Raw genomic sequence first — 72,089 nt, 5'->3', positions numbered from 1 at the left:
TCAGTCTGGGATAATCCACGGCCATCCCCAGAAGGAGAGGAAACCATGGTTGTGTCGGCCACCAGGGTGTGAGCAGCACAACCGTCGCTCTCTGGTTCGTCGTATGTAGGAGAACCCTGGCGATCATCTGGAATGGGGGGAACGCATAGTGCGTTCCCCTCGGTCAGATGAGACGGAAAGTGTCTACCGCAGACGCCTCCGGATCCGGCCTCAAACTGAAAAAGCGAGGCAGATGGTGGTTGAGGCAAGAAGCGAAAAGGTCCACGCATAACGGACCCCAAAGCTGCCTCAACTGTAGGAAAATGGATCGATCCAGCCACCAGTCGCTGGAGTAGAGAAGATAGTGAGAATTCCAATCGGCCACCGTGTTGGAGACCCCCGGAATGTACTCCGCTACCGGGATATTGTTGCGGGCTAGGCAGAAGTGCCAGAAATCTTTTGCAAGATCCGCCAGGATCCTGGACCTGGTCCCCCCCCCAAGCGGTTGACATACTGAACTGCCGCCACGCCATGCGTAACAATACACAACAATTGGACGCATGTGGCACGAAGCTCTTGACGGCAAAAAATGCCGCCAGAAGTTCCAACGCATTGATATGCAGGTCGACTTCCGTGACGGACCAAGTCCCTCCTGTGGAAGCCTTCCTGCACCGAGCTCCCCAGCTGAGACGGCTCGCGTCCGACTCTATGATGATGTCCGGACAGGAGTTGAAAATGGCTTTGCCGTTCCACTCGACGGCATGACAAAGCCACCATTGCAACGCCTCGATAGCCGCCAGACAGAGGGGCACCTCGTCTGCGTATCTGAGGCCCTGGTGCAGATGCATGATCTTGAGCCTCTGAAGGGCCCTGTAGTGTAAAGGGGCCGGGAAGATAGCTTGGATGGAGGCCGCTAGAAGCCCCACCAAACGCGCCAGTATCCTTAAGGATAAGCACCCTTTGCGCAAAACCGCCCTGATTTCTTTGTGGATCAGGGCTAGTTTGGATTTGGGGAGACGGAGAACGGCGCGATTGGTGTCCACCAAGAAGCCCAGGAACTCCATCTCCTGAGCTGGGACCAGAACAGACTTTTCTCGATTGACTATGAAGCCCAGACCATGCAACAACGATATCGCCCATGACATGTGAAGGGAGGCCTGAGCTTTGGAGCGGGCCATGATGAGAAGGTCGTCTAGATAAATGATCAGACAAACCCCTCTGCTCCTCAAAGACGCCACCACCAGTTTCCTCAGTATGGTGAAACACCACAGGGCGGACGACAAAACTGCCACATGCGATCTTTCCAAAGGAAACTGAGAAACTGTTGTGACTCCGGGTGTATAGGGACGGTGAGGTAGGCGTCCTTTAAGTCTACCTTCACCAGCCAGTCTCCCGGCAGTAAAAGATGCCGGAAGGAGTGAATCCCCTCCATCTTGAAATGGCGATACGTGACATGTTGGTTTAGGTCCCGAAGGTTTATTACTGGACGGTAGCCGCCCCCTTTTTTCTTCACTAGGAATAGGTTGCTTAGGAATCCTAGGGAAGATGGGTCGTCTCCAGGATCGCCTGTTTGGATAGGAGATCTCGAATCTCGTTGTCTATGAGGACAAAGTTTTGGGCTGAAAATCGGATAGGGGGTGGTATCACGCCCAGAACCGGCAAGGATTGTAGTTCTATGCGAAACCCCGCTCTTGTCTGAAGAATCCACACGTCTGCCGTAATCGCAGACCAGGCGTGGGTAAAATATTTCAGGTGCCCCCCCACAGGTATGTGAGAATGTGGGATGCAAGGTATACTCACCGGTAGAAGGACGGGAACGGGGGTATCCACGTCTGCCACGTCCGCACCAGGGTCGGCCCCGAGGTGGAAAGAATGGTGATAGCTGTGCCACTGGGACGGTGTAGGAAGGAGGAGCCTGGGGGTATTGGTATTGGGCAGAGGGTCTGCCCTGTGGCCTATAGGATGCGGTGCGGCCGGCAGATCGGCCTCTACCTCTGCCGGCCCGGGGAAAATTTTTACTGGACAACAGTACTACCTACAGTCTATTGAAACACTCTTTCACAGTACAGGCTCCGTCCTCCACACTGCTAGCGTTGCACTGACACTGCGGTGGTAGGAGGGCCTTGGAGTCCCTGCGCCCAGGGGACAAAGTCTCACGAGACTACGTCCCTCTGGGTCCTGATTGGAGGTCGTAGGAGCGCCTCCCGATGACGCGAACAAGCGTCGCCCCTCCCCGAGCGTAGGCCGCAAATGCCTATATGTATAGTAAACAGATATATATATATATAGGAATAAACTAAAAAATATAGAGTGCACTTATCTCGCCAAGGTCTGCTATGAGCAGAAAGAAAGAGGAGGATCTATACGTGGGCAGTCCTTATATAGGGGCTACAGGCTAGGAGTGGCTATTGTGGTCCTGGGACTGCTGGGAGTTGTCGTTTTGAAGTTTTCTTTTACATTGAATTGATTACCGAATTGTTCTGCTATGGGCATTATTAAAGAAAGAATAATGCATAAGATATGAGCCTCCTGTCTGATATATAACTCAGGATCAGTACAGGATATGTAATGTAAAATATATACACACTGGGGGGGATTTATGAATATTTTTGCAACTTTTTTTTCTGCTGTTCTGCAGTGCTTTTCTTTGGTGCAGTGATTTTTGTGCCAAAGTTTAGTGACTTTTCATTTAGAAGGTCTTTTTTTTTTAAAGAACATACAAAGTAATTTCAGTTGATGTCATGCAGTGGTCAGAAATTATGATGTGCGACTTTTCAGCTTGTCGCATATTTTGGCGCAAATGCACAAATTGAGGCGCAAAGCTACACCAGCCCTGACTTGGCTTACAAAACACAGAGAAATTAGAGTGGAGTACTGATGTAAGAAATGTGATCAGCACCATATATCACATGCCCTGCGCCATTTAATAAATTTGGTGCAGGTACACAGTTTCCACCACACAAATTAATGGGGTAAAAACGTGCACCTGATCACATTTCTGACTTCAGTACACCACTTTGTGCGGTTCCCCCGCTTGACTTTTTAGCCAGTGCAACAAAATGTGCGACTTTTTGATAATGGTATTTGCAGCCAGTTATGTAAGCCAGGTTAGGGTTGGTGTAGATTTGCGCCTCAGTTCGCACAGTTGCGACAAACTGAAAAGTTGCACTTGATAAATTCCTTACCACTGCAAGATATCGACTGAAATCACCACTTGGTGTGTTCTTTAAAAAAAAAAAAAAAAAAAAAAAAAGATAACTTCCACCCAGTGACTCCACCATTAGAATAGGGGATCACGGATGGACAGAGGGATCAGGGATGGACAGAGCGATCAGGGAGGGACACAGTGGTCAGGAAAAGACAAAGAGGGCTTGGGAAGGTGAACAAAAGCAGGGGTGGACTGACAACACTCAGGGCCCCCGGACCAAAAAAAAAAAAGGGTCCCCCTGAGATGCTCAGCCACTGGTCACACTTCTGCCCCTATTCCACCCAAACCCCCCACCACCCCTACACACGAAATAAAACTACATTTTATATATAAGAAGGTAGGTCAAATAATTTTCCATGACCAATAATACCAGTATACATAGTTACATAGTTACATAGTTAGTATGGTTGAAAAAAACACATACGTCCATCAAGTCCAACCAGGGAATTGAAGGGAAGGGTGTAAGGGGATAAGGGGAAGGGATGTAGTTTTATAATTCTGCATAAGCATTAATGTTATTTTGTTCCAGGAATGTATCTAACCCTGTTTTAAAGCTGTTAATTGTTCCTGCTGTGACCAGTTCCTGAGGTAGACCGTTCCATAAATTCACAGTCCTCACGGTAAAGAAGGCGTGTCGCCCCTTTAGACTAAACCTTTTCTTCTCCAGACGGAGGGAGTGCCCCCTCGTCCTTTGGGGGAGTTTAACCTGGAACAGTTTTTCTCCATATTTTTTGTATGGGCCATTTATATACTTATATACGTTTATCATATCCCCCCTTAAACGTCTCTTCTCAAGACTAAACAATTGTAACTCCTTTAATCGCTCCTCATAGCTAAGATGTTCCATGCCCCATAATAGTTTAGTCGCGCGTCTCTGCACCCATTCCAGCTCCGCAGTGTCCCTTTTATGAACAGGCGACCAAAACTGAACAGCATATTCCAGTTGAGGCCGTACCAATGCTTTACCAGTGACTCTGCCAGTTTAATCCCCCCTAAGACATACGATGCATGCATGTTATTAGTACCCAGATGCATAACTTTACATTTATCCACATTGAACCTCATTTGCCAAGTGGATGCCCAGTCTATCCAAGTCATCTTGTAACTTATGCACATCCTCTATAGACTGTACTGTGCTACAAAGCTTGGTGTCATCTGCAAATATAGAAACAGAGCTGTTAATGCCATCCTCTATATCATTGATAAATAAATTAAACAACAGCGGGCCCAGTACTGAACCTTGGGGTACACCACTAATAACCGGGGACCAATCAGAGTACGAATCATTGACCACCACTCTCTGGGTACGATCCATGAGCCAGTGTTCAATCCAGTTACAAACTAAAGTTTCCAAGCCCAAAGACCTTAACTTACCTGTCAGACGTCTGTGAGGGACAGTATCAAACGCTTTGGCAAAATCCAGAAACACTATATCCACAGCCATTCCTCTGTCAAGGGTTCTACTCACCTCTTCATAAAAGCAAATTAGATTGGTTTGACAACTTCTATCCTTAGTAAACCCATGCTGGTTTTCACTTATAAGGGATTTCATACAGGAATACATAGGGGATAATTGTATTATAAGTCCTTCAAACAATTTACCCACAATGCACGTTAAACTTACCGGTCTATAATTGCCTGGCGAAGACCTAGAGCCCTTCTTGAAGATTGGTACCACATTAGCCTTGCGCCAGTCCTTTGGCACAATACCAGACACCAGAGAATCTCTAAATATCATGAACAAGGGTACAGATATTACTGAACTTACCTCTCTAAGAACTCTTGGGTGTAGTCCATCCGGTCCTGGAGATTTGCTTACATTTACTTTACTTAACTTACCTTGTACCATCTCTACATTAAGCCAGTTCAGTACATTACATGATGTGTTACCAGCACTGACCTGTCCAATGTCAGCTCCTTTTTCCATAGTATATACAGAACTAAAGAACCCATTCAGTAGCTCCGCCTTCTCTTGATCGCCCGTGACAACCTCCCCATTATCATTATTAAGGGGTCCTACATGCTCTGTCCTTGTTTTTTTTGTATTTATATATCTAAAAAAATATTTAGGATTAGTTTTGCTTTCTTTGGCCACCTGTCTCTCATTTTGAATTTTTGCTGTTTTTATTACATTTTTACAGATTTTATTAAGCTCCTTGTACTGTTTAAATGTTATAGCTGACCCATCAGATTTGAATTTTTTGAAGGCTATTTTTTTGTTGTTTATTGCTATTTTAACATCAGTTGTCAGCCATGTAGGATTTAGTTTTAATCGTCTATATTTGTTCCCCTTTGGTATATATTTAGCTGTATAGTTATTTAGAGTTGATTTAAAGATGTCCCATTTACCTTCTGTATCAGTATTTGAGAACACCTCCCCCCAGTCTATGTCCTGTAGTGCAGCCCTCAGCCCAGAGAAGTTTGCCTTTTTAAAGTTATATGTTTTTGCCTTCCCCGCCTGTCTTTGTTTTCTACATTTTAAGTCAAAAGTAACTATATTGTGGTCGCTATTAACAAGGTTTTCCCACACAGTTACATTGCCAACCAGCTCTGCGTTGTTGGAAATGATCAGATCCAACAAGGCATTACTTCTTGTTGGGTCCTCCACAAACTGGCCCGTAAAATTATCCTGCAATAAATTTAGGAATTTTCTCCCCTTTGTAGTTTTAGCCAGCCCCGGGCCCCAATCTATATCTAGATAGTTAAAATCTCCCATTATTACCACTGTACCTGCCCGGGCGGCCCTCTCTATTTGTTTATACAGCTGACCTTCTATCTCTTCAGTGATATTAGGGGGTCTGTAGATTACACCAAATACTATTTTTTCAATATTTCCCTCCTTTTGTAATTCTACCCACAATGATTCCACATCCTCAGAATCATCACACACTATGGCATCATTCACACTGGCTTTCATACCACTTCTTACATACAGACAGACTCCACCACCTTTTCTGTTCATTCTATTCTTGCGAAACAATGTAAACCCCTGCAGATTAACAGCCCAGTCATGCGAGGAGTCCAGCCATGTCTCAGTGACCCCAACTATATCAATATGTTCCTCCAGTATCAAGGCCTCAAGCTCCCCCATTTTATTTGCTAGGCTTCTGGCATTTGTGAACATACACTTTACATTTCCATTAAGTTTTACACATATAGTCTCACTAATGGGATTTTCTGAGTTATTGGGGTTAATGTTATTTTTTGAGTTATAAGGGCTAATTGTACTATTTAAGTTATTGGGGCTAATGGGATTTTTTGAGTTATTGGGTCTAACGTTATTATTTAAGTTATTGGGGCTAATGGTATTTTTTGAGTTAATGGGGCTTATTGTAGTTATTGAGTTATTGGGGCTAATGGAATTTTTTGAATTATTGGGATTGCAATTTTTCGGGCTACATTTATTTTTACGGCTGGTTTGTAACCCATGGATCTCCTTATCCACTGCTCTTAACCTCCCCCCACAGGACTCCTCTCCACCCACCATTATGTCCTGACCCCTCTCTAACCTATCCATCCCACTGTCTGCTTTCTTTGCTTTATTATCCTCCCCCCACTCACCTAGTTTAAATACTCTGCCACCCCTTCCAGGATTCTCTCCCCCAGCACAGCGGACCCCCTTCCATTCAGGTGCAAATTATCCGTAGAATAGAGTTTGTACCCCAATGATAAGTCAGCCCGGTGCTCTAAAAACCCAAACCCTTCCCCCTTACACCATGACTTAAGCCATGCATTTAAATCTCTAAGTTCCCGCTGTCTTTCCTGCGATGCACATGGCACAGGAAGTATTCCAGAGAACACAACCTTAGAGGTCCTTCCCTTCAGCTTGGCACCTAGTTCCTTGTAATTATTCTTCAAGGACCTCCACCTACTAGACTTGTGCACTAGAAAAATTTTTCGTTTAATTTCGTTTCGTTTTTTCATTTTGGAAAAAAATTTTGGTTCGGCAATATTTTCGGGTTAGATTTTTCGGATACATTCGGTATTCGGGTATTTGGGTTGTTTTTTTCAGATACATTCGGTATTCGGGTACATTCGGTAAATCTTTTTAGTCTTTTTTTGGACTTTAGCGATCCTAATAAATTATGGAGATACCTTTTTTATTAAAATTTCGCAGGGTATCATAAAAAAATCATAATAAAAAAGATACAGTGGTGATGGAAAAAATTGTATCTAATGAAATGTATCTTTTTTTATTATGAAATGTTTATTCATTTTTAAACAGGGATCAATTTATGTGAGCGGGTAAAGCACTAAAAATGTAGCCGACAATAATGAAAATGTAGTGTGTGCGTGTTTTTCACTTTTTTTAAAAACATTTTTTAGGTAGTACTACTACTCCCAGCATGGAACATACTCTTCCATGATGGGAGTAGTAGTTACCTGTACTAATTGACAGATCGCAGGGGTCCCTTGCGATCCTCCTGTATAATGTACAGATGCGGCGGCCGCTCTTCTATGGTCCCCTGCACTCACGTATATATACACATATTCATATTTCCCGCAGAGCTGTGATTGGCCAGATGGTTCCAGCCAATCACAGCTCTCTGTGAGAAATAGGAATGTGTGTGTATATATACGGCCGTGCAGGGGTCCATAGGAGAGCGGCCCCCGCATTCATACATTATACAGGAGCATTACAGCGGGTGTCAGGAGTGATACCCGCAGTGATCTTTCCTTTACTACAAGTACTACTACTCCCAACATGGAGTACACTCTGCTCCATGCTGGGAGCTGTAGTACCTGCATTAATAGACAGATCGCAGCGGGTGTCAGAAGTTACACTCGCTGCCATATGTCTATTAACCCCTTAAGGACCAGGCCATTTTATACCTTAAGGACCGGAGCGTTTTTTGCAATTCTGACCACTGTCACTTTAAACATTAATAACTCTGGAATGCTTTTAGTTATCATTCTGATTCCGAGATTGTTTTTTCGTGACATATTCTACTTTAACTTAGTGGTAAAATTTTATGGTAACTTGCATCCTTTCTTGGTGAAAAATCCCAAAATTTGATGAAAAAAATGAAAATTTTGAATTTTTCTAACTTTGAAGCTCTCTGCTTGTAAGGAAAATGGATATTCAAAATAAAACATTTTTGGGTTCACATATACAATATGTCTACTTTATGTTTGCATCATAAAATTTATGAATTTTTATCTTTGGAAGACACCAGAGGGCTTCAAAGTTCAGCAGCAATTTGGAAATTTTTCACAAAATTTTCAAACTCGCTATTTTTCATGGACCAGTTCAGGTTTGAAGTGGATTTGAAGGGTCTTCATATTAGAAATACCCCATAAATGACCCCATTATAAAAACTACACCCCCAAAGTATTCAAAATGACATTCAATAAGTGTATTAACCCTTTAGGTGTTTCACAGGAATAGCAGAAAAGTGAAGGAGAAAATTCACAATCTTCATTTTTTACACTCGCATGTTCTTGTAGACCCAATTTTTGAATTTTTGCAAGGGGTAAAAAGGAGAAAATTTTTACTTGTATTTGAAACCCAATTTCTCTCGAGTAAGCACATACCTCATATGTCTATGTTAATTGTTCGGCGGGCGCAGTAGAGGGCTCAGAAGGGAAGGAGCGTCAAATGGTTTTTGGGGGGCATGTCACCTTTAGGAAGCCCTTATGGTGCCAGGACAGCAAAAAAAAAAACACATGGCATACCATTTTGGAAACTAGACCCCTCAGGGAACGTAACAAGGGGTAAAGTGAACCTTAATACCCCACAGGTGATTCACGACTTTTGCATATGTAAAAAAAAAATAAAAATGTTTTACCTAAAATGCTTGGTTTCCCAAAAATTTTACATTTTTAAAAAGGATAATAGCAGAAAATACCCCCCAAAATTTGAAGCCCAATTTCTCCCGATTCAGAAAACACCCCATATGGGGGTGAAAAGTGCTCTGCTGGCGCACTACAGGTCTCAGAAGAGAAGGAGTCACATTTGGCTTTTTGAAAGCAAATTTTGCTCTGGGGGCATGCCGCATTTAGGAAGCCCCTATGGTGCCAGAACCGCAAAAAAAAAACACATGGCATACCATTTTGGAAACCAGACCCCTCGGGGAACGTAAAAAGGGGTAAAGTGAACCTTAATACCCTACAGGTGTTTCACGACTTTTGCATATGTTAAAAAAAAAAAAAAATTTTACCTAAAATGCTTGGTTTCCCAAAATTTTTACATTTTTAAAAAGGGTAATAGCAGAAAATACCCCCCAAAATTTGAAGCCCAATTTCTCCCGATTCAGAAAACACCCCATATGGGGGTGAGAAGTGCTCTGCTGGCGCACTACAGGTCTCAGAAGAGAAGGAGTCACATTTGGCTTTTTGAAAGCAAATTTTGCTCTGGGGGCATGCCGCATTTAGGAAGCCCCTATGGTGCCAGGACAGCAAAAAAAAAACACATGGCATACCATTTTGGAAACTAGACCCCTCGGGGAACGTAACAAGGGGTAATGTGAACCTTAATACCCCACAGGTGATTCACAACTTTTGCATATGTAAAAAAAATAATAATTTTACCTAAAATGTTGGTTTCCCAAAAATTTTTGATTTTTAAAAAGGGTAATAGCAGAAAATACCCCCCATAATTTGTAACACAATTTCTCCCGAGTACGGCGATACCCCATATGTGACCCTAAACTGTTGCCTTGAAATACGACAGGGCTCCAAAGTGAGAGCGCCATGCGCATTTGAGGCCTAAATTAGGGATTGCATAGGGGTGGACATAGGGGTATTCTACGCCAGTGATTCCCAAATAGGGTGCCTCCAGCTGTTGTAAAAGTCCCAGCATGCCTGGACAGTCAGTGGCTATCTGGTAATACTGGGAGTAGTTGTTTTGCAACAGCTGGAGGCTTCGTTTTGGAAACAGTGGCGTACCAGACGTTTTTCATTTTTATCGGGGAGGGGAGGGGAGGGGGGCTGTGTAGGGGTATGTGTACATGTAGTGTTTTTTACTTTTTATTTTATTTTGTGTTAGTGTAGTGTTTTTAGGGTACAGTCGCACAGGCGGGGGGTTCACAGTAGTTTCTCGCTGGCAGTTTGAGCAGCAGCAGAAAATTTGCCTCAGCTCAAACTTGCAGCCGGATACTTACTGTAATCCTCCGCCCATGTGAGTGTACCCTGTACATTCACATTGGGGGGGGGACGGGGACATCCAGCTGTTGCAAAACTACAACTCCCAGCATGTACGGTCTATCAGTGCATGCTGGGAGTTGTAGTTTTGCAACAGCTGGAGACACACAGGTTGTGAAACACCGAGTTTGACAACAAACTCAGTGTTTTGCAACCAGTGTGCCTTCAGCTGTTGCAAAAGCTATGCAAAAGCTACAACCCCCAGCATGTACGGACAGCGGAAGGGCATGCTGGGTGTTGTAGTTATGCAACAGCCGGAGGCATACTACTTTGGCTGGGGATGCTAGTTATGCAACAGCTGGAGACACACTGGTTTGCTACTTAATTCAGTGTGCCTTCAGCTGTTGCAAAACTACAACTCTCAGCAGTCACCGACAGCCAAAGGGCATGCTGGGAGTTGTAGTTATGCAACCACCAGATGCACCACTACAACTCCCAGCATGCCCTTAAGCTGTTTGTGCAAGCTGGGAGTTGTAGTTACACAACAGCTGAAGGTACACTTTTCCATGGAAAGAATGTGCCTCCAGCTGTTGCAAAACCATAAGTCCCAGCATGCCCATAAGTGCATGCTGGGAGTTGTGGTGGTCTGCCTCCTCCTGTTGCATAACTACAGCTCCCAGCATGCCCTTTTTGCATGCTGGGAGCTGTTGCTAAGCAACAGCAGGAGGCTGTCACTCACCTCCTGCTGCTGCTTGATCGCCGCACAGGTCAGTCCCGGCGCCGCCGCCGTCGTCGCTCCTGGGGCCCCGATCCCAACATTAACGCCGGGGATCGGGGTCCCCAGCACCAGGGGTGCACGTCCCGCACCCGCTTACGTCCTCCGGAAGAGGGGCGGAGCGGGTGCGGGAGTGACACCCGCAGCAGGCGCCCTGATTCGTCGGCCGGTAATCCGGCCGACGAATCAGGGCGATCGTGAGGTGGCACCAGTGCCACCTCACCCCTGCTGGCTCTGGCTGTTCGGGGCCGTCTCTGACGGCCCCGATCAGCCAGTAATTCCGGGTCACCGGGTCACTGGAGACCCGATTGACCCGGAATCGCCGCAGATCGCTGGACTGAATTGTCCAGCGATCTGCGGCCATCGCCGACATGGGGGGGCATAATGACCCCCCTGGGCGATATGCCGCGATGCCTGCTGAACGATTTCAGCAGGCATCGGGCACCGGCTCCCCTCCGGCTAGCGGCAGGGGGCCGGGAAAGGACAGGACGTACTCCTACGTCCTCGGTCCTTAAGGACTCGGAAATGGGGGCGTAGGAGTACGTCCATTGTCCTTAAGGGGTTAATGCAGGTACTACAGCTCCCAGCATGGAGCAGAGTGTGCTCCATGTTGGGAGTATTAGTACCTGCAGTAAGGGACAGATCCCAGGGATGTCACTTCTCCTGACACCCACTGCGATCCTCCTTATGTGAATGTCGGGATCAGCTGTTCTCAGGGCTACAGAGCCGGGAGAACAGCTGACGCTGAGCCGTAGGTATACATCGTATATCTACTGCCCAGCAAGAACTTACAGTGAGCTTGCAATGTGTATACATTATACACATTGCTGGCTCACTTAACCCCTTGCTGAGCTGTGCGCTATGCGCAAGCCCAGCAAGGGAAGAGTTAACTTACACTGCTGGACAGTGTAGGTTAACCCTTTGGGCGGTATACACTTTATACAGCTATCTATAGATAGCTGTATACAGTGTATACAGAAGACGAAGTCCAGCTTACTTCCCTCGAGTCCCGGGCAGGGTTCATGTAGCTCCGCCCCCTAGTGATGACGTCATTAGGGGGCGGAGCTACAGAAGGGAACAAGGCTAGTTAATCTGAAGCTCTGTTCACATTGTACGTTTTGTATAATGTGAACAGACCCTTCTGGCAGTGTCTACCCAGACAGGGAGACTCCAGCTGTTGCTAAACTACAACTCCCAGCATGCCCAGACAGCCACAGGCTGTCTGGGCATGCTGGGAGTTGTAGTTGTGCACCAATTGGTGGCTCCCTGTTTGGGTAGACACTGCCAGAAGGTTGCATCATGGGTGCTCTCCCCAGAGGACAGCGCCAAAAATGTCATAACCAATTTTTAGTGTTTTTTTTCTTCCCGTTTCAGATCCGTGTATGCAGAGGATTACTGCGGATTCGATGGATTACGGCGGATAATTTTTTTTTCCTTTAATAAAATGGTTAACGAGGGCTGTGGGGGAGTGTTTTTTTAAATAAAATAGTTTTTTCAATGTGTTGTGTTTTTTTTTATTTTTATTGAATTTTCAGGGTTAGTAGCGGAAGCTGTCTTATTGACAGAATCCATTACTAGGCCAGGGCTTAGTGCTAGCCCCAAAAACAGCTAGCGCTAACCCCCAATTATAACCCCGGTACCCACCGCCACAGGGTTGCCGGGAAGAGCCGGTACCAACAGGCCCGGAGCGTCAAAAATGGCGCTCCTGGACCTAGGCAGTAACAGGCTGGCGTTATTTAGGCTGGGGAGGGCCAGTAACAATGGTCCTCACCCACCCTGGTAACGTCAGGCTGTTGCTGTTTGGTTGGTATTGTGCTGAGAATGAAAATACGGGGAACCCTATGCGTTTTTTTTTTTTATTTAAATAATTTTTTTTTTTTTTAAACGCATAGGGTTCCCCGTATTTTCATTCTCAGCCAGATACCAACCAAACAGCAACAGCCTGACGTTACCAGGGTGGGCGAGGACCATTGTTACTGGCCCTCCCCAGCCTAAATAACGCCAGCCTGTTACCGCCTAGGCCCAGGAGCGCCATTTTGACGCTCCGGGCCTGTTGGTACCGGCTCTTCCCGGCACCCCTGTGGCGGTGGGTACCGGGGTAATAATTGGGGGTTAGCGCTAGCTGTTTTTGGGGCTAGCACTAAGCCCTGGCCTAGTAATGGATTCCGTCAATAAGACAGCTTCCACTACTAACCCTGAAAATTCAATAAAAAAAAAATTAAAAAAACACAACACATTGGAAAAATTATTTTATTTAAAAAAACACTCCCCCACAGCCCTCGTTAACCATTTTATTAAAGGAAAAAATAAATAATCCGCCGTAATCCATCGAATCCGCAGTAATCCTCTGCATACACGGATCTGAAACGAGAAGAAAAAAAACACAAAAAATTGGTTATGACATTTTTGGCGCTGTCCGCTGGGGAGCCACCAATTGGTGCAAAACTACAACTCCCAGCATGCCCAGACAGCCTTTGGCTGTCTGGGCATGCTGGGAGTTGTAGTTTAGCAACAGCTGGAGTCTCCCTGTCTGGGTAGACACTGCCAGAAGGGTCTGTTCACATTATACAAAACGTACAATGTGAACAGAGCTTCAGATTAACTAGCCTTGTTCCCTTCTGTAGCTCCGCCCCCTAATGACGTCATCACTAGGGGGCGGAGCTACACGAACCCGGCCCAGGACTCGAGGGAAGTAAGCTGGACTTCGTCTTCTGTATACACTGTATACAGCTATCTGTAGATAGCTGTATATAGTGTATACCGCCCAAAGGGTTAACCTACACTGTCCAGCAGTGTAAGTTAACTCTTCCCTTGCTGGGCTTGCGCATAGCGCATAGCTCAGCAAGGGGTTAAGTGAGCCAGCAATGTGTATATTGTATACACATTGCAGGCTCACTGTAAGTTCTTGCTGGGCAGTAGATATACAATGTATACCTACGGCTCAGCTGCGAATGTCGAGATGTGACAGCTGCTTATGTGAATGTCGGGATCAGCTGTTCTCCGGCTCTGTAGCCCTGAGAACAGCTGATCCCGACATTCACATAAGGACGATCGCAGCGGGTGTCAGGAGGAGTGACATCCCTGGGATCTGTCCCTTACTGCAGGTACTAATACTCCCAACATGGAGCACACTCTGCTCCATGCTGGCAGCTGTAGTACCTGCATTAATAGACATATGGCAGCGAGTGTAACTTCTGACACCCGCTGCGATCTGTCTATTAATACAGGTACTACAGTTCCCAGCATGGAGCAGAGTGTACTCCATGTTGGGAGTAGTAGTACTTGTAGTAAAGGGAAGATCACTGCGGGTATCACTCCTGACACCCGCGGTGATGCTCCTGTATAATGTATGAATGCAGGGCCACTCTCCTATGGTCCCCTGCACCACCGTATATATACACATATTCCTATTTCTCACAGAGAGCTGTGCTTGGCTGGAACCATCTGGCCAATCACAGCTCTGCGGGAAATATGAATATGTGTATATATACGTGAGTGCAGGGGACCATAGAAGAGCAGCCGCCGCATCTATACATTATACAGGAGGATCGCAAGGGACCCCTGCGATCTGTCAATTAGTACAGGTAACTACTACTCCCATCATGGAAGAGTGTGTTCCATGCTGGGAGTAGTAGTACTACCTAAAAAATGTTTTTTAAAAAAAAGTGAAAAACACGCACACACTACATTTTTACCATTGTCGGCTACATTTTTAGTGCTTTACCTACTCACATAAATTGATCCCTGTTTAAAAATGAATAAACATTTCATAATAAAAATGATACATTTCATTAGATACAATTTTTTCCATCACCACTGTATCTTTTTTATTATGATTTTTTTATGATACCCTACGAAATTTTTATAAAAAAGTATCTCCATAATTTTTTAGGATCGCTAAAGTACAAAAAAAGAATAAAAACATTTACCGAATGTACCCGAATACCAAATGTATCCGAAAAATCAAACTATCTGTATCCTTTTTATTATCTTTGTTATTAGAATGAATTCTTCACGTTCGTTTACGGATAACGAATGCATTCGTTATTTACAGCATATAGTCGGGAAATAACGAATGTATTCTTTACTTTGCTATTCGTATTATCGTGGCTATTCGGGAATGTTCAAAATATGTTTTCGTGCATTCGGATCAGTCCGAATGCACGAAAACGGTAAAATTCGGTAATTTAGACATTCGTGCCGAACCGAATTGCACATGTCTACCACCTACCATGTATTCTGTCATTGGTTCCCACATGGACCACGACAGCTGGGTCATCCCCAGCCCCCCCTAGTAATTTGTCCACCCTTTCCACCACATGCCGAACCCTGGCACCAGGGAGACAGCAAACCATTCGGTTGAGGTGGTCTTGGCGACAAATAATTCTATCCGTCTTCCAGATTATAGAATCCCCTGTCACAACTAACTGTCTTGGCCTACCTGCGTTGCCATCCCCCACACTACTAGTTGAGCTGTTCCCCCGGCTGTTAGGGAGACCAGTATCCACTAGGGTTGCCATCTCTGATACTGAGGCCCTCGCATCATCGCCCAACTTGGCAATTTTACTTGGGAGATCAGAAGCAGAAGTGACCTTCCTTTTCCTTGCCCCCTTTCCAGTCCCTCTAACTACATTAACCCAGCTCCCTACTTGAGCGTCCTGGCTAGTTTCTCCAACCTCGTTTTCTACCCCACTAACTGCTTGCTCTGTAAGATTGTCAATCGCCCTCAATGTTGCATTTTGCTCCTCTAGATCTCTAATACGAGCTTCCAGGTGGGCAACATGCTCACATTTGTCACAGCGGTATTCACCCTGAAGCTGCTGCTCCAGAGATGTATACATGTGGCACAATGTGAACTGAAGAAAACCTCCAATCCTGCTGTCCATATCCTTGGTGACAAACAGCTGTTATTAACTATTAAGAAAAACTACTTTTATCAAGGGAGTATAATACTTACATTTACAGTGGGTCCTACTTAAAACTCCAGCTTTTTAAACTTCTGCGTATAAAACTTCTCAGATGTTAACACTTTAGAATACAAACCAAAGCTTCAGTGAGACTCAGCCAGAGCAAGGCTCACAGAGTATCCCAGTTAGTTTTAAACACCTGAGAGTAGTTAATCAATTAACCCCTCCCCCAGGTGTGCTACAGACCAGAGGGGGAAAAAATGCAAGGGTTATGCAACTGCTGGAGACACTCTGGTTGGAAAACAATGATCCACAGTATCTGTACCAACCAAACTTGTTTTTGACTAAATTCAAACACTCCAAGCTTACAGACTTACACTCAGCACATGAACTTCTGCGTATAAAACTTCTCAGATATTAACACTTAAGAATACAACACTTTAGAATACAAACCAAAGCTTCAGTGAGACTCAGCCAAGGAGTAAATATATACCACCACACAATAACTGGATAATACCGCCATACTGTACTAAATAAAATCACTATACACAGACCGGTATACTATACAGGATCTGTATATTATATCAGTGATTATATACAGGACCATATGGCGGTAAATACCAGCTGTACAGAGATCTGTATACAATATAAGTGATTATATACAGGACCATATGGCGGTAGATATCAGCTGTACTCAGGATGTGTATACCATATAAGTGATTACAGTTACAGTTACATCAAGGCACTCACAATTGCATCTTTTCTGATTAGCGGCGTCCTGTTTCCTTTTCTTCTCTGTCCAGATCAGACCACCATGTTGATCTCTTAACATCTGCAGGACAAACATGTTAGACTCTGCATTTTTCCAGTGCCCTCCCCTCCTCTACACAATCTTTCCATCTATAGGCCCACAAACTGTAATAATGTCCTTTTGGTGTTCTGCACAGTAAAAGGGCAGGTAGGTAGGTAGCCAGGTAGTTAGGTAACTAGGTAGGTAGATCAGGAAGCCATGTATGTAGGTAGCAGAGTTCCCCCCATTAGGTGTAGGCAGAAGAGTTCCCCCAATGTAGGTGTAAGCAGCAGGGTTCCCCCACAGTTGGTGTAGGCAGCAGAGTTTTTCCCCCTCCCCCAGTAGGTGTAGGCAGCAGAGTCCCCCCCCTCAAGTAGGCATAGGCATCAGAGTTCCACCGCCATTCCCAGGTTGAAAAAAAAAATATGCTCACCTGATGTCCCACGCTGCAATCTTCTCCTCCAGAGCGCTTCCTTCCCCCACAGTGCAGGTGCCGATGAGTGACGTGGGGGCGGAGGTCATGTTTCTCCTCTGTGTAGGCCACAGATGCAGCTCACACAGAGGGGATGACTTGTGCTGTATGTGCGTGTAACACACATACAGCAGGAGGCAGCGCTGTTGGCCTAGGAACTGGGACTAGTGCCCTAGATGCTCAGTAGCGGCGGCAGTGGCAGGCCATTTACCCGGCTGGGCCCTCGGACCATGTCCCCTGAACAAAAGGGTTTAGAAGGAACATACTGTGTGTCATAGATGGCACTATAAGTTTCCCCTCTCCCCTCTCTGGCTGCTCCTGTCAGGCAGTGTAATGGTTAAACTTGCTGGTATAAACAAATATTCCAGATAGCACGGGAGCAGCCTGAGAAGAGATATGTCCTAGGCCCTGATGATGTTGATGATGATTTCAGCTTGCGGCCCCAGTAAGGATTATAGTGGAATCTTTCCAAGTAGAAAAAAGGTAAAGATAAGTGACTGACGTAACTTACAGCCCTGCTTCCTCAATGGCGGGCTGTGTCTCCCTCTGTCAGCTCTGTGCTCACTAACGAGGGAGGAGATCATGCCTCACTCTCTGTGCAGAGCTCTTAGAGTGGCAGCCCCAGCTCTTAAGGTGGCAGCCTCGGGCTGCAGCTCCACAGTATTTAAGATAGGCAAGGGACAGCCCGGACCACCGGGAAAATGCCCGGTATGCCCAATGGCCAGTTCGGCCCTGTCCCTGATTGAAAATTATTAAAACCTTTGTTCTAAAAAATATAAATTTTTTCCCTACAATTTTTTCCATCTCTACTGCACCATTTTTATTTATTTTTTTGGGTATCCAACAAAATTCTTAAACAAAACGCCAACAGGAAAACTGCCAAAGGGGCCATAATGCCCTTTCCACACAGAGGTAAAAACACCAAAACACAGGAAAATCCAGTGGCGTGCTTTCTGGCATTTTTCCCTCCACAAAAACGCCAGAAAAAAAACAAGTGGAAACTTAGCCTTAGCGAAGTGTTTATGCAGGTGCAACTCAATCTGGGTTTACACTAGCCTAATATAGATGTGTTCACATTCATATTAGTGGGACAACAGATCTGATTACCTAAACTGGCAGTTGTCATTCTGGGTCATTAGATCCACCATCAGGCTTGAGCTTGTGACTGTAATACAGAGGTAAACATACTTCCATGTTACGGCTTATGTTAACCCAACCTAAGAGAAAATTACCTATTTATCTAGCTATCTATAAAATGAAGAAAGCAGTTCACAACAGAAAGCCAAAAAGAGCTTGATGGTGCCTCAGTTGTGAGTTGGAAAATTGTCTGTAACAATACAAAAACCTAAGTGCTATATAATTACATACATACATTATATGTTAACTTCTTTACGTTTCCCTTTTTATTGAACTGAAAGTTCATCAGTCACTGGAGAGACAGATGTCTCATATATATCTATATAAAAATCTTCCAGATTACAATCAATATCCTGCTGTTCCAGGAGGTCTGCCACGTGTTTTGCCAGTCATTACTAGCAATGCCACTACCCCCTCTGACTATAATGTCAACCAGGTTAATCAAGTGAATCAAGTTTAAGTGAGGAGAAAAGATAATAATGATTCTGAAAACTGAAATGTAATGCTTTTTTGACTTACCGTATATACTCGAGTATAAGCCGAGTTTTTCAGCACGATTTTTCGTGCTGAAAACACCCCCCTCGGCTTATACTCGAGTGAACTCCCCCACCCGCAGTGGTCTTCAACCTGCGGACTTCCAGAGGTTTCAAAACTACATCTCCCAGCAAGCCCGGGCAGCCATCGGCTGTCCGGGCTTGCTGGGAGTTGTAGTTTTGAAACCTCCGGAGGTCCGCAGGTTGAAGACCACTGCGGCCTTCAACATCATCCAGCCCCCTCTCACCCCCTTTAGTTCTGAGTACTCCCCTCCGCTCGGCGCTGGTCCGGTCCTGCAGGACTGTCCGGTGAGGAGGTGGTCCGGTGGGATAGTGGTTCCGGGCTGCTATCTTCACCGGGGAGGCCTCTTCTAAGTGCTTCGGGCCCGGCCTCAGAATAGTCACGTTGCCGTGATAACGACGCAGAGGTGCGTTCATTGCCAACGTACTTCTGCGTCATTGTCAAGGCAACGCCTCTATTCCGGGTCGGAAGCGCGGAGAAGAGGCGCCCCCGGTGAAGATAGCAGCCCGGACCACCTCCTCACCGGACCACCTCCTCACCGGACAGCCCTGCAGGACCGGACCAGCGCCGAGCGGAGGTGAGTACTCAGAACTAAAGGGGGTGAGAGGGGGCTGGATGATGTTGAAGGCCACAGTGGTCTTCAACCTGCGGACCTCCGGAGGTTTCAAAACTACAACTCCCAGCAAGCCCGGACAGCCGATGGCTGCCCGGGCTTGCTGGGAGTTGTAGTTTTGAAACCTCTGGAGGTCCGCAGGTTGAAGACCACTGAGGGCGAATGATGAGAAGAGGATGATGAAGGGGGGGGGTGTGGGGATGATGAAGGGGGGTGGGGATGATGAAGGGGGGGGTGTGGGATGATTACAAGGGGATGATGAAGGGGGGATGTGTGGGATGATGACAAGGGGATGATGAAGGGGGGATGTGTGGGATGATAAGGGGATGTGTGGGATGATGACAAGGGGATGATGAAGGGGGGATGTGTGGGATGATAAGGGGATGTGTGGGATGATGACAAGGGGATGATGAAGGGGGGATGTGTGGGATGATAAGGGGATGATGAAGGGGGGGATGTGTGGGATGATGACAAGGGGATGATGAGGATGTTAATGACGGGTCTGGATGATGACAGGGGGGGATGAGGTATTTCCCACCCTAGGCTTATACTCGAGTCAATAACTTTTCCTGGGATTTTGGGTTGAAATTAGGGGTCTCGGCTTATACTCGGGTCGGCTTATACTCGAGTATATACGGTAATTGGATTTTTACTCTTTTAGGTGAGTTATGGAGCACAAGATCTAGGTTTAAGTGATAAAACAATATACCCAACTTTTCTCCGGACTGTTCCAAATGAACATAATCAATTTGATGGATTTATACAGCTCCTCAACCGGTTTGGCTGGACATGGGTCGGAATTATCACTTCTGATGATGAAAACAACATTCAAGCTAGTAATGAGTTAAAAAAACAGCTCCTTCAAAATGAAGTTTGTATAGCATACTTTGAAATCATTTCAAATACGTATCTCACAAGTTTATCTAGAGCTGTAAAAACTATCCAAATGTCTTCTACCAATGTCGTTATTATTTTCTGTACTTTAAGTATGTATTTTAATTTAATGTTTACAGTTCAAATAACTCCTATGTCTGGGAAAGTCTGGATTTTACCAGCAACCCTTTCCATTGTTACTCAGGAAGCATATTTGAATGTGCTCAATGGCTCCCTTATGTTTACAATTCAAAAAGGTGAAATTCCAGGCTTGAAAGAATTTATTTCTAGTGCTAACCCCATCTCTTTTCCAGATGATATATTTACTGCAAATGTTTGGCGTGATGTACTTCTTTGTTTACCTGCAAATGAGAGCACTTTCAGAAATATTTTAGGTCCAACTGGAAATTGCACTGGTAAAGAAACATTAATGAAATATGAGTCACTGTTTGATCTCAAAAATTTTAGACTAACTTATGCTATTTACAGAGCTACATATGCTATTGCACATGGATTACACAAGTGGTTAACTATTTCAAAGAGCCAAACACAGGCTGATTATAAATCTTATTTCCAAAAAGTATTTCAGGTATCAAAGGTGCAGTACTTTTTTATTGTTAAAATGTCCAATTATGGATTATTAACCTGTTAAAGGGGTTGTGCAGCAAGGAATAATTTACCAATTATGCCCAGGATAGGGGATAAGGGTCAGATAGTGGGGGGGGGGGGGGTCCAACTGTTTAGGGGGGCCCTGGCTTTCTGAGAGGAGCACGTGCTGAGGACCACACGCTCTCCATTTGTCTCTATGCGAGCTCTGAGGATGCCCGAGTACCGCACTTTCTTCCGTGTTCCCATAGAGAATTAATGGAGCATGTGCTGTCCCCAACACACACTCCTCTCAGAGAGCCAGGGCACGTGCAGGAGATCAATGGGACTCCTCGCGATCTCCTTCACGGGCCTCGATCCTCTGACACTTATTCCTTATCCTGTGGATAGGGGGTAAGTTACTATTTGCTGCACAACCCCTTCAACGACACAGCCCATTTGGGGCTTAAAGAGTATCTATTAAATTTAAAGTATCTTGTTACATTTTATAATCCTCCCAGTTCACTGGCCCATCATGATAAACCACCCCCTGCCTTTATTTTTATTATTTGTTAGTTTTCTACCTTAATATTACTCTTGGTATTCACAGACTGGGAAGGGGCGTTACCAAGCAGGCATGTAGCAGAATGAGGGAGGAAGGGCAGAACTTCGTCTCTCACTCTGCTACACACAGCCCAGAGCAGTTCAGTGTGTGAGATGAGCTCTGATTGGCTAAGGCTGCACCCCCCACCCCTCAGCACTCCAGACTGCAATTCCTGATTTTGGACTTCTGCCAGGCCAGCACGATTCCAAAGTCTGTGCAAGAGATGGGGGAAAATGTGCTCTGGACAAGTAGAGAGACACCTAGTGGCAGCTTTTTTAAACACATAGAAATAAATAAAACATAGAAAACTTTCCTTTTTTAAACAAGGAACATTGGAAAATGTTTTTATTTACCATAAGGATTGCAATAGCAAAAAAATTTTTTATGACAGTGCCCATTGAAGGACACAGGCAATTTTCATTTTTGTGTTTACGTTTTTTTTCACCTCTCCAATTAAGAGGCAGAACTCAAATCCATACGAGGGTTTGTCTTTTAAGAAGCAGAATTACAAATCCATACAAGGGTTTGTCTTTTAAGAGGCAGAATTACAAATCCATACAAGGGTTTGTCTTTTGCACAAGCAATTGTTCTTTTTAATTACGTCTTTCATTTTACCATAAAATCTACCACAAAACCAAAACATTTTTGTTTTATTATTTGGGGGGTGGGGGGGGGGGAGAGAGAATTAATAAGAAAAGAACAATTTTGGAACTTTTGGGGGTTTGGTTTTTACACAGTGCACTTTTTAATAAGAACGACATGATCTCTTTATTCATAGAATCATAAAATATAATGATAAAATTGTCCTTTTCTAACTTTTTTCTTTTTCTGTATACGGGGATGTACAATTGTTTTGATGGGATTGATGGGATTAAAATCAGTATTTTGGGTGTTTTTTTTTAACATTTACGCTGTTTACTGAGAGGGATTGTAAATATTTTATTTTAATAATTTAGACAATAACGCACATGTTGATAACACATGTGCTTATTATTTTTATTTTGTTTTATAAAATGGGAACATAAGGGTGATTTTATTTTTATATAAGGGGAGAGGGTTTTATATAATTTTAGAACCTTTTTATATTTTACACTTTTTAAGTTCCCATAGGGGACTTTTATATGCAATCATTAGATTATTGCATAATCGGGGATCCATTGGTACATCCTGACTGGGCTAGGCTGCAACGGTGACTTAGGGTTTGTCGGCAGGAGGCAGGTGAGAGGACCCTTTTCCGTCAAACCCCAGCGATCACATAGCAGTGGTTCGATGAGCTCCATTGAGCTAGCCAGGAACTTTTACTTTCACTTTAGATGCCATGATCGGCATTGATTATGGCATCTAAAGGGTTAATGACTGGGAGCATCGGGATCACCGTGTTTGTCATTAGCAGTGAGTGTCTGGCTACTGATGGTAGCTGACACTCACTGCTCTGAAGTGAGCACAGCTCCTGTGCTTTCATTGAAGTTATGTAACACTCCAATGCATACATTTACACTCGTAAGTCCCAGACGTGTAAGGGTGTAAATTTACAAGCCTATGTCCTTGACAGGTATAGGCTTAATTCGCACCACATTTTACATACAACTAGCAATATTCATTTAGACCCATATGGTTCAGTATCCATAGATTTTCTAGAAAAATTATACTACTGTTAAAAAGTGCGATTGGTCCAGCTAAAAAAAAAAAACAAGCCCTCAAATGGCTCTTTGAATGGAAAATTGCTCTTAAAGGGGTACTCCGGTGAAAAACTTTTTTTTTTTTTTTTAAATCAACTGGTGCCAGAAAGTTAAACAGATTTGTAAATTACTTCTATTAAAAAATCTTAATCCTTCCTGTACTTATTAGCTGCTGAATACTACAGCGGAAATTCTTTTCTTTTTGAAACACAGAACTGTCTGCTGACATCATGAGCACAGTGCTCTCTGCTGACATCTCTGTCCATTTTAGGAACTGTCCAGAACAGCATATGTTTGCTATGGGGATTTCCTTTTACCCTGGACAGTTCCTAAAAATGGACAGAGATGTCAGCAGAGAGCACTGTGCTTGTGATGTCAGCAGACATCTCTGTATTTCAAATGGAAAAGAATTTCCACTGTAGTATTCAGCAGCTAATAAGTACAGGAAGGATTAAGATTTTTTTAATAGAAGTAATTTACAAATCTGTTTAACTTTCTGGCACCAGTTGATTTAAAAAAAAATAGTTTTTCACCGGAGTACCCCTTTAAAGGAAAACTGTCAGCCTGTCCAACGAGCGATCACTTACTAAAATACGTCCCATAGCTCCGGAGATATGTTCCACAGAAGACTTATATATTTATGTTCTGCATTCTAGTGAAGTGGAGTTGCTGGTCACGTAAGCACTTAGTCAGTGCATGCGCTCTATACAAAGAGCAGAACATTAATATGTAAATTGAGCCATTGGGGCCCCGCTCACAGCGTACAATTCACAAACTATAACAGAGAATCTTCTAGGGGACATATCTCTTGACTTACAAGAATCATTTTAGTAAGTGGACTCCTGTTCACACTATAACCCATTGGATTGGCTGACAGTTTTCATTTACAGTGGGGATCAAAAGTTTGGGCACCCCAGGTAAAATTTTTATTAATGTGCATAAAGAAGCCAAGGAAAGATGGAAAAATCTCCAAAAGGCATCAAATTACAGATTAGACATTCTTATAATATGTCAACAAAAGTTGGATTTTATTTCCATCATTTACACTTTCAAAATAACAGAAAACAAAAAAATGGCGTCTGCAAAAGTTTGGGCACCCTGCAGAGTTAATATCTTGTACTACCCCCTTTGGCAAGTATCACAGCTTGTAAACGCTTTTTGTAGCCAGCCAAGAGTCTTTCAATTTGTGTTTGAGGTATCTTTGCCCATTCTTCCTAACAAAAGTCTTCAGTTATTTGAGATTTCTGGGCTGTCTGTCACGCACTGCTCTTTTAAGGTCTATCCATAGATTTTCAATTATGTTAAGGTCAGGAGATTGTGAAGGCCATGGCAAAACCTTCAGTTTACGCCTCTTGATGTAATCCCCCGTGGATTTCGAGGTGTGTTTAAGATCATTATCCATTTGTAGAAGCCATCCTCTCTTTAACTTCAGCTTTTTCACAGATGGCATCAAGTTAGCATCCAAAATTTGCTGAAATTTTATTGAATCCATTTTTCCTTCTACTCGTGAGATGTTCCCTGTGCCACTGGCTGCAATACAACCCCAAAGTATGATTGATCCACCCCCATGCTTAACAGTTGGACAGAGGTTATTTTCATTAAATTCTGTTCCCCTTCTTCTCCCCTTCTTCTTCTTCTTCTTTGCTCATTCCGGCCAAAAAGTTCAATTTTAACCTCATCGGTCTACAGAACTTGTTTCCAAAATGCATCAGGCTTGTCTATATGTTCATTTGCAAAGTTCAAATGCTGATTTTTGTGGTGAGGACATAGAAGAGGTTTTCTTCTGATGACTCTTCCATGAAGACCATATTTGTACAAGTATCTCTTTATAGTGGAATAGTGTACCACAATTCCAGTGTGTGCCAGATCTTTCTGGAGGGATTGTGCAGTCAAACGTGGGTTTTTAATTGTTTTTCTCACAAACCTGCGAGCTGTTCTGTCTGATATTTTTCTTGGCCTTCCAGATCTTGCTTTAACTTTCACTGTTCCTGATGAATGCCATTTCTTAAATACATTCCAAACAGAGGATATTGACATCTAAAAACATTTTGCTATCTTCTTATAGCCTTCTCCAGCTTAGTGAGCATCAACTATTTTCAGTTTCAGATTTCTAGACAACTGCTTAGATGAACCCATGGTGCTGATTGTTGGGGCAAGGTCAGATGAGTCTGGGCATTTAAAACCTTTGAGATTGACATCACGTGGTTTCCCAGATGATGATTGAGAACAATCCATGACACTGGCAGGTCTCAGCTTTGCAAAGGGGGCAGTGCATGCTGTAAATTCTGCAGGATGCCCAAACTTTTGCAGACGCCATTTTTTTTGTTTTCTGTTATTTTGAAAGTGTAAATGATGGAAATAAAATCTAACTTTTGTTGACATATTATAAGAATGTCTAATCTGTAATTTGATGCCTTTTGGAGATTTTTCCATCTTTCCTTGGCTTCTTTGTGCACATTAATACAAATTTTTACCTGGGGTGCCCAAACTTTTTATCCCCACTGTATAGGGGTACTCCAGTAGAATTTTTTTTTAAATCAACCGGTGCCAGAAAGTTAAACAGATTTGTAAATGACGTCTATTTAAAAATCTCAATCCTTCCAGTACTTATCAGCTGCTGTATGCTCCAGAGGAAGTTATTTTCTTTTTGGATTTCATTACTGCCTGACCACAGTGCTCTCTGCTGACACCTGTATCCATGTCAGGAACTGTCCAGAGCAGGATAGTTTTGCTATAGGGATTTGCTCCAGCCCTGAACAGTTCCTGACATGGACACAGGTGTCAGCAGAGAGCACTGTGGTCAGACAGAAATGAAATCCAAAAAGAAAAGAATTTCCTCTGGAGCATACAGTAGCTGATAAATACTGAAAGGATTGAGATTTTTAAATGGAAGTAATTTAAAAATCTGTTTAACTTTCTGGCACCAGTTGATTAAAAAAAAAATATTTTCCACCTGAGTACCCCTTTAAAAGACGAGGTGGAAAAAACATGAAATGCAAAAACAAACATTGGTCCAGTCCTTAAATGGGCACTGTCAGATTCAAAAACATTGTACAAACAATGTTGTACATCTTGGCAAAACATTAACATTTCTAATATACTTCATAAGAAAGTGAGGGTAGGCTAGCACTCCTTTGTGTTCTCTCCTGTCTGATAGGACTCCTCTGTGCTCTCTCCTGTCCCATGAGACAGGAGAGAGCACAGAGGAGTCGTATCAGACAGTAGAGAGCACAGAGGAGCCCTATCAGACAGGAGAGAGCACAGAGGAATACTATCAGACAGGAGAGAACACAGAGGAGTCCTCTCAAACAGGAGAGAGCACAGAGGAGTCCTCTCAGACAGGAGAGAGCACAGAGGAGTCCTATCAGACAGGAGAGAGCACAGAGGAGTGCTATCATACAGAAGAGAGCACAGAGGAGTCCTATTAGGCAGGAGAGAGCACAGAGGAGTCCTATTAGGCAGGAGAGAGCACAGAGGAGTCCTATCAGACAGGAAAGAGCACAGAGGAGTGCTATCAGACAGGAGAGAGCACAGAGGAGTCCTAACAGACAGGAGAGAGCCCAAATGAGTCCTATCAGACAGGAGAGAGTACAGAGGAGTCCTATCAGACAGGAGAGAGCACAGAGGAGTGCTATCAGACAGGAGAGAGGCAAAAAGGAGTCCTATCAGACAGGAGAGAGCACAGAGGAGTCCTATCAGAGAGGAGAGAGCACATAGGAGTTCTATCAGACAGGAGAGAGCACAGAGGAGTCCTATCAGACAGGAGAGAGTACAGAGGAGTGCTATCAGACAGGAGAGAGCACAGAGGAGTGCTATCAGACAGAAGAGAGCACAGAGGAGTACTATCAAACAGGTGAGAGCACAGAGGAGTATTATCAGACAGGAGAGAGCACAGAGGAGTGCTATCAGACAGAAGAGACCACAGAGGAGTGCTATCAGACAGGAGAGAACACAGAGGAGTACTATCAGACAGGAGATTGCACAGAGGAGTCCTATCAGACAGGAGTGAGCATAGAGGAGTGCTAGCCCACCGTCACATACTGGTCTTTGTCAATGCTGTGCTTTAGTTTAGACAAAGTCATCAAATTATAAGCTATGATTTCCATAAAAAGGAAATAAAATTTTCTTATAAAATATATTAGAAAAAGTTAAAGTTTTGCTAAGATGTAAAACATATAAAAAGTTTTTGTATCTGACAGTGCCCATTATACCTGTTTCTGAAAAAGCAGGATGACAACTAACAAGGTTGTTGGTTCCCACAGGAGTTGTTACTCAGCATTCTCAGACTCCAGAACAGCCAATTTGTCTAGTAACAAATTGTATGGCCATTTATATACCTGTGTAATACAAACGTGTAGTTGTATCCATATTGCTGACACAGCTGTTGTCAGAACTTGTGGCCATAATACGAATGCAAGCAAGTGTTTTTATGCATGTGTGAAAGTGACCTTCTGGCATTCTCATTGTAAGTTTACCATTCAGAAGCCATGAAAAGCTGGGTATCTGTAATGTAAGGCATATTAATAATTATCCAACTGAAATATGTTCTAAATTGTAAATATATATTTGTCTTTTCCTTAGTTACATCGGTTACTAGGAAATTTGTGTGTCAACTAATATTGTGGCCACTGGGAAGGGGGGGGGGGGAGGGGGGCTCAAGCCCTGACAGAGCGCCAGGGGAAATGTCTAGCTGCAGCATCGCTAACTCTGAACTAACATCCCCTTCATCTGCCAACTGGGCAAACTTGTTGGGGTACGCTAGATCAGGACTAGCCTCCCTGACACCTTCCCACTACCCCATTTCCTAACTGTAACCCAGCTGGCTGCCTGGTTGTTCTCCACCACCATACAGCGCTAAACCCCCCCCCCGCAACAATTAAAAAGAGAAAAATTATTTTTCCTCATTTTTTTCTCAATTTCATTCCTTAGGATCTTTACTTAATTTAATTTATTTTGCATCTATCCACTTCATAGCATGTTCTGCTTAATCAGAGAAGTGCATAGAAACCAATACCACTACCCTTAAATGAGCAGGATAAATAATAGAGTATGATATATAGACAATATTCTGAGGCGTCTCTTAACATAAATAAATTTAGCTCTGCTCTTCTGTACTTCACTAGAATATTGTGGAAACAAAGAGACATTCTGTCTACTTATAGTTAGCTCCTCAATGTCTCACTTTATGTAAGCATCTCGATCCTTTTAGTGTCGAATTTTTACCAATACACTGCAAGGCAGCATTCCAGGGGTAGGGGTCTGGTGGGGACTCTTTGGGCTCATTCCACAGCATATACTGTAGAGAGATCTTATTTTTCTAAAACTTATTTAGCAGCTGTCATTCAAATGGCATTGCCTTCCACTTTCTCTGGCACTCCAATAATTCTTATTATTTACCTGAAGACGATTTTCCATATTGTCTTGTTTAGTAATAAGGGAGTCCATGATTTTAGAGTGGAAATTAACTTTCTTTTTTACTATTAGTTGGGTATCCTCAATTGCACTAACCCAAGTTTCCACCATGGTAAAATGTTCTGCTAGCTTTTTTACATTTTGTCTTATCAGGGATATATCCTCTTTCCAGAACTCTCAAAGACATAAGTAAAAACTTTCCTTGATCCTTGGGGATAGGTTCTTAGCATGATTGAGAGCTTTTTCTTAACCCCTTAAGGACCAGGCCATTTTACACTTTAGGACCAGAGCGTTTTTTGCACATCTGACCACTGTCACTTTAACCCCTTAACGACGCAGGACGTATATTTACGTCCTGCGCCGGCTCCCACGAATTGAAGCGGGATCGCGCCGCGATCCCGCATCATATCGCGTCGGTCCCGGCGCTCATCAACGGCCGGGACCCGCGGCTAATACCACACATCGCCGATCGCGGCGATGTGCGGTATTAACCCTTTAGAAGCGGCGGTCAAAGCTGACCGCCGCTTCTAAAGTGAAAGTGACACGGCTGCTCAGTCGGGCTGTTCGGGACCGCCGCGGTGAAATCGCGGCGTCCCGAATAGCTGACAGGACACCGGGAGGACCCTTACCTGCGTCCTCGGTGTCCGATCGGCGAATGACTGCTCCGTGCCTGAGATCCAGGCAGGAGCAGTCAAGCGCCGATAACACTGATCACAGGCGTGTTAATACACGCCTGTGATCTGTGTAAAAGATCAGTGTGTGCAGTGTTATAGGTCCCTATGGGACCTATAACATTGCAAAAAAAAATGTAAAAAAAAAGTGTTAATAAAGGTCATTTAACCCCTTCCCTAATAAAAGTTTGAATCACCCCCCTTTTCCCATAAAAAAAATAAAACAGTGTAAAAAAATAAATAAAATAAACACATGTGGTATCGCCGCGTGCGTAAATGTCCGAACTATAAAAATATATAATTAATTAAACCGTACGGTCAATGGCGTACGCGCGAAAAAATTCCAAAGTAAAAAAAAAAAGCGCATTTTTGGTCACTTTTTATACCATTAAAAAATGAATAAAAAGTGATCGAAAAGTCCGATCAAAAAAAAAATCCTACCGATAAAAACTTCAGATCACGGTGCAAAAAATGAGTCCTCATACCGCCCTGTACGCAGAAAAATAAAAAAGTTATAGGGGTCAGAAGATGACATTTTTAAACGTATAAATTTTCCTGCATGTAGTTATGATTTTTTCCAGAAGTGCGACAAAATCAAACCTATATAAGTAGGGTATCATTTTAACCGTATGGACCTACAGAATAATGATAAGATGTAATTTTTACTGAAATATGCACTGCGTAGAAACGGAAGCCCCCAAAAGTTACAAAATGGCGTTTTTTCTTCGATTTTGTCGCCCAATGATTTTTTTTACCGTTTCGCCGTGCATTTTTGGGTAAAATAACTAATGTCACTGCAAAGTAGAATTGGCGATGCAAAAAATAAGCCATAATATGGATTTTTAGGTGGAAAATTGAAAGGGTTATGATTTTTAAAAGAAAAGGAGGAAAAAACGAAAGTGCAAAAACGGAAAAACCCTGAGTCCTTAAGGGGTTAAACATTAATAACTCTGGGATGCTTTTAGTTATCATTCTGTTTCCGAAACTGTTTTTTCGTGACATATTCTACTTTAACATAGTGGTAAAATTTTGTGGTAACTTTCATAATTTCTTGGTGAAAAATCCCAAAATTTTATGAAAAATTAGAAAATGTTGCATTTTTCTAACTTTGAAGCTCTCTGCTTGTAAGGAAAATGGATATTCCAAATATTTTTTTTTTATTCACATATACAATATGTCTACTTTATGTTTGCATCATAAAATTGACGTGTTTTTACTTTTGGAAGACATCAGAGGGCTTCAAAGTTCAGCAGCAATTTTCCAATTTTTCACAAAATTTTCAATCTCACTATTTTTCAGGGACCAGTTCAGGTTTGAAGTGGATTTGAAGCGTCTTCATATTAGAAATACCCCACAAATGACCCTGTTATAAAAACTGCACCCCCAAAAAGTATTCAAAATGACATTCAGAAAGTGTGTTAACCCTTTAGGTGTTTCACAGGAATAGCAGCAAAGTGAAGGAGAAAATGCACAATCTTCATTTTTTACACTCGCATGTTCTTGTAGACCCAATTTTTGAATTTTTACAAGGGGTTAAAGGAGAAAATGTATACTTATGTTTGTAGCCCAATTTTTCTCGAGTAAGCACATACCTCATATGTCTATGTAAATTGTTCAGCGGGTGCACTAGAGGGCTCAGAAGAGAAGGAGCGACAAGGGGATTATGGAGAGTACGTTTTTCTGAAATGGTTTTTGGGGGGCATGTTGCATTTAGGAAGCCCCTATGGTGCCAGAACAGCAAAAAAAAAAAAAAAGAAGGAGTCACATTTAGCTTTTGGAGAGCAAATTTTGCTCGGGGGACATGTCGCATTTAAGAAGCACCTATGGTGCCGGACAGAAAAATAACCCCCACATGGCATACCATTTTGGAAACTAGACCCCTTGAGGAACGTAACAAGGGGTACAATGAGCATTTACCCCCCACTGGTGTCTGTCAGATCTTTGGAACAGTGGGCTGTACAAAATTTTTTATTTGCACAGCCCACAGCCCACTATTCCAAAGATCAGACACCAGTGGGGTGTAAATTCTCACTGCACCCCTCATTACATTCCGTGAGGGGTGTAGTTTCCGAAATGGGGTCACATGTGGTTTTTTTTTTTTTTTTGAGTTTGTAAAAACCGCTGTAACAATCAGCCGCCCCGGTACAAATCACCTCAAATGTACATGGTGCACTCTCCCTTCTGGGCCTTGTTGTGCGCCCCCAGAGCACTTTGCACCCACATATGGGGTATCTCCGTAGTCGGGAGAAATTGCATTAAAAATTTTGGGGGGCTTTTTTCCCCTTTTACCTCTTGTCAAAATGAAAAGTATAGGGCAACACCAGCATGTTAGTGTAAAAAAATTATTTTTTTACACTAACATGCTGGTGTAGACCCCAACTTCACCTTTTCATAAGGGGTGAAAGGAGAAAAAGCCCCACAAAATTTGTTAGGCAACTTCTCCCCAGTACGGCGATACCCCATATGTTGCCCTACACTGTTGCCTTGAAATACGACAGGGCTCCAAAGTGAGAGCGCCATGCGCATTTGCGGCCTGAGTTAGGGATTTGCATAGGGGTGGACATAGGGGTATTCCCTGCCAGTGATTCCCAAACAGGGTGCCTCCAGCTGTTGCACTACTTCCTGTTCAGGGTGTGGCTGTGTGATCGTCAGCTCCAGGAGAACCAGAGAGCAGCAGGATTTTCACCAGCCCCCCCAGGTTTGTGGCAGCCTTCGGGGCAGGGCTTCCCTGCATGAACTCCAACTTCCCCACCTCCCGTTCCAGGTGGAGGAGACATTGCAACGGCCAACTCCCAGGATAGGGTACGGAGATCCTCCAGGATCCGCAGAAATGCTGAACCAACTCCACCGTCGATGTCTGGAAGGCTGCAAGGAAGGCTACAGGCAAGGCTGCAGGGAAAGGCCTGCATGAAGGTGAGGAGTTGAGGAGAAACATGGGGAGGCAAGGTACCTCTGAACCCCAGCAATGGGTCCCAGGGAGTCTTTGGCCACTTTTGGGTCCCGACTCCAAGCAAAAATGGCGGAGTATGAGCGTCTTGGCAAAATGCTTCGTGGGCTAAGAGAGAACTTAAAATTTGCCCGTTACCAGGCTGATTACGCCTCAAAAAATCTAAGGCCAGTGTATTCGGCTAAAGTGCGCACCCTGAAAAAAGAGGTTGAGGAGGTAGAAAGGGTGAGGATGGAGATCATGGAAGGGGCTGGTATCTTCAGAGAAAAACTCTGCAATGAAAATCGATTCAGAGGCAAGCAGAACCCAGAAAGAGAGGAGGAGGTCAGTCACAGCGAAAGCAATGCAGAGGAGGACGGTGTGGAGGTGGATGGTGGAGGAGAAAGAGAAGACAGTGCTGAAGAGGATGGTGTGGAGGAAGATGGTGGTGGAGAAAGAGAGGACAGTGCTGAGGAAGGTGCTAAAGAGAAGCAAGATGGTGGTGCAAAGGAGAGTGAAATGGAGGAGGACACAACCCAGAGTACATACATAAATCCTGCTCAGGTAGCCCTGCCTGTAACGTCAGATGACAGCAGTGACGACAGCGGCAGCAGCAATGGGTTAATTGATGGTGGATTGCTGAAGGCGATTGTGCTCCAAGAGTAACCTACCCATTTTGAGAACTTCTCATTTGGAAATGACTTGGGCCCAGATACTGAGGTGAAGGGCAAAAGGAAGAGGAGAAATAAAAGGAAAAAAGGAGAGGTCACCAGACTTGTTTATTCTTCTCTCCAGCAGTCTGGGACATCTGAAAAGGTGGTTCAGGCTGGTGGGCCCCGCAGTCTGCCCGACCCCGCTTTTGCTGTAAAGCGGGGCCAGCATATGGGGTACATGGTGGATAAGGTTTCTAAGATGGCTGCAGACGCCAAGGAGCCCGTCTGTCCTGCTGGTAGGGAAGAGCAGGACAGGCTTAAGGTGGGCGACTCCGGTGCTGCAGGACCACCCCAGTTGGGCGGGGGGCGGGTCCTAGTGCCGGAGCTTGGTGATGTTGCTGTCTGCTCGGGGGGTGGTCTCCCGAGCGATCTGGGCGTAGCAGGGCACTCCTCTGTGAGTGGGGGGGGGGGAGTATCCATGCGTCTGGATTGGCAGAAAAGCCCGGGCGGTCGGGTGAGGTGGTTCCTGAAGGTTGCACTGATGCTGTGGGGAATCCCTGCACGTCGGCTGCTGTAGGAGGGGTGGGGGTGCATCTGGAGGGACAGCTCCCACCCAGTGTGAAGCAGTTCTCACTGGGAACATCATCGGCGTTGCCGGAAGTGACTTCACTGGAACTGGAAGTAACATCGCCAGAACCGAAAAAGCGGTCATCGGGGGCGGGACCAGCAGCACAAACCCCCGTGGCATACGCAAATAACCCGTCAAGCTCAGGAAAGTTTAGCCAGGATAATAGTGTGAAATGGAAGAGTGTAAAAGAGAGAGAAAATTTTGGTGATGGTATGTTGCATGAAAATGTTAGAAGTGTGCAAGAGTGGGGCATTAGAGGAGTACAAGAGAGGGGTGCTAGTGGTGTGCAAAGAGGGGTGCAAGAGAGGGGTGCTAGCAGTGTGCAAGAGAGGGGTGTCAGCGGTGTGCAAGAGAGGGGTGCTAGCGGTGTGCAAGAGAGGGGTGTCAGCGGTGTGCAAGAGAGGGGTGCTAGAGGTGTGCGAGGGAGGGGTGCTAGCGGTGTGCAAGAGAGGGATGCTAGCGGTGTGCAAGAGAAGAGTGCTGGAGGCGGGCAAAGGGATGTCACTGGATCAGTAAAGAGTACTGAGGAAGTAGGGGCTGGTTCGGCTGCCCCCCCGGTGGTGACTGCTAGAAGCTATGCCAGCATCGCTGCCGGGGAATCAAGAGGGTCCCCGTCTCCATCTGGTTCTGAGGGTCACTTGCAGCGGCGCCTCCTGGAGGCTCTGCGTAAGGGTGATAGGTCAATTGAGGTAGAAGGGAGGGGTTCGGTTGACCTGTCTTTTTGGATAGAGAGGCATGGTCTGGGTGCCTTCCGAGAACAGAATGGGGAGATGATGTGGTCCCTCCCGACACCTGGGCAGGATAGTAACCGTAGGAATGTGGCCCATCTGATTTGGAGGGGTAAAGATGCGTGCCCTTCCCGGGCAAGGGTGGTTGAGCTCCTCTTCAGATGGAGTTCAGGGCGAGTGAAATCTTTGCCCTGATTCACCCCTATGGTTCTTCTGAGTTCGACATCAGCTTTGTTCGGCCAGTGGGTCTTGAACTTTTCTGGTCGAATTACGAGATGGTGAAGAACGAGCCCGGCAGAACCAAACCAAGAGTGTGACCGTTTTGACCCTTAACGAGTCGCTCTCTTGCTACGACATCATGACCTGGCTTGGTCGTTATGGGGATGTGACGGACATGCCCAAGAAAAATCTTGATGAGCACGGGATCTGGTCTGGGGCCTGGACGTTTTCCGTCAAACTTAGGCGTTCAGGGAGCACAGTTGCCACATCCCATCGGCAGCCTTCCTCGGACGGGACAGAATCCAAGTCTTCTACCAGGGGCAGCCTAAAGTCTGCCACAGGTGTGGTAGTCCTACCCATTTTAGTGCAGCCTGCACTGTGCAGGTTTGCGCTTTGTGTGGTGGGACTGGTCATCTGGCTGCATCCTGTAGGCAGATTAAGTGTCATCTGTGTGGTGTCCTAGGACACCCTTTCAGCCGTTGCCCCAGCGCCTTTTCCCGTGTGGTGGCCGCTCCAGCTGGGGAGAGCTTTAGGGTTGCCCCGGCTGGGGAGGGTAGGGGCATGGGTGAAGGAGCTACAGGGTTAATGAAGAGCAAGAATGGGCCTGCCAAACTAAGGCAAGAGGAAAACCGCAGAAGGAACAGGGAGCTGGAGAGTTTTCAGGTGGCGGGGGTAGCTCCTGGCCCTGCTCCTGTCGCTAGCCCAGATGTTGCTGAGACCCTGGGGGATGATGTGTTGGATGAGGAGATTAAGAGGATTCGCGGAGAGGAAGGCAATGGGGCTGATCTTTCAGATTCCTCCCACTATGAAAGTGTGGATGAGGAGGGGGGGGAAAGGACGAAAAAAGACAAGGGCAAAAAAATTGTAAAGGGGAAGTCTCAGTCCTCTATTTCAGGTGCTAAAGGCCAGGTCCTAAAAGGAAGCTTACCTGCCCCCCCTCTGATTGACCTATCGAACAGGTACCTTGTCCTTGATTCCATCTCCTCCCCCTCATTGGAGGGGGGTGGCGAGGATGGGGTGGCTGAGGGATTGGAGCCTCCGGGGGGAACTGGGTCCTGTCCTGTTGAGGCATCTTCCTCGGAGGGCAGGGCTAACTCAGGGCCAGATGGAGATGGGAACCAGAAGGATCAGTCTGAGTCAAAAAAGAGATCTAAAGAAAGTAAGAATGCTCCTCCTTCAGGGGATGAGGCGGTGAAGAAGAAGGGCAAGAAAAAAAATAATGGGTAAGGCCTTCTAACTCAATTACCCAGGATGGCGGCACTCACCCCACTGACACTGGCATCTGTTAATTGTGCCAGTATAAAGTCTGATACGGCTAGATTCGCAGCCTTTGATTTTCTCGGCCGTGTTGAAGCCGACATTTTCTTTTTACAGGAGACCAGGTTGTCAGATCTAGCCTCTCTGGTTAAAGCCAGAAGAGAGTGGAGGCGCGGACCCTCCCACTGGTCTCTTGCGGCTGAGCCGTATAGTGGGGTGGCGGTCCTTTTTATCGCTCAGGTCGAATGCAGACGGGTCATTGAGTTAGAAATGGGGAGGTGCCTGATCTTAGATGTCTTCATGAAGGGACAAGAGCTCCGGCTCATTAACATCTACGCCCCACAAACAAAGTGGGGCCGTAAGGATCTCTTTATGAAGATCAAGCCCTTTCTTTTTACAAGTCGGCAAGTGATCTTTGGAGGGGACTTCAATAATGTCACGAGGTCCCAAGATAGGAGAGGTTCCAATGATCGGCTGGCTTATGACTGTGTGGCCCTTAGTAATATAGTCAGGGAAGCTCGCCTAGAGGATGCCCACATCCGGAGCCACTCAGGCCACGCGGGTTTCACCTTTCATCGAGGTAGCAGCAGGTCTAGGATAGACAGGTTTTCTTTAAAGGAGGAAGTCGTCTCTTCCGCAGTGTCCGTGGTTGAGGTGGAGTTCTCCGACCACTGTATGATTTTGTTTTCCCTGAATGTTTCAGAGACTCCCCGGATGGGTAAAGGTTATTGGAAGCTGAATTAGTTTCTCCTGGAGGAAGTGGAGAAAAGACAGTCCTTTGAGGATTTTCTTCAGAGTCAGGTACCTTTACTGGACCTTTGTAGTAGTAAGTCAGAGTGGTGGGAGATATTCAAGAAGCGAGTTGCGGGGTTCTTCCGCCAGCTCTCGAGCCTCAGGTCCCTGAACAGGTATCGCTTGTATCAGGGTCTGAGGAGGAAACTCGAGCTCCTTGTCTCGACTGGAGGTATCCGGGAGGATATCTCCAGAGTGAAGTCCTTGCTGATGAAGTGTCAGTATGATAGGCACGCATCTTTGGTTTTTGAGAGGGATTATGGGAAGTACTGCTCGCCCGACCCTTACAGAAACTGCAAGATGTCAGTGAGTAGTAAAGTCATCTCAGGACTGATTGATAGTATAGGATCTCTGAATCGGTCCATATCAGGGATCCTGGAGGTCGTCAGATCCTTCTACTCGCACCTCTTGGGAAGGAATGATCTAGATCGAGACAAGAAGTCGGCTTTCCTTGCTGAAACCATTCCTAAGTCAGGGGTAGTCCCCTCTCTTGGCATTTTGGCAGAAGAAATCAGGGAAGAGGAAGTGAGACTGGCGATCGAGGGGCTCGCCCCCAAGAGGTCGCCAGGTCCGGATGGCTTAACATCTGAGTGGTACAGGACCTTTAAGGAGTCTTTAGCTCCCCTCTTGACTGTGGTATTCAATGAGTGTCTCTCCTCGGGCACACTACCAAGGTCAATGAGGAGGTCAGCCCTGATTCTTCTCTCAAAGGGTAAAGATCCTAGCCGGATTGAGAATTGGAGGCCCATAGCTCTTCTCAATACGGACAGGAAGCTTCTGGTCAAGATACTGTTTAATCGGCTGGTATAGTTTGCACCACGGCTCCTTTCGGAGGCCCAGCATTGTACTGTTCCAGGCCGAAGCACCTTAAGTGCTGTCCTCAGTGTCAGGGAGGCAGTGGAGCGGAGTAGTGCGGTGCATTGCCGTGGAATGAGATTTGTCATAGAATGAGATGGTCCGCCTCCATCACATCCTATTGGCTCTCTCTTGTCACGTGACATATTTAAACGTCACGCATCGATGCGCACAGTAGTGTCAGTTTGGCTATCACAGGGAGAGGATCTCCTCACCCTGTGATAGCTGAAGCTGTACGGAGCTCTCATGGCCTCTGTGGCCCGACAGAAGTTCACACATGTACGCAGCTCATACGGCTGCCTCATATACATTTACTCTATTATTACATCCACAGCGCTATCAGGATCCCTATGCCCGATGGCGCTGTCATCAGTGTGCGAGCGCCCCACGCCCGCAGCTCCACTCCCCGTCCCCACAGCTCTACTCCCCATCCCCCGCAGCTCTACTCCCCGTCCCCAGTAGGTCTATTCCCAGTCCCCTGTTAACGCTCAGGGAGCGATCAACAGCGCTATGGGGATTCCTATGCCCGATGCCGCTGTCATCAGTGTGCGTCCCCGCGAGCGCCCCACGCCCGCAGCTGTACTCCCCGTCCTGTTAACGCTCAGGGAGCGGGGAACAGAAAATAGAGCATCGGGCGCAGGTAAAGTAGTACTGCGCATGCGCAGCACTACGCAAATAACTTAACCTGCGCCCGATGCTCTACTTTCTGTTCCCCGCTCCCTGAGCGTTAACGGGACAGGGAGTACAGCTGCGGGCGTGGGGCGCTCGGGGGGACGCACACTGATGACAGCGGCATCGGGATCCCGATAGCGCTGTGGATCAACAGTAAATGTATATGAGGCAGCCGTATGAGCTGCGTACGTGTGAACTTCTGTCGGGCCACAGAGGCCATGAGAGCTCCGTGCAGCTTCAGCTATCACAGGGAGAGGAGATCCTCTCCCTGTGATAGCCAAACTGACACTGCTGTGCGCATCGATGCGTGACGTTTAAATATGTCACGTGACAAGAGAGAGCCAATAGGATGTGATGGAGGTGGACCATCTCATTCTATGGCAAATCTCATTCCACGGCAATGCAGCGGGTCTCTGGAAGGGGTACTTACTGTCCTTGGATCAGGCCAAAGCATTTGATTGGGTGAACCAGGAGTAACTCTGGTCGGTCCTCCTTAGATATGGCTTACCGAGTACTTTTGTTAATTGGCTTAAGATCTTGTATGCAGGGGCAGAGAGTTTTCCGCTGGTGAACGGGTGGTCTGGCTGCTCTTTTGAGGTGGGGTCCGGAGTCCGTCAGGGTTGTCCTTTGAGCCCGCTCTTATATGTGTTCGCGATCGATCCCTTCCTTAGGAGGGTGAGTTGCGGACCATTGGCGGGAGTCAGGATGATTCTGGCAGAGCCGGGTGTCGCCCAGAGAGTGGTGGCGTACACTGATGATGTCACCATTTTCGTCTCCTCGAGAGAGGAGGTCGATGTGATGATGTCAGAAGTGGAACGCTACTCGGAGGCATCCGGGTCTAAGATCAACCAGGATAAGTGTGAGAGTCTCTGGCTGGGAGGGGGAGACCCCACGTTTGATCACCCGGACACCCTTCCAGGGCCCCAAGAGTCAGAAAAAGTTTTGGGCATCACATTTGGCCAGGGTGATTATCCCACCAAAAACTGGGATGGTAAGCATCAGGATGCCACTCAGAGGGTGGACCAGTGGAAGGGTTGGTCTATGACCCTCAGGGAAAGGGTACACCTGATCAAATCGTACCAGCTCCCCTTGTTTATCATTCTGGGCAGTGTATGTATCTTACCAGAGGCTTACTACACTAGGGTCTACAGCCTGTTTTTCCAACTGTTATGAGGGAACAGGTTGAACCTAGTCAAGAGGGAGGTTACGTACCGCACGAGGAGACTAGGTGGTTTATCTATGGTAATCCCTGTGGTGTTCTTAACGAACACCTTCTTGAAAGCCAACATCGCAAACCTCTGGTCAGAGAGGGCTCCTCCGTGGGTACTCTCCTGCAGGGAATGGTTTCGGCCTTTCTTCCAGGAATGGGAGAGAGGAGGGCAAGTGAAGGACCTCCGTACCCCCCATGGATATCTTCCAGCTTACCCTACCCTGACTCTGAAGGCGATACGTCGGTGGGGTCGGGGAGTGTGGGAGATCAGGAACCAGTCAAGGCAGTTCCTTGACAAACAGGTTCTGCTGACCCACTTCCAGAAGCCTCTGGCGCTCAGGGAATGCCCAGGTCGGGATCTGAGGGTGGGGTGTTATCTTTTAAACATGAAAAGGATCCCCCAGAAGTTTTGGGACTTGGCCTGGCGCTGCTTTCAGGAGAAGCTATATGTGAGGGACAACCTGAAGTAAAGGAACTCTGATGACAGGGGATGTCCCCGAGAAGAGTGCGGGGACACGCTGGAAAGCATGGACCACTTCCTCCTTCATTGTCCCTTAAATATAGGGGTTTACAACTGGGTGGGCGCTTCCATCGGCTGGAGTCAACTTGCCGGCCTTTCCAATCCGGAGTGGGCTTATGGGGCATTCAGGAACCTGGGGGGCCGAGATCGGGGCACTTTATTCTTAGTTAGCTTAGTTAGTTAGGTACTACACGTGGAATGCACGGTGCTTAGTATCGACCCAACAGAAAGTCCTCTCCGAGGTGGAGGTGTGTAGGAATATCACTGGTGACCTCGGGAACATCAGGTCTTTGGAGTATGGCAGTCTTGGTACCAGTAGGGCTTCTCTCCTATGGAGAGGTTTTTCTTTTGATGTACCTTTATTTTGGTTAGGGACAGTTTATAGATGTTAGGGTGAGTATAGGATCAGTTTTATGAAGGGATAGCGATAGGGTTAGAAGTAAGGTTGATAGGGTAAGCATTTTGAAACTTCGTTTTATCAGGATTGCCATCCTTCTTCCTCGTGGTGGGCTATGCATGTCACTCTAGCTTTTTGTTTTGTTTTCTGTAATTTGAACGTAAAGGGCTTGCAGGCAACCAATCTTGGGCCTAGTGGGGGTTTGTAGTACTGTATTACTTTGTTTTTCATATTATTTCTGCGGTTGTAGTGAGTTTGTACATTGTTGAGTTAGTTAATAATAGTGGGGGGGATTACTTTTAGGTTGGGTGGGGGTTGTTGGGGGGAGGGAGTGATGTTTGGGTCTGATTTGGGTCAGTTTATGGACAATGACTGTTTCAGTTAAAACTGTGATCTACGAACTCTGACCATGTCCAGTGGGGGTGGTGTGGGTGATGGGAGAGTTCATAGTGTAGGTTCTTTTTCTTTAGGTTCATTTTCTATTCTTGTTTATATGTATTTCATAAGTATAAATAGTTTTATGTATTTTTGTATAGTATTATACCTCATTGTAGGGTAAAGGCAGTCGGACCAGCTTTTAGTTGATATTATAGTGGATTATTTCCTTATGGTAATGTATCCATGTATGTGTGTGTTACTATAGTTTATATTATGAGTTTTTGCCTGGGGGTGGGGGGAGGAAAAAGGAAAAAAAAAAAAAAAGGAAAAAAAAAAGAGAAAAAAGGAAAGGGGAGAAAGAGGGAAGAAATAAAAAATAAAAAAGTTTTTCAAAGTTGGAATTATTTTTAGTTAAGGCAGTAAGCCCTTTTTTTTTTTTCGTTGTTATGATATAATATGTATTGTGAGTATTGGTTGTTGTATGTGTGTAAGGTGTGGTGGTTAAAATTAATGGTATTTCCAAGATGGAATTATTTTAATTATTTTATTTATTTCCTTATTATTTCTATGGCAGTTAGCCATATTTATTTTTGTTTAATGCATTTTGTGTATGTTATGTGGGGATAAGTTTACTATCCGGATGTTTTCAGTTAAAACTTAATTAAGGAAAGCTATATTTATGTTATGTTGGTAATTAATGTGTGTGTGTTTGGAAGGATAATAGGTAAGAATTAGTAGTATCAGGCATTATTTGTTAGTTGAGTTAAGCTGGGCTGGTCGGTTAGGTAGGTCCTTTTGTTCTGTAACAAAGAGTTTATATTTGTTACTTTTACATTGTTTATGTTTCAGCTGATTAAGCATTGTATTTGTGTTTTGTAAAAGTTTTATATTTTTCTAATAAAAAGAGTTCCAGCTGTTGGCAAACTCCCAGCATGCTTGGACAGTCAACGGCTGTCCAGCAATACTGGGAGTTGTTGTTTTGCAACAGCTGGAGGCTCCACTTTGGAAACAGGTGCGTACCAGACGTTTTTCATTTTTATTGGGGAGGGGGGCTGTGTAGGGGTATGTGTATATGTAGTGTTTTTATCTTTTTATTTTATTTTGTGTTAGTGTAGTGTAGTGTTTTTAGGTTACAGTTTCACGGGCCGGGGATTACAGCGAGTTTCCCGCTGCGAGTTTGAGCTGCCACGCAAAATTTGCTGCATCGCAAACTTGCAGCCTGATACTCACTGTAAGCCCCCTGCCCATGTGAATGTACCCTGTACATTCACGGGGGGGCGGACCTCCAGCTGTTGCAAAACTACATCTCCCAGCATGCACGGTATATCAGTGCATGCTGGTAGTTGTAGTTGTACAACAGCTGGAGGCACACTGGTTGGGAAACACTGAGTTAGGAAACAGACAATGTTTCCCAACCAGTGTGCCTCCAGTTGTTGCAAAACCACAACTTCCAGCATTCTCAGGCATGCTGGAAGTAGTAGTTCGGCAACATCTTTAGAGCCAGATGTTGCCTAACTACAACTCCCAGCATGCCTGGACAGTAAAAGCATGCTGAGGATGTGTAGTTTTGCAACATCTGGAAGGGCACAGTGGTCTCCAAACTGTGGACCTCCAGATGATTCAAAACTGCAACTCCCAGCATGCCCAGATGCCAAGGGCTGTTTGGGCATGCTGGGAGTTGTAGTGTAAGGGGACCAGATGGAGCAGTCCAGATCGCTTTACGGAGGTCTGAACTGCTGCAAAGGTCCTGCAACGCCGCCGAAGATCCACTCACCTGTCGCCACTGACGCCGTCTCTGCCACCGGGATCCGGGTCTTGTGGGATGAGGTAAGTACCGGGGCCGAGCCCCAGCCGTCCCCCACCACGTCCTCCAGTCTTCCTCCCGTTCTCTCTGGACTTCCAGGGGCCGGGCAAGGTAGGAGGAAGTAACCCCCCCTGCGATTGGTCGGTTAGGAATCGCAGGGAATAGGAGGAGGTGGCAGGCTTGCCACCTCGCTCCTATACTTCAGCATGGTCCTGGCTGTCTGTGACAACCGGGATCATGCAAAATTACCGGGCGGTCGGGTCCCAGAGACCCAATCAGCCTGGTAACGCCGCAGATCGCGATTTCTCTCGTGGTTTGCGATGATCGCCGACATGGGGGGCAGACATGGCCCCCCTCGGCATTTGCCCTGGATGCCTGCTGAAGCATTTCAGCGGGCATCCGCTTCCGATCTCTGCCCGGCAGGGACCGGAAATCGCCAGGACGTATGAGTACGTGCCTGGTCCTTAAGACCCAGGGCGCAGGGACGTACTCATACGTGCCTGGTCCTTAAGGGGTTAATAGATGTAGGGAGGTGCAATATGAAGTGGACTGCACCAGAATATGAGGTATTAAATATTTTGCTGGTGTGAAAATAGCTGCTCTGTCGCACTCTTCACTAGGGCAGGGAGATGCCCGAGTCGCACACCCCTTAGGCAGGTCATCGCTGCAGAGGATGCAAGTACACAACTAGTGAAGGCCTCTTCTTACCGTTCAGTGGTGAAGGACCCATGTTAGGTGCTTAAAGGGGTTCTCCGGTGCTTACACATCTTATCCCCTATCCAAAGGATAGGGGATAAGATGCCTGATCACAAGAGTCCCGCCGCTGGGGGCCCCCTCCTGTAGGCTTGCATTGAGGGGCGGAGGCGTGACATCACACGGGGCGGAGGCGTGACGTCACACGCCGCCGGCAGGTGGTCACCTGTAATCAGACCCGGAGCGAACACGCTCCAGGGACTGATTACAAACGGGGTGCCGCTTGCAAGATCCCGGGGCTCCCCAGTGGCAGGACTCCTGCGATCAGGCATCCTTTGGATAGGGGATAAGATGTTTAAGCACCGGAGAACCCTTTTAAGATGCCCTTTCTTTAATCCAATCTTGCTTGTTGTTATCAGTATGTGATTGCTGAATAAATGAAAATACTATAACGCTAGGTTCAGACTACGAAAATTTTCTGCCCGGAGATTCCAAGTGTGGCCAGCGCTGACTGAATCAGTCTCCAATAGACTGCAATGTGTTCCGTGAGTATTTCCGCCTGTAGAAAGAGCAACGCCATTCTTCAGGTAGAAATTTCCAAGCTGATTTTCCGTTCACAAATTCTGCTTAACAAATTCCGAAGTGTGAATTTGTGAACGGAAACCCAATCACTACACTATACATTTTAGCAAGCGGAATTTCTGCCTGCAATTTCAAAGCGGAATTGCAGGCGGAAATTCCGTAGTCTGAACCTAGCCTAACAGTTCTGATTTGGCGAGTTGAGGTGTCTCCCGTACCATTGTATATGAGTTACATTTCTAACAACACTTATAATTAACAGTTTACCCACCTTTGTGATTTCAAGTCAATTACCATTCTTGACTTACAGATGTAAGGGGTAGAGGGGAATATAATTTCGGTTTCAGCTTTCCTTATATCTGTCTCTGGTAACATCATCCTCAGAGCTGATATTAATCACCCAGTGATTCCCTTTTATTTGAGGCACAGACACAAGACCTTATGTGGAGGTTAAAAGAGAGAGGCTATGATCAGCATACTTTAAATAGAGCCATGGTGATAGTAGCAAAAAAACTTTTGATAAGAAACCTATTGTTACGCCGAGCGCTCCGGGTCCCCGCTCCTCCCCGGAGCGCTCGCTACACTCTCCTCACTGCAGCGCTCCGGTCAGATCCACTGACCCGGGGCGCTGCGATACCGCCTCCAGCCGGGATGCGATTCGCGATGCGGGTAGCGCCCGCTCGCGATGCGCACCCCGGCTCCCGTACCTGACTCGCTCTCCGTCAGTCCTGTCCCGGCGCGCGCGGCCCCGCTCCCTAGGGCGTGCGCGCGCCGGGTCTTTGCGATTTAAAGGGCCACTGCGCCGCTGATTGGCGCAGTGGTTCCAATTAGTGTTAGCACCTGTGCACTTCCCTATATCACCTCACTTCCCCTGCACTTCCTTGCCGGATCTTGTTGCCATCGTGCCAGTGAAAGCGTTTCCTTGTGTGTTCCTAGCCTGTGTTCCAGACCTCCTGCCGTTGCCCCTGACTACGATCCTTGCTGCCTGCCCCGACCTTCTGCTACGTCCGACCTTGCTTCTGTCTACTCCCTTGTACCGCGCCTATCTTCAGCAGCCAGAGAGGTTGAGCCGTTGCTAGTGGATATGACCTGGTCACTACCGCCGCAGCAAGACCATCCCGCTTTGCGGCGGGCTCTGGTGAAAACCAGTAGTGACTTAGAACCGATCCACTAGCACGGTCCACGCCAATCCCTCTCTGGCACAGAGGATCCACTACCTGCCAGCCGGCATCGTGACACCTATACTTGCTGTAACCTATTTATCCCAATTAAATAAGGTTAAGGCCATCATCAATAGGCACTTACATTTTCTTAAACAGGATCACATCCATGGCCACATTTTATGTAATGATTGCCATATTGTTCCTAAGAAGGCTTGCACTTTGGAAAACAGACTTTCTCCTAGTGTAATACAGTCCACAGGTTCTTCTGGCAGTCAGTGGTTGTGACAGGTGGGTTATTTTATAAGTGGGGCTAGGGTTTGCCACACTTGTCATTTTTCTAAACCATATCAGTCTTTTGCTGATGCCGCTGGTACTAAGAGTTACAGCATTAGAGGCTATATCAATTGCAATCACAGTAATCTTGTTTACATCATAGAGTGCAATTTTAAATATGTAGCACTTGAGCATCTTAATGATATTACAAATGTAACTGTCCGTAACAGATCTGCAGCCTCAATCCATTTCAGGGATATACATGCTGGAAAAACTCAGCATTTTATGCTCCACGGTATTAAACATGTTCACAGGGGACCATGTAAAGGGTGCGTTAAGAGGAAACTGTTAGATCGTGAGGCATTCTGGCAATTTACTTTGGGTACCCAGGCTCGGGCTATAATGAACGTTCGCAGGGAGCTGCTGTTTCATTATTCAATTCTTATCTAGTTTACAGATACTTCTCCCAGCACGTACATTCCAAAGGTGTGATTATACTTACATTTTTGTTTCATTCAGGGTACATGTTCTATATCATTACTGGTTGTCATTTGCAGGATGTTGCTCCGCTATTTCCTATGTACATTACATTGTTTTTATCTTTGTATGTATATATTTAACGCCCATTCCCCTTTGTTGACTATTGCTGTATTGCGAGTTTTTTCTCTCCCCGCCTCCTGTTTTAGGGTGCGTTCACATGGAGTAATTCCAGAGGAATTTACTCAAGTAATTCCTCTTGAATTCTCCGCTCCAAATTAATTCACATATCCTCTGCCCATTGACTTTTATGTTTTTTCCGCTGTGCTGTTCACACTGCGGAAATTCTGCTAGCGGAATTCAGACGCTGAATTCCGTTCCACTTGAAGAAAGCGCATGTTCATTCTTCAAGCGAAACCGCGAGCAGAAATGAATAGAAGTCAATGGTAAAAAAAAAATTCCGCCCGACATCGTTTTCGCATGGAATTTGCCCGGAATTTATGCGGAAATGGCTGAAAAAGCCTTCACTTCTTTCTCCCCCATTTCCATGCGCAATTCTGCGCAAATTTCGCACAAAAATAAAATATTTTTTTCCGCCCGTAAATTTTTTGGCATGAATTCCTCTTGATTTACTCCGTGTGAACGCACCCTTAGGGTATTTAAGTCAGCAGGTGTGGGGTATGGGTAACATCATTGACGAATGGCGCGCATGCACAAGAAACAAATTTGATGTGGTTGTAGGTGTATTTACCTGCATGCTTTTAACCTCTTAAGGACCCATGATGTACCGGTCCGCTCCCGTTCTATAACGCGGGGCCACGACATCGGGCCCAACATCTAACGACGGCCGGGACCAGTGGCTAATAGCGTGCGGCACCACAATGCCGATCGTGGTGCCACACCCCATTAACCCTTTAGACGTAGTGTTCGAAGTTGAACGCCTCATCTAAAGTGAAAGGAAATCATTGCCAGTTAGCTCAGGGAACAGCTGTGACACAGCAGGAGGGTCCCTTACCTTGCCTCCTGGTGTCCGATCGCCGAACGACTGCTCAGTGCCTGAGATCCAGGCATAAGCAGTCAAGCGGCCGAATAATTGATCAATGGTTTCCTATGAGAAACCATTGATCAATGTAAAAGATCAGTGTATGCAGTGTTATAGCCCCCTATGGGAGCTATAACACTGCAAAAAATAAAATAAAAAAAATAGTGAATAAAAATTATTTATCCCCTTCCCTAATAAAAGTTTGAATCACCCCCCTTTCCCCATTAAAAAAAAAACTGTGTAAATAAAAATAAACATATGTGGTATTGCAGCGTGCGGAAATGTCCGAATTATAAAAATATATCATTAATTAAACCGTGTGGTCAATGGTGTACGCGCAAAAAATTCCAAAGTCCAAAATAGTGCATTTTTGGTCACTTTTTATATCATGAAAAAATGAATAAGTCCATAAGTCAATAAGTCCTATCAATGCAAAAATAGTATCGCTAAAAACTTCAGATCATGGCGCAAAAAATGAGCCCTCATACCGCCTCATATGCAGAAAAATAAAAAAGTTATAGGGGTCAGAAGATGATGATTTTTAATGTATAAATTTTCCAGCATGTAGTTATGATTTTTTCCAGAGGTACGACAAAATCAAACCTATATAAGTAGGGTATTATTTTAATTGTATGGAACTACAGAATATAGAGAAGGTATACTTTTTACTGAAAAAATGTACTGTGTAGAAACGGAAGCCCCCAAAATGTACAAAATGGTGTTTTTTTTTTAAAAATTTGTCTCAAAATGACTTTTTTTTTCCATTTCGACATAGATTTTTGGGTAAAATGACTGATGTCACTGTAAAGTAGAATTGGTGGTGCAAAAAATAAGCCATCATATGGATTTTTAGGTGCAAAATGGAAAGAGTTATGATTTTTTAAAGTTTAGGAGGAAAAAACGAAAATGCAAAAACGGGAAAAACTGGGTCCTTAAGGGGTTAAGTGTCCTTCTTCAATAAAGCCTGAGCTATTTTCCTAGCGCTGGATCCTTTCTGATTTCTTGCTACAAGTTGTGCACTGGCTGGATGTAGGATCCAGGTGCAGGATTTGTGGTGGAGGCGAGCTGGATTGCTTCTGCATATATTCAAGTTAACAGTTCTGATACATGTAATGTATTATTCCTATTTACAGATGTTGTTGATTTTTCAGATGAATAAATACCTTAGAAGTATAAATTTCAACACTATTTCTGGTGAAAATGTCTACTTTGACAGCGGGGAAATTCCAGGAAAATATGATATTTTGAACTGGTATATAACCCCTAATAAAACAATTCAGACTAATCAAATTGGAACTTATGTGAAATCTGCACCTCTTGGAAAACAGTTAAATTTGAATGAAAATTTGATCCAATGGAATAAAAATTTTAAAGAGGTAATTATACAATGTACAATAGCACAATACATTAATACATTTTTGTAACATTCTTGCATTTGTAGCCCACAGATGTGTCCCTCCAAATATCAACATCCATCTTCAGTGAATTGCTGCCTGAAGGCGGGTCATGTGAGTGCTGCGCCGACTGAGCACTCACATGACCCGCGACAATGAATATTCAAATTGAGCCGGCGGGCCTGCCTGCAGCGCACAACTCACTGAAGATGCATGCCGATCTTTGGAGGGACAGATCTCCGGAGTGCAGGTATGTATTTAACCCATTAACCCCTCATCGGTCACCTGTTCACCTACACTATAACCCAGTTTATTGGGTTTAGTGTGGATGAACAGATGACTGTTTTCCCTTAAGCAAATGTGGAAGTAATAACTTTTTTTTTTCATAAATAAATTTAAAAACGCGTCTGGGGTTCCCCATCTTTTCCTTCTCAGCCAGATACCAACCAATCACCAACAAACTAACATTACTAGGGTGGGCAAAGAACATTGTTTTTTGGCCCTCCCCAGTCTAAATACCAGTTATCACCTAGGCCCAGGATGCTACAGGGCCTTTTGGTACCAGCTTTTACTCCCGATACTGCTGTGGCAGTGGGTACTGGGGTAATTATGAGGGATTAGCGCTAGATGTTTTTGGGACCAATGCTTAGTCCCAGCTTAGTAATGGACTCAGTCTAAAGGAAAGCTTCCAATACTAAGCCTGAAAATCACATTTAAAAAAAAAAAAACACTAAAATGTAAAGGGAAAGAAAAAACTGAGGGAGCGGCTTCCGATCTCTTAACACTCTTTTAAAGCTAAAATAGGTAGATGTAAAAAAAAATCATAGAGTTAATGCACTAGCCCATTAGTTCCCTATACCATACACTTACCCTGGAGGCTAACGCCGGGGCGGATCCAGAGTCGAGTCTCGGGAGGGGCACTATTAGAGTATTTTGTGTTGGCGGACAGAAAACAAGGTGTTGCTTACGGAACTTACAATATTATTAAATGTATCATACAGTCCTAACCTTGTTTAAGACTCTTAGGCCATGTTCACATGTCAGAATAATTATCAAATACATCAATTGCATCAAATACATCAAGTTTTTACCATTTAAAACTACAGCTCCCAGAATGACCTAAGTAGTGGTAAGGGGATGCTGGGAGTTGTTGTTTCACCCATCATTACTGCAGAACTTCTTCAGTGACTACAGCTCTGATGGGACACACACAGGAGGATACCACACTACCACACACTGTGCCCTCTGAATTTAATACTACCACACACTGCACTCTCTGAATATAATACTACCATACACTGTGCCCTCTAAATTTAATACTACCCCACACTGCACTCTCTGAATATAATACTACCACACTGTGCCCTCTAAATTTAATGCTACCACACACTGCACTATCTGAATATAATACTACCACACACTGCACTCTCTGAATATAATACTACCACACACTGCACTTTTTGAATATAATACTACCACACACTGTGCCCTCTAAATTTAATACTACCACACACTGCACTCTCTGAATAGAATACTACCACACACTGTACCCTCTGTATATAATACTACCACACACTGCACTCTCTGAATATAATACTACCACACACTGTACCCTCTAAATTTAATACTACCACACACTGCACTCTCTGAATATAACTTGCTGTGCGGTGCACCCTCTGAATGAAATACCCAAATGTATTGTGGCCCATAAAAAAACGTACCACCCCAGAAATTCCTCTACAATAATCTACAATATACTTCTGAAATGCAGAACACTCTGTGCCTTCACATATAGTAATAATGCCCCATCTTGTGCCCCTACATATAATAATTATGACCCGTCCTAACATATATTGCCCCCTGTGCTGTGCCCTTCACATGTAATTCCCCGTTCTTTGCCCCTCACATATAATGCCCCCATCATGTGTCCCTCACATATAATGCCCCCCGTGCTGTGCCCCTCACATATAATGTCCCCTGTGCTGTTCCCCTCACATATAATGCTCCTGTCATATGCCCCACACATATAATGCCCCCTGTGCTGTGCCCTTCACATATAATGCCCCCGTTCTTTGCCCCTCACATATAATGCCCCCATCATGCACCCCTCACATATAATGCCCCATGCTGTGCCCTTCACATATAATGCCCCCGTTCTTTGCCCCTCACATATAATGCCCCCATCATGCGCCCCTCACATATAATGCCCCCTGTCCTGTCCAGTCAGGAGGCATTATATGTGAGGGGCACAGCACAGGGGGCATTATATGTTTGGGGCACATGACAGGAGCATTATATGTGAGGGGCACAGGACAGGGGGCATTATATGTGAGGGGCGCATGATGGCGCATTATATATGAGGGGCACAGGATGGGGGCATTATATATGAGGGGCGCATGATGGGGGCATTATTTGTGAGGGGCACAGCACAGGGGGCATTATATGTGTGAGGCACAGCACGGGCATTATATGTGAGGGGAACAGCACAGGGGACATTATGTGTGGGGCACAGCACAGGGGGCATTATATGTGTGGGGCACAGCACAGGGGGCATTATATGTGTGGGGCACAGCACAGGGGGAATTATGTGTGGGGCACAGCACAGGGGGCATTATATCATATAATGCCCCCTGTGCTGTGCCCCACACATATAATACCCCCTGTGCTGTGCCCCACACATATAATACCCCCTGTGCTGTGCCCCCCACACATAATTTATATGTGTGGGCACAGCACAGGGGGCATTATATGTGTGGGGCACAGCACAGGGGGCATTATATGTATGGGGCACAGCACAAGGGGCATTATATGTGTGGGGCACAGCACAGGGGGCATTATGTGTGGGGCACAGCACAGGGGGCATTATATGTGTGGGGCACAGCACAGGGGGAATTATGTGTGGGGCACAGCACAGGGGGCATTATATCATATAATGCCCCCTGTGCTGTGCCCCACACATATAATACCCTCTGTGCTGTGCCCCACACATATAATGCCCCCTGTGCTGTGCCCCCCACACATATAATTTATATGTGTGGGCACAGCACAGGGGGCATTATAAGTGAGGGGCACAGCACAGGGGGGCCCCCTGTTATGTGCTCTTAACATATAGTGCCCCCAGTGCTTTGCCCTGCAACACTTCACATTAAAAATTCCCCTTTCTCTTACCACCCCCCCCTTAGTTTTTAAATCCCCCTCCCCCTCCAATACAGTGCCCTTAACAGTGGCACATATTCTGTCCCAAAAATCCCCTGGGCCCTGAGCATACTCTTTTTACTTACTGTATGCTGGCCGCGGGGACGGGATTTCCGGGCGCCAGCGCGATGATGTGACGTCATCGCGCCAGCCTGCAGAGGATCGCGTCCCCGCAGCTCACACGCTGTGTACTCATAGCGTGTGACTGCCTAGGTTAGTGAATGGTGGAGCGGAAGCTTACAGCTTCGGCTCCACCATTCTAGGGGGCGGGGGCAGCAATCACGGGGGGGGGGGGGCAATTGCCCCGTTGCCCCCCCCCCCTGGATCCGCCACTGGGCTGACGTCACACTCAGCCTCCAATAGCGTTCAGACACGACAAAATTCAAAAGTTTAATGTAATAATGTATTCATGGTTCTTTGTAGTGGTGCATAGGAGAGAATGGGACAGCCCTATAACAATGTAGTTTTTTAGCCATTGAGCTACATGGGCGTATTGTGGTCTATGGAGAACTTGCGGCAGAGTAAATGAATGCTGTGCAGGAGGATGGGGGTTGCAGGGTGGATGGGAGACCACACTGTGGATTCAAACCCTGGGTATGTCATAAGTGTGTAGTAATCTTTATTTATGAATGACAGATCTGGGTCAATTGGCAATAAAAAAAAGTCTTTGATCCGTGGGAACTAGTTCAATTAATAATAAAGGATTGTGTTTGAAGCGTGGGAACTGGGTCAATAGGATTACCATATATGGGTGAGCTCGTTCATTGAAATAGGATGTGTTGAATAGAATTGGGAATATGGAGGTCTGTAGTGTGAGCTCAGGGGTTGTAGAGTGTATGGTTTGTCGGTGTAAAGTGGAAAGATATGAATGAATGTTTTTTGTGTGAGTAAGAGGCTGTAGATAGTATGGTTTGGCAGCAGTGTATTGCGTGATAGCTATGTGTACCACAGCGTAAAGTGGAACCATTTTTTACAGTAGGATAGTACATTTATGCAATGTTTGTTACATTGGGTTTGGATTAAATCCTATATAACGTTCATTGTGACCAGTAAAGATAAATATACAACAGTCACATAAACACCGGTCGCATAAATACACAAATGTTTCTCAGTAGTTTTGTTTGGCATTAACAATGTTGTATTGATATTGATTTGGACATGGTCAGTGTGCTGATTTCTGATGATTCTATTAGTTGGTGAACATTTGAAATATTATGTTGGCGAATTGGTTGTGCTGGGACTTGTTTCGGCGGAAACTGATTTTATGGACATGTTGGATATTGGATTGGTGTGCGAATTGGGATATATAATATTTTAGGTGGGTTTTGTTTGGGGGGGGTGGTTTGGTTTTAACGTATTAGTTCGGTGGCTTCATTGAGACCTTGTGGTTGTAGAGTATCCAGGCGGAAGATCCAGAACATTTCTCTTCTTATGAGGGTTTCAAATCTGTTGGGAATATGGTTGGGGATGTGGTCGATGGGACAGATAGTGAAAGGGTCTTTGTCATCCGGGTGTAGTTCTGTGCAGTGTCTGGAGATGCTGTGTAGTAGAAATTTCTTCTTGATATTGTTCCTGTGTTCAGACGGCAATGTAGTTCCTGCATGGTCCTTCCTACGTACTGTTTGTTGCATTTGCAGGTGATGAGGTATATGATGTAGCTTTATTTGCAGTTGTAGAGGTCTTTTATCGGGAATTCTTTGCCGTTGGTAGTGCTCTTGAAGGATTTGCAACTGTGTGCTATGTTTTTGCAACACAGGCAATTGGTCTTGCCACAATTGTATGCTCCTTTGATGGGGTGGATACTGATGTCATTCTTGGGATTGCTGTGTTGTTTGAGTTTGCTCGGGGCTAGCATATTCCGTAAGGTTGGTGCTCTTCTGAATGTTATATTGGGCTTTTCTGGAAGAATGGGTTTAAGTATTGGATCTGTTTGTAGTATGTGCCAATGTTTGTTTAGTGCCATACGGATGTTTCTGTGTGCGCAGTTGTATGTGGTGATGAAGTTTAATCAGATATTTTATGGTGTCAGAGGGTGCAGTCACAGGTTCTTTTGGTTTAAGGCAAAAAACTACATTGTTATAGGGCTGTCCCATTCTCTCCTATACACCACTACAGAAAGGGGAGGCTGACGTCACAGACCAAGCCTCCAATAGAAATCAAACCCGCCAATTTTCAAATGTCCTAATGCTAATGTATCCATGTACATGTATGTATGCATATATTGTACACTACCTGAGCACACTGTAATGCGTACCTGACGAAGGAGGGAGCCCCTCCAAAATGCGTTGTCCATCCAAGCACCGATTCTTTTTATGATTACATAATAAAAAGGTATCACCATACTCTGCACCCTCTCCGATTGCTAATTTTACCCCGCCGGTGTAGCGCTGCAGCGCCAAAGTCATCACCCACAGGAAGGTTTAGGAGACCCGTGCCGGGATTCCTACCTCCCACATCTGCTACAGTAAGGGGGTAAAAGAGGGACAGGAGTGACAGAGAGGGGTGGACTGACAATGGGACAGATGGGTGAACAGGAGGGTGGACATGGGTAACAGGGTAGACGGGGAAAACATGAGTGACAGGGATGGACAGGGGAGTGCATAAGGAGGACGTGGATGACAGGAGGGTGGACATGGATGAGGGGGTGGACATGGGTGACGGGGATGATAGGAGGGTGGACATTTGTGAGAGGGGGGTGGACATGAATGACGGGGGGGACATGAGTGACATGGGGTGTACATGGGTGACATGGGTGACGGGGGGGGGTGGATATTGGTGATGGGAGGTTGGACATGGGTGACAGGGGGGGTGGACATAAGTGATGGGGGGTTGAGGGTGGACCTGGGTGAGAGGGTTGAGAAGGGGTAACAGAGGGGTGGAAAGGGTATGGTACCTTAATGAGTGCAGTTCCACGGCAGGCACGGGAGTCCGGTGCAGATGCAGCTCGTTCCATCCCAGGGCACCATTTTCAGCTCACTGCGCTGCAAGGCAGAGGGGGGACGCAGGGGGCGCAGGGGGACGATGCGTGCACAGTGCGCATGCAGGTTTCCCTTCCCCCCTGCACCATCAGGCCGGGGCGGGACATTTAAAAAAAGAAAACGTGACAAAGTCCCGCGGCACCGCGGTTAGGAATCACTGATCTAAGTGATCATGTACTCTATGATCAGTGCATGTACAAAAACTCCAAAGATCTGAAATAATGAACTAATAAAAACATAGAGTTCAAAACACAAGACAGGAAAACAGATGAGTCTAAACAGACTCCAGGAACAGACAGGAATATAGCATAATCCCCTAGAACCTCCAGTAGACAAAAAGTCCCCATGGACGGGTAACAAGGATCTATCGCTAAACAGGAATAATCACCATCCCTCATAAAACCTCCAGTAGACACGGAGTCCCCATGGATAGGTAACTCAGAAAACCGATACAACAGGATATAATTATAGAACACTGTTCACACTGAACACAAGACAGGAAACGCAATCCCTCAGAAAACCTCCAGTGGACACGGAGTCCCCATGGACAGGTAATTGGGATATCTAGATCAGAGCCTCCAGTAGACAAAGGAATGTCCCCATGGAAAGATAACACAGAAAAGGGATACAAGAGAAAACACAGTGTGAACAGATATATAACAGAAAGGATACACAAATCCTAAAACCGACTAAACAAACACAGCTTAAAATCTACTAAGAGCATGCCACATAACCGTGGCTAAAACCAGAACATACAAGGTGCATGCTAAAACAGAGATAGTAGATTAAAAGCTCAAACAAGGAATGTTTCACCCAAAGCTCCATAGCAGCATGTCCAGCATGGTACACTACTTGGATGTACGTATGCGGTATGCACTGATGAGGGCAGAAAAATGCGCTACAATGAGCCTAAAAACTCTGTAATTTTTGTAAAACACCAGCTGGTGAGTACTATTGTTTGGACTTTCACAGTATGTAGACCCTTGACTGATTAACAGGTACAAAATGGTACATTACTTGGATGTACGTATGCGGTATGCACTGATGAGGGCAGAAAAATGCGCAACAATACGCAGAAAAAATCTGTATTTTTGTAAAACACCAGCCGGTGAGTACTATTGTTTGGACTTTCACAGTATGTAAGCCCTTGACAGATAAACAGGTACAAAATGGTACACTACTTGGATGTACGTATGCGGTATGCACTGATGAGGGCAGAAAAATGCGCTACAATGAGCCTAAAAAATCTGTGTTTTTGTAAAACACCAGCAGGTGAGTACTATTGTTTGGACTTTCACAGTATGTAGGCCCTTGACTGATTAACAGGTACAAAATGGTACATTACTTGGATGTACGTATGCGGTATGCACTGATGAGGGCAGAAAAATGCCCAACAATACGCAGAAAAAATCTGTATTTTTGTAAAACACCAGCTGGTGAGTACTATTGTTTGGACTTTCACAGTATGAAGGCCCTTGACTGATTAACAGGTACAAAATGGTACACTACTTGGATGTACGTATGCGGTATGCACTGATGAGGACAGAAAAATGCAACAATATGCAGAAAAAAAATCTGTATTTTTGTAAAACACCAGCAGGTGATTACTTTTGCAAGGACTTTCCCTGTATCTAGACTTGTTACAGATACAAAATAGTAGACTGCTTTGATGTGAGTATGTGGTGTGCACGTATGAGGGCAGACAAATGCACTACAGTCCGCTGAAAAATAAAAAAACATATTTGTGAACAGCAGCAGGACACAACAGTGCAAAGAATGGTGTGCACTGGTTTTTATACAGTCTACACACAATTCTAAGCAGCAGATGGTTTGTGGAGCAAAAAAAAGCACAGAATTGCGCTGAAAAATAAGGTGATAAGGTGGTTCATAGAGTTCAGGCAGCTTGTTGATATGTATGAGGCAATGAAAAGCTATCTGCCCCCCTCTGATGAAATGCTCAATAACGTGAATATGAGGTTTATATATCGTAAAATCCTTCTCAGTGAGAACTCCAAAGCACTGCACTTCTGTCTGTCCACAATGCTGATGTGACTAGCAGTTGCCAGTGGTACGCTGTGGTATAAGCAATTCACACACACGCAGTCCGTCCTCTCTCTCTGAGTGCATGGATGAAATGAGCAGCAGCAAGATGGCTGTGACATCACAGGAGTCAATGAATGCTGATAGGCTGCATATCGCATGTGATTCAGGGCCATCCCGCCTACCTCCCTTCCCACCGTACTTTCCTGCCCTCCCATAATCCCCTGCCCCATGTTATCCCATGTGGATCCCCCATTTTAGGTTTCCTTTAGCCGGGAACGCTGTAAAATGGAATTTAATGAAGCGATTTGCGCGATAGAATTGCGGCGATATTCGCATTAGTTGCAAATCGAATATTTCATGAAATTCGTAACTAATTCGGGTTCGTCAGCTTCGATTCGCTCATCTCTAATCTCAATCATCAGCCCAGAGGCTAGACTGGGCTGACTATAAATAGACACACCCTAGAAGCTATTGGCTAGAAAACCAAAGGTTTTAACTATTCCCTTACCGGGGAATATAAAACTGTTCACACACAAGCAAATCCAATGGCTGCGTGTGAACACAGACCAAGACAGACATAACAGGTGGGGTCTGATTCTGTCATTTGTATTATGGCTGGTGGTCATTCTGGGGTCTTTATTATGGTGGGGTCTGTATTATGGTGGGGTCTGTATTGTGGTGAGGTCTGATTCTGGGGTCTCTATTGTGATGGGGTCTATACTATGGTGGGGTCTGTATTATGGTGGGGTCTGATTCTGGGGTTTGTATTGTGGTGGGGTCTGATTCTGGGGTCTGTATTATGGCGGGTGGTGATTCTGGGGTCTGTATTATGGAGGGTGGTGATTCTGGGGTCTGTATTATGGTGAGGACTGATTCTTGGGTCTGTATTGTGGTGAGTGGTGATTCTGGGGTCTGTATTATGGTGTAGTCTGATTCCGGGGCTGTATTATGGTGGGTGGCAATATTATGGTGGAGTCTGATTCTAGGGTCTGTATTGTGGTGGGTGGTGATTCTGGGGTCTGCATTATAGTGGGTGGCAATAATGAGGTCTGTATTATGGTGGAGTCTGATTGTAGAGTTTGTATTATGGTGGGACTGATTCCAGGGTCTGTATTATGGTGGGGACTGATTTTGGGGTCTGTATTATGGTGGGGACTGATTCTGGGGTCTGTATTATGGTGGGGGTTATTCTGGGGTCTGTATTATGGCGGGTGGTGATTCTGGGGTCTGTATTATGGTGAGGTCTGATTCTGGGTCTGTATTATGGTTATGACTGATTCTGGGGGTCTGTATTATGGTGGGTGGCGATTCTGGGGTCTGTATTATGGTGGGTGGTGATTCTGGGGTCTGTATTATGGTGGGGGTGATTCTGGGGTCTGTATTATGGTGGTTGGTGATTCTGAGGTCTGTATCATGGCTGGTGGTGATTCTGAGGTCTGTATTATGGTGGGTGGTGATTCTGGGGTCTATATTATGGTGGGTGGTGATTCTGGGGTCTGTGTTATGGTGGGTGATGATTCTGGGGTCTGAATTATGGTGGGTGGTGATTCTGATGTCTGTGTTATGGTGGGTGATGATTCTGGGGTCTGTATTATGGTGGGTTTTGATTCTGGAGTCTGAATTATGGTGGGTGGTGATTCTGACGTCTGTATTATAGTGGGATGGGATTCTGAGGTCTGCATTATGGTGGGTGGTGATTCTGGGGTCTGTATAGTGGTGGGTGGTGATTCTGAGATCTGTATTATGGCTGGTGGTGATTATGAGGTCTGTATTATGGAGGGTGGTGATTCTGGGGGTCTTTATTATGGTGGGGACTGATTCTGGGGTCTGTATTATGGTGTAGTCTGATTCCGGGGTCTGTATTATGGTGGGTGGCAATAATGAGGTCAATATTATGGTGGAGTCTAATTCTAGGGTCTGTATTGTGGTGGGTGGTGATTCTAGAGTTTGTATTATGGTGGGGACTGATTCTAGGGTCTGTATTATGGTGGGTAAAGATGAGCGAATCGAAGTTGACGAACCCGAATTTCATGAAAAATTCGATTTGCAACGAATACGAATATCGCCGCGATTGTCTCGCACGAATCGCATCGTTAAACTCCATTTTACAGCATTCCAGGCTATTGTAGAGCTAAGATGGCGGATCCACATGTGAGTACATGGGGCAGGGGATTATGTGAGGGCGGGAAACAGCAGCGGGAATGAAGGTAGGCGGGCTGACCCTGAACCACATGTGAGATGCAGCCTATCAGTGTTCACTGACCCCTGTGATGTCACAGCCCCTATATAATCGGCGGCCATCTTGCCTCTCTTCATTTCATCTATGCACTCAGAGATAGAGAGAACTGGACTGCGTGTGTGTGAATAGCTCATACCACAGCGTTACACTGCAACTGCTAGTCACATCAGCATTAGGGAAAGGCAGGAGTGCAGAGTGCTGTGCTGTTACACTGAGAAGGATCATTGATTGCTAAAACTCCTATTCACGTTATTGAGCATTGCAGCAGAGAGGGTCAGATAGCTGTCAGCTGCCTCAAACAGATCTCCAAGCTGCCTGAACTTTCTGAAGCATCTCATCTCCTCATTTTTCAGCTCTATAGAGTTTTTTTTTTTTTGCTCCACAAATCTTCTGCTGCTCAGAATTGTGTGACAGAGTGCAATTTAGGGTTTAATCCCTGGATTATTTTTTTTTGTGGTGCTGCACTGTTGGGTCCTGCTGCTGTTCAGAAATACGTGATTGTTCAGTGGACTGTAGTGCATTTGTACCATTTTGTACCTGTTAATCTGTCAAGGGGCAAGTCCAAGCTATAGTATTTACAGGCTGTTTTTATTTAAAAATAGTTTTTTCTGCGTATAGTTACGCATATTACTGCCCTCATCAGTGCATACCGCATAGGTACATCCAAGTATTGTACCATTTACTACCTGTTAAGCTGTCAAGGTGCTTCATACCGTCAAAGTCCAAACAATATTATCCACCGGCTGGTGTTTTACAAAAATACAGAGTTTTTTCTGTGCAATTTAGGGTTTAATCCCTGGAATTTTTTTTGGTGGTGCAGCACTGTTGGGTCCTGCTGCTGTTCATAAATAAGTCATATTAGTGTGGACTTTAGTGCCTTTTTACCATTTTTCACCTGTTACTCTGTCTCTGTGCTAAATTCAGTGTTATACCACACGTTATACACCTGTCGGTGTATTAAAGAAATTTTTTTTCCTGAGTACAAATACGCTTAACAGTGGCCTTATCATTGCAAAGGGCCTAAATACAAGCAAATAGCGTACCATATATCACCTTTTTTCTGTCTCTGTGCTAAATTAAGTGTTATACCACAAGTTATACACCTGCTGGTGTATTAAAGAAAAAAAAAGTTTTCCTGAGTACAAATAAGCTTTTTCAGTGGCCTTATCATTGCAAAGGGCCTACATACAAGCAAATAGCGTACCATATATCACCTTTTTTTCTGACTCTGTGCTAAATTAAGTATTATACCACACGTTATACACCTGCCGGTGTATTAAAGAAAAAAAAAAGTTTTTCCTGCGTACAAATACGCTTAACAGTGCGCTCATCATTGCAAAGGGCATACATACAACCAAGTAGTGTACTATTTCGTACCTGTATTTCGGTCTCGGTGCTAAATTCAGTGCTATTCCACAAATTAGTATACACTGGCTGGTGTATACAACAAAAAAAGAGTTTTTTTCTGCGTATAAATACGCTTAACAGTGCGCTCATCATTGCAAAGGGCATACATACAATAAAGGAGTGTACTATTTAGTAACTGTTATTCTGTCTAGGGCCTATATACTTTGAAAGGACAGCCGTAAGTAATCGCCTGCTGCTGTTGTTCTATACCCTCATAAACGCACTAAGTATGTCAGGCAGGGAAGTGCCAGGATGTGCACAGAGAAGGGGCAGAGGCCTACTTATGTCAGGCAGAGTTGGCAGCAGACTTGGGGTGAGTGGCAGCAGGAGTTGCAGCAATAGACCTGAGCTCCCGTTAACACCCAACGGTGGTGTCGTCGACCCATCTCTCCTCGTCAATTGGTTTGCACACACATACCCATCATCACAAACGACATCTGACAACCCCAGTCAAGAGTCGGTGGGTTCCTAAGACACAACCCTCAGTTGGCATGGCCCGGGAGCAGTCCCCGTAATCCCATTGCTTTTGTCCTATGCTGTTCCCTCTCCCAAAGAAGTATCTCATGCTTTGGGTTCAGCTCCACTATTTAGCAAGGACGATGTAATAGAGGACAGTCAGCATCTAACGGGCAGCCAAGAATGTGAGGAGACATGCGTCCCTTGCTCCGTAAGGTGGCCAAGTAGTGATGCGGAGAGTGACATGGGAGGCGGTGTTTCAATTGTTCAGGGTCCTGAGGCAGACACTGTTGTGGAACACGAGGAGGACATCAGTGACGTGCACACATCTTTTGATGATGATGAAGCCGATCGCAATTGGGAGCCGGGTGCAGAAGCCGGGGCTTCATCATCATCAGGAGAAGAGATTTGCTCTTTGTCTATGAGGCAGTAAGGCGGTAGCACGGTTGGCAATCAGTGTGGTGGTGGCAGTAGTGGAAATTCAGGAGCCAAACGTGCCAGGGGGAGACCACCTGCTTCGCGGCAAGCTACCATTCAGGGAGGTAGTGGAACAGGGGTTCCTGGAGACGGCGCCAATAGCAGTGAAATAGTGCGAACTGTGGGTGGGAAAATCAGCTACTCTGCGGTGTGGTTGTTCTTAATAAAGAATCCGGAAGACCTTAGCGTAGTCACATGCAAAATCTGTGGGCAGAAAGTGAAGCGTGGCCAGGGTCCCAATCTCGGCACCACGGCCCTGCGTCAACACATGATTTGCCACCATAAAGCGGCCTGGGATAACCGTGGCTCCGAGGTAGTAGTCCAGCCTGCCGCATCACCCAGTGGCCATCCGCTCCCTCCGTCATCCAGCCAAGGCTCCACCACCTCAGCCGAAGGGAGCATTGTGTCAAACCCTCCTTCTTGCGCTCCTGCTTCCTCCGCTCGTAGTCAGCCATTCCGCCAACAATCAATCGGCGAAGCCATGTCCAAGAGACAACAGTATGCGCCCACTCATCCAACGGCGCAGAAGTTGAATGTGCTCCTGTCCAAGTTGCTGGTGTTGCAGTCCCTCCCTTTCCAACTGGTGGACTCTGCAGCTTTCAGGGAATTGATGGCTTGTGCCGAGCCGAGGTGGAGAGTCCCAAGCCGTCATTTCTTTGCGAAGAAGGCAGTACCAGCCCTGCATAAGTTTGTAAAAGAGAAGGTGGGCCAGTCCTTGAGCCCGTCGGTGTGTTCAAAAGTGCACGGCAGTGCCGACGTGTGGAGCTGTAACTACGTGCAGGGACAATACATGTCTTTTACGGCCCACTGGGTAAATGTTGTTCCTGCACAGCCACAACAGCAACTTGGACAGGTCACACCGCTTCCTCATCCACGCTCTCGCTCCCAGGCAGTTGGTCCTTTTACAGTGTTCACCTCCTCCTCCCCCATGTCCTCGGCCTCCACTACACATCCAAATCTCGGTGGCCCTTCATCGTACCTCATGTGTAGGGCACAGTGGTGTCAAGCCGTCCTTCACATGGTTTGCCTTGGCGAACGGAGTCACACAGGGGAGGAACTGCTGAATTTCCTTAGGGAAGAAATCCGAGTGGCTTACTCCACGAAATCTGGAAATGGGAACCATGGTGACCGACAATGGGAAGAACATTGTGGCCGCGCTGCGACAAGGATGTGTGAACCATTCACCCTGCATGGCACATGTGTTGAATCTGGTTGTCAAGAAGTTTATCAAGTCTTCACCCCATTTGCAAGACGTCCTGACAATGGCAAGGAAACTGTTCATGCACTTCAGCCACTTGTACACTGCCAAGCACACTTTGCTTGAGCTGCAGCGTCAGAACGGTATCCCACAACATAGTCTCATTTGTGACGTTACCACACGTTGGAATTCCACCCTCCATATGTTGGACAGACTATACGAACAAAGAAAAGCCATCACAGATTTTTTTGATGATACAAGCAGATAGGAGTACTCCCCTCCCCTGTGTAACTTCAATGTGAACGAGTGGCAGCTCATACGTGACACCTGCCGTTTGCTGAGGCCCTTTGAGGAGGCTACATTTTTTGTTAGTCGCTCGAATTACGCCATGAACGACGTAATTCCACTCCTACATTTACTCCAAAAAATTATTGAAAACATGGCTGGTCACGGCAATGGAGATGTTGCTTCTACATCAGAAGGCTACATGGGTCCTGTGGGGGATGAACTGGAGGAGGATGATGAGGGGCAGAGCGGAGCACAGTTTACGGTGGATGAGATGGCCGGTGTTTCTGGTCATTGGACAGGAGAGAAGGAGCAGGAGCAGCCAGAGGAGCTGGAGGGTTATTATGAGGGAGGCGAGACAGAGGACCCAGACACACCGTGGCAGTATGCAGTGGAGATGGAGGCAGGTAGTCCCAGCGAGTCACTGTCACAAATGGCACGATGCATGCTGAGTTGCTTGCGTAGTGAGCCCCGAATTGTCAAAATTCATCAGCGCGATGACTTCTGGATCTCCACCTTATTAGACCCTCGCTACCGGCCCAGAATGGGGGCCTTTTTTACACCCACTGAGAGGGAGGACAAACTGATCTACTTCAGGGAGCTTCTACGTAGTCGGTTGGCTGATGCCTATCGGACACATGGTCCATCCACTCGCAGGTCTGACTCGGGGGGCCCTCTGCGCTCACCTTCCACTGCCACGGCTGCTGGGGAGGGGAGGGGTGGCAGGAGCAGTACCGGCTCAATCAGCAGCAGCCTGAGTCTACAGTCGCTGGTGAGTAGCTTCCTTCAGCCGCATAGTGAAGCTACTCATCAGCAGCAGGTGGACATGGAGCAGGACCTGAACCAGCAGGTGGGTGCTTACCTTGACATGACCCTGCCAACAACCGTTGAAGATCCGCTGGACTTCCGGGCAGCCAAACTCGATTTATGGCCGCAACTAGCGGAGTTTGCCTTGGAAAAGCTGTCCTGCCCGGCCAGTAGTGTGCCATCAGAGTGGGTGTTTAGTGCGGCCGGGGCCATAGTCACCCCAAGGCGAACTCGTCTGTCCACTAAAAATGTGGAGAGACTGACGTTTGTCAAGATGAATCAGGGATGGATCAGCCAGGATTTCCAGCCACCAATGACAGATGGGTCTGAGTAGATTGACCATGCTCCTACAACAAAATTTTCTCTATTGTGGTTGGTTAGGAAACCCTCTGGGGCAGACATGGGGATTGTACGGCCCATTTCATTTAATTATTTCATTATTTCCCTCCTTTTGTAATTCTACCCACAGTGATTCCACCTCCTCAGAATCATCACACACTATGGCATTGTTCACACTGACTTTCATACCACTTCTTACATACAGACAGACTCCACCACCTTTTCTGTTCATTCTATCCTTGCGAAACAATGTAAACCCCTGCAGATTGACAGCCCAGTCATGCGAGGAGTCCAGCCATGTCTCAGTGATCAAGGCCTCAAGCTCCCCAATTTTATTTGCTAGGCTTCTGGCATTTGTGAACATACACTTTACATTTCCATCCTTTATGTTATTGGGGTTAATGGGATTCAAGGGTGTAAGTTTTATTTTCCTATGAAGCCTATTCCTATTAACTATTCTAACCCCTCCCTCCGCTCCACCCCCAGGTACATTTATAATTCCCACCTCTCTATCTACACTATCTTCCCCCTCTTTGCTGTAGGTTCCCTCCCCCCCAAGTCCCTAGTTTAAACACTCCTCCACCCTTCTAGCCATCTTCTCCCCAAGCAAAGCTGTACCCTCCCCATTGAGGTGCAGTCCGTCCCTACGGTATAGCCGGTAACCGACAGCGAAGTCAGCCCAGTTCTCCATGAACCCAAACCCTTCCTTCCTACATCAGCTTCTGAGCCACTTGTTTTCCTCCCTGATCTCCCGCTGCCTCTCTGGTGCGGCTCGTGGTACTGGTAGTATTTCAGAAAATACTACCTTGGAGGTCCTTGCCTTAAGCTTGCGGCCTAAGTCCCTGAAATCATTTTTAAGGACACTCCACCTACCTCTTACTTTGTCATTGGTGCCAATATGTACCATGACTGCTGGGTCCTCTCCAGCCCCACCCAGCACCTGTGCGCCAGGCAGACAACACACTGTTCGGCGATCCCGGTCTTTGTGACAGATTGCCCTGTCTGTCCCCCTAATAATTGAGTCCCCCACCACTAGTACCTGTCTGGCCAGCCCTGTACTCCTTCCTCCCTGCTTACTGGAGCAGACACCCCCCTGGCGGTCAGAGGCAGTATCCTGCTGCAGTTCTGCTAGCTCTGTAATGGCATCCCCCTCATCTGCCAAGCGGGCAAACTTGTTGGGGTGTGCCAGTTCAGAACTAGCCTCCCTGACACTTTTTCCTCTACCCCTCTTTCTAACTGTAACCCAGCTAACTGCTTGACTGTCCTGCAACTCTGTCCCACTGTCCTCCCCCACCTCTATTCCCGAGAGTGCCTGCTCAGTGAGCAGGAGACTCCTCTCCATGTTGTTAATGCTTCTCATTGTTGCCAGTCGCCCCTCTAGATGCAGGATCTGGGCTTCCAAACGGACAACTAGCACACATCTCGCACAACAATATACACCCTCAAACTGTTGTTCAAGGATTGCATACATTGAACAGGATGTACATTGGACTGCATTTTCCAACATGGAGGTAATCTAGTTATGGGGATTTCACAAATGTATAGGCAAAAACAGACAGTCAAAATTACACATAACATTTTTTGTAGACCTTGTGGGTTCAGAAATTAACACTCACAGCGATCTCGACCTCCTGCTTTCAAACTCCTGTTTTTGAAACTCCTCTTTCACGCCCCCTCTCACACAACAACACTCAGAAGAGCAAGCTCTCAGTAAGAGTCCCAAGCTAAGATTTATACACCTGTGCCCAATCTACTCCTCCTCCCCCTAGAGGTGGAACAGAGAAAAAAAAAAAAATAATGAAAAAGGGTGTTTAAACTCTAACAGTTATCCCACTATGTGCAAGAGAGAAAGACTTACCTAAAATATGAATGTGGACTATAGGCAGTCGCACCCACTGCACAGATTCACTCCGCACAACAGATAATCACAGTTTTTGAAACTCCTCTTTCACGCCCCCTCTTACACAGCAACACTCAGAAGAGCAAGGGCATATAATGTTATAATGTGGTTACACAGAGCAATATAAGAAACAGCCAGTGGATGGCAGCAGAAAATAATGGTTTGAAGCGATGTAAGACGCATGTAAATGAAACAGATAAGATGATGTTGGTACCTGTGTATCTATTTAGACTTTTGAATAAGGTGGAATGTTTTGATGTGGGAGAAATGTGGCAGGTTAATTGGTTGATGTGGTGTTTCTGTATGTATTGTGGTATTGCCACCATAGGTAGTGTTGAAATGTACACGCATATCTATCTATCTATCTATCTATCTATAAACAAAATGTATATAAAATTCTCCTGTTGCTATATATATATATATATATATATATATATATATATATATATATATATATATATATAACATAAAGGATGACCGCAGCACTCAATAGTAATGAAAAGATCAAAAAAGTGGCTTTATTCCAAAAGCAAACAGCAGCGACGTTTCGGTGTTCTCACAACACCATTCATGCGCAAGCGGACTTCTTCAGGCCAGGGGGTGGCCTGAAGAAGTGCGCTTGCGCACGAAATGGCTATTGCTCACCTGGCGTCCCTCTCTCCCGATCTGTTGTGTCCTGCCGGTTCACGAATAAATCACCGTTCATCCCATGTGGTGAATGCCGTCTTTTCTTCTATGACTGTGTTATATCCGCTGCTTCCCCTGGATTGAGAACCCCCTGGGATTGTTACGGACGGTCGCGGCTGTCTTGTGTCCAGCTCTTATTTAGAATGTTGGCGGCTGTGCCGGACGCTTTCTCTATTTTGGAACCAGATGTCTATCATTGTTACATAGTTACATAGTTACATAGTTAGTATGGTTGAAAAAAGACATACGTCCATCAAGTCCAACCAGGGGATTGAAGGGAAGGGTGTAAGGGGATAAGGGAAAGGGATGTAGTTTTATAATTCTGCATAAGCATTAATGTTATTTTGTTCCAGGAATGTATCTAACCCTGTTTTAAAGCTGTTAATTGTTCCTGCTGTGACCAGTTCCTGAGGTAGACCGTTCCATAAATTCACAATCCTCACGGTAAAGAAGGCGTGTCGCCCCTTTAGACTAAACCTTTTCTTCTCCAGACGGAGGGAGTGCCCCCTCGTCCTTTAGGGGGGTTTAACCTGAAACAGTTTTTCTCCATATTTTTTGTATGGGCCATTTATATACTTATATACGTTTATCATATCCCCCCTTAAACGTCTCTTCTCAAGACTAAACAATTGTAACTCCTTTAATCGCTCCTCATAGCTAAGATGTTCCATGCCCCATATTAGTTTAGTCGCGCGTCTCTGCACCCTTTCCAACTCCGCAGTGTACCTTTTATGAACAGGCGACCAAAACTGAACAGCATATTCCAGGTGAGGCCGTACCAATGATTTATAAAGGGGGAGTATTATGTCCCTGTCCCTTGAGTCCATGCCTCTTTTGATACATGACAACATCCTGCCTGCTTTGGAAGCAGCAGCCTGACATTGCATGCTATTCTGTAGTCTGTGATCTACAAGTACACCCAGATCCTTCTCTACCAGTGACTCTGCCAGTTTAATCCCCCCTAAGACATACGACGCATGCAGGTTATTAGTACCCAGATGCATAACTTTACATTTATCCACATTGAACCTCATTTGCCAAGTGGATGCCCAGACACTTAGTCTATCCAAGTCATCTTGCAACTTATGCACATCCTCTATAGACTGTACCGTGCTACAAAGCTTGGTGTCATCTGCAAAGATAGAAACAGAGCTGTTAATACCATCCTCTATATCATTGATAAATAAATTAAACAGCAGCGGGCCCAGTACTGAACCTTGGGGTACACCACTAATAACCGGGGACCAATCAGAGTACGAATCATTGACCACCACTCTCTGGGTACGATCCATGAGCCCGTGTTCAATCCAGTTACAAACTAAAGTTTCCAAGCCCAAGGACCTTAACTTACCTGTCAGATGTCTATGAGGGACAGTATCAAACGCTTTGGCAAAATCCAGAAACACTATATCCACAGCCATTCCTCTGTCAAGGCTTCTACTCACCTCTTCATAAAAGCAAATTAGATTGGTTTGACAACTTCTATCCTTAGTAAACCCATGCTGGCTATCACCTATAATACAATTATCCCCTATGTATTCCTGTATGTAATCCCTTATAAGTCCTTCAAACAATTTACCCACAATGCACGTTAGACTTACCGGTCTATAATTGCCTGGAGAAGACCTAGAGCCCTTCTTGAAGATTGGTACCACATTAGCCTTGCGCCAGTCCCTTGGCACAATACCAGACACCAGAGAATCTCTAAATATCATGAACAAGGGTACAGATATTACTGAACTTACCTCTCTAAGAACTCTTGGGTGTAGTCCATCCGGCCCTGGAGATTTGCTTACATTTACTTTACTTAACTTACCTTGTACCATCTCTACATTAAGCCAGTTCAATACATTATATGATGTGTTACCAGCACTGACCTGGCCAATGTCAGCTCCTTCTTCCATAGTGTATACAGAACTAAAGAACCCATTCAGTAGCTCCGCCTTCTCTTTATCGCCCGTGACAACCTCCCCATTATCATTATTAAGGGGTCCTACATGCTCTGTCCTTGGTTTTTTTGTATTTATATATCTAAAAAAATATTTAGGATTAGTTTTGCTTTCTTTGGCCACCTGTCTCTCATTTTGAATTTTTGCTGTTTTTATTACATTTTTACAGATTTTATTAAGCTCTTTGTACTGTTTAAATGTTATCGCTGACCCATCAGATTTGTATTTTTTGAAGGCTATTTTTTTGTTGTTTATTGCTCTTTTAACCTCATTTGTCAGCCATGTAGGATTTAGTTTTAATCGTTTATATTTGTTCCCCTTTGGTATATATTTAGCTGTATAGTTATTTAGAGTTGATTTAAAGATGTCCCATTTACCTTCTGTATCAGTATTTGAGAACACCTCCCCCCAGTCTATGTCCTGTAGTGCAGCCCTCAGCCCAGGGAAATTTGCCATTTTAAAGTTATATGTTTTTGCTTTCCCCGTCTGTCTTTGTTTTCTACATTTTAAGTCAAAAGTAACTATATTGTGGTCGCTATTCCCAAGGTTTTCCCGCACAGTTACATTACCAACCAGCTCTGCGTTGTTGGAAATGATCAGATCCAACAAGGCATCACTTCTTGTTGGGTCCTCCACAAACTGGCCCATAAAATTATCCTGCAATAAATTTAGGAATTTTCTCCCCTTTGTAGTTTTAGCCAACCCCCGGCCCCAATCTATATCTGGATAGTTAAAATCTCCCATTATTACCACTGTACCTGCCCGGGCGGCCCTCTCTATTTGTTTATACAGCCGACCTTCTATCTCTTCAGAGATATTAGGGGGTCTGTAGATTACACCAAATGTTATTTTTTCAGTATTTCCCTCCTTTTGTAATTCTACCCACAGTGATTCCACCTCTTCAGAATCATCACACACATCGTTCACATCGTTCACACTGACTTTCATACCACTTCTTACATACAGACAGACTCCACCACCTTTTCTGTTCATTCTATCCTTGCGAAACAATGTAAACCCCTGCAGATTAACGGCCCAGTCATGCGAGGAGTCCAGCCATGTCTCAGTGACCCCAACTATATCAATATGTTCCTCCAGTATCAAGGCCTCAAGCTCCCCCATTTTATTTGCTAGGCTTCTGGCATTTGTGAACATACACTTTACATTTCCATTAAGTTTTACACATATAGTCTCACTAATGGGATTTTCAGAGTTATTGGGGTTAATGTTATTATTTGAGTTATAAGGGCTAATTGTACTATTTAAGTTATTGGGGCTAATGGGATTTTTTGAGTTATTGGGTCTAACGTTATTATTTAAGTTATTGGGGCTAATGGGATTTTTTGCGTTATTGCGTCTAACGTTGTTATTTAAGTTATTGGGGCTAACGGTATTTTTTGAGTTAAAGGGGCTTATTGTAGTTATTGAGTTATTGGGGCTAATGGAATTTTTTGAATTATTGGGGTTACAATTTTTCGGGCTACATTTATTTTTACAGCTGGTTTGTAACGCATGAATCTCCTTATCCACTGCTCTTAACCCCTTAACGACGCAGGACGTATATTTACGTCCTGCGCCGGCTCCCGCGATATGAAGCGGGATCGCGCCGCGATCCCGCATCATATCGCGTCGGTCCCGGCGGTAATCAACGGCCGGGACCCGCGGCTAATACCACACATCGCCGATCGCGGCGATGTGCGGTATTAACCCTTTAGAAGCGGCGGTCAAAGCTGACCGCCGCTTCTAAAGTGAAAGTGAAAGTGACCCGGCTGCTCAGTCGGGCTGTTCGGGACCGCCGCGGTGAAATCGCGGCGTCCCGAACAGCTGATCGGACACCGGGAGGGCTCTTACCTGCCTCCCCGGTGTCCGATCGACGAATGACTGCTCCGTGCCTGAGATCCAGGCAGGAGCAGTCAAGCGCCGATAATGCTGATCACAGGCGTGTTAATGCACGCCAGTGATCAGCATTAGAGATCAGTGTGTGCAGTGTTATAGGTCCCTATGGGACCTATAACACTGCAAAAAAAATGTAAAAAAAAAGTGTTAATAAAGGTCATTTAACCCCTTCCCTAATAAAAGTTTGAATCACCCCCCTTTTCCCATAAAAAAATAAAACAGTGTAAAAAAAATAAAAATAAACATATGTGGTATCGCCGCGTGCGTAAATGTCCGAACTATAAAAATATATCATTAATTAAGCCGTACGGTCAATGGCGTACGCGCAAAAAAATTCCAAAGTCCAAAAAGCGTATTTTGGTCACTTTTTATATCATTAAAAAATGAATAAAAAGTGATCAAAAAGTCCGATCAAAACAAAAATCATACCGATAAAAACTTCAGATCACGGCGCAAAAAATGAGTCCTCATACCACCCCATACGTGGAAAAATAAAAAAGTTATAGGGGTCAGAAGATGACATTTTTAAACGTATAAATTTTCCTGCATGTAGTTATGATTTTTTCCAGAAGTGCGACAAAATCAAACCTATATAAGTAGGATATCATTTTAACCGTATGGACCTACAGAATAATGATAAGGTGTAATTTTTACCGAAATATGCACTGCGTAGAAACGAAAGCCCCCAAAAGTTACAAAATGGCGTTTTTTTTTCGATTTTGTCGCACAATGATTTTTTTTTCCGTTTCGCCGTGCATTTTTGGGTAAAATGACTAATGTCACTGCAAAGTAGAATTGGCGACGCAAAAAATAAGCCATAATATGGATTTTTAGGTGGAAAATTGAAAGGGTTATGATTTTTAAAAGGTAAGGAGGAAAAAACGAAAGTGCAAAAACTGAAAAACCCTGAGTCCTTAAGGGGTTAACCTCCCCCCACAGGACTCCTCTCCACCCACCATTATGTCCTGACCCCTCTCTAACCTATCCATCCCACTGTCTGCTTTCTTTGCTTTATTATCCTCCCCCCACTCACCTAGTTTAAATACTCAGCCACCCCTTCCAGGATTCTCTCCCCCAGCACAGCAGACCCCCTTCCATTCAGGTGCAAATTATCCGTAGAATAGAGTTTGTACCCCAATGAAAAGTCAGCCCAGTGCTCTAAAAATCCAAACCCTTCCCCCTCACACCACGACTTAAGCCATGCATTTAACTCCCTAAGCTCCCGCTGTCTTTCCTGCGATGCGCATGGCACAGGAAGTATTCCAGAGAACACAACCTTCCCTTCAGCTTGGCACCTAGTTCCTTGTAATTATTCTTCAAGGACCTCCACCTACCATGTATTCTGTCATTGGTTCCCACATGGACCACGACAGCTGGGTCATCCCCAGCCCCCCCTAGTAATTTGTCCACCCTTTCCACCACATGCCGAACCCTGGCACCAGGGAGACAGCAAACCATTCGGTTGAGGTGGTCTTGGCGACAAATTATTCTATCCGTCTTCCTGATTATAGAATCCCCTACCACAACTAACTGTCTTGGCCTACCTGCGTTACCATCCCCCACACTACTAGTTGAGCTGTTCCCCCGGCTGTTAGGGAGACCAGTATCCACTAGGGTTGCCATCTCTGATACTGAGGCCCTCGCATCATCGCCCAACTTGGCAATTTTACTTGGGAGATCAGAAGCAGAAGTGACCTTCCTTTTCCTTGCCCCCTTTCCAGTCCCTCTAACTACATTAACCCAGCTCCCTACTTGGGCCTCCTGGCTAGTTTCTACAACCTCCATTTCTACCCCACTAACTGCTTGCTCTGTAAGATTGTCAATCGCCCTCAATGTTGCATTTTGCTCCTCTAGATCTCTAATACGAGCTTCCAGGTGGGCAACATGCTCACATTTGTCACAGCGGTATTCAGCCTGAAGCTGCTGCTCCAGAGATGTATACATGTGGCACAATGTGCACTGAAGAAAACCTCCAATCCTGCTGTCCATATCCTTGGTGACAAACAGCTGTTATTAACTATTAAAAAAAAAACTACTTTTATCAAGGGAGTGTAATATTTACAGTTACAGTGGGTCCTGCTAACAACTCCTGCTTTTTAAACTTCTGCTCATAAAACTTCTCAAATGTAACACTTAATAATACAACACTTTACAATACAGACCCAGCTTCAGTGAGACTCAGTCAGAGCAGGGCTCACAGAGTTTCCCAGTTAGTTTTATACACCTGAGA

This window comes from Hyla sarda, chromosome 10 (assembly GCF_029499605.1).
Source record: "Hyla sarda isolate aHylSar1 chromosome 10, aHylSar1.hap1, whole genome shotgun sequence".
Taxonomy (NCBI): Eukaryota; Metazoa; Chordata; class Amphibia; order Anura; family Hylidae; genus Hyla; species Hyla sarda.
The sequence above is the reverse complement of the archived record's forward strand: the minus strand, read 5'-3'. Positions refer to the sequence as shown.